Source organism: Phyllobates terribilis, unplaced genomic scaffold, assembly GCF_046119375.1.
Source record: "Phyllobates terribilis strain yellow unplaced genomic scaffold, ASM4611937v1 Scaffold_183__1_contigs__length_3771566, whole genome shotgun sequence".
Taxonomy (NCBI): domain Eukaryota; kingdom Metazoa; phylum Chordata; class Amphibia; order Anura; family Dendrobatidae; genus Phyllobates; species Phyllobates terribilis.
Genome location: NW_027362943.1, coordinates 2,848,044 through 2,920,132, shown reverse-complemented (window position 1 = coordinate 2,920,132; position 72,089 = coordinate 2,848,044). Strand labels below are relative to the sequence as shown.

Genomic DNA, 72,089 nt, shown 5'->3' with positions numbered 1-72,089 from the left:
AATGGATGTGGGGTGGAGGATGCCATAGGAGACGTATGGGGTAAAGGAGGGGGGGCTGGAGTATCTTGAGCCCATCCCTCATCTGGCTCCGTATCGTCTTGAGTAACAGTATGTTGGCGGAGGGAGAGCAGTCTGGCCTGAAATTCTGGGGAGTTGAGGAGGATATCCCCAGGGTTGTGAGTGACTCCCATAGGAAACAGGGGAAGCGTCTCAGCATCGTGGACTGGAGCAGAGGGTGTCACATTAGTTTCAGATGGGTGCTCTGGGACTGCGGGCTTTTCCACCTGTGCTGGTGGCTGGTAATATGCACCGGACGGATGTAGTAGTGGATATAGGCCGGATTGGGGCTTTCCGGGCCTCCCACAACAAGTAAGAGGTGTAGCAAGATGGCCGTGGGAGGGAGGAGTTAGAGTGGAAGTGGGATTGTTCTTGGAGGCAGGAAAAAGGTGTAGTAACAGGCATCAACGGGGTTACGGCCAATTTAGGGTCACATAACAAATCACATTCTGCAGCTTTCATGTATCCGAACAAAGGCTCAGCATTCTCTGTTCCCCCCTGCACCATCTACTCTAAAATATATCTGAGCCTGGTGCAGGAGTCCTAAATCACTCAACTTTCCCTTTCTCTGTGTAACACATTCTTTCTACACTGAAAACTAAAGCCTGTCTGTACTGGATAAGCTTATCATGTTATACAAATTCCTAACATTCTTCTTGCCTTCTTGCCTTCCCGTAACTCCACTAATTGGCTTAACTCCTACAGCAGCATTCCACAACTTACGAGATCTTTCAAATTTAAATATATGCAACATTTTCTTATAGAATGCAATGATCTGTCGCGACTCAGATCACTGGTGCAGCCGACAGGTCGCCACCCGTCAGTGTAGAGCAGAGGTCCCCAACCTTTTTTGCACCAGGGACCGGCTATAAGGAAGACCAGTTTTCCATGGCCCGGTGGGGGTGGGGGCGGGGCTTTGGTCATATGGGGGTGGGGTTATGGAGGGGTGGAGCTGTATGGGGAGGATGCTGGCGGGACCTCGGTGTACAGCGCTGCTAAGTAGCAGCATTGTACATTGAGCGTCAGTGTATACAGCGCTGCTGCTTAGCAGCGCTACACACTGAACACCGGTACCGGGAGCCGCGTCACTGAAGCCAGTCTGCTGCCCCAGCACGCCCCACATAACATGTTCTGCCGGGGGCGTGTCAGTGAGGAGAGCCTGCCGCCCCACCCCGTCAGGAACACACCATGCTGTGCTGTGGAGGGCCGCGTCACTAAGACCCGCCCGACACCCCACCCCGTCCTGCATAATGTTCTCTGCCAGGAGCTGCGAGCTGTCACGGCTATGGCAGAAAACATTATAAATCCACACAGAGCGAGCTCTGACCAGGCGCAGGGCCGCGGAGCTAGCTGTCAGCGGCGCCGCGGACCGGCTGAAAAACCCCAACGGCCCGGTCCTGGTCCTCGGACCGGCGGTTGGGGACCTCTGGTGTAGAGTACTCCTCAATACACTGATAAGATAGAGAGTACCTCTCAATCTATCCCTTCCCTAACCTTGAATGGCGACTTTACAGTACGACTCACCACGGCACCCTGACTGACAGCAGAACCCCTCCTTATGAGGTTTCTCTGTATAAGACGAAGAGTACCCCTCAATCCGTCTTCTTTCCTACTACGGCACCACCCGTCAGTGTAGAGTACACCTCAATACACTGATGAGATAGAGAGTACCTCTCAATCTATCTCCTTTCCTACTACGGCACCACCCGTCAGTGTAGAGTACACCTCAATACACTGATGAGATAGAGAGTACCTCTCAATCTATCTCCTTTCCTAACCTTGAATTTAGAGCAGTCTCTGTGTTAGACGAAGAGCACTCCTCAATTCGTTACAGATTCTTACAGCACAACACTTCCTTACACTACAATTCAGGAATGCTTTGAAACTTCGACTATTAGTTACGGGAGGCAGCTATCTAAGAAAAGTACAGTGACCGGGGGAGGAGGAGGTGGTGTTCACACGAGCACGCGCAGGCATGCGACGTCACTCGTTTTAACACTTGCTGGTTCAGGACGTGGTGCGGGACGCCTAAGGTCTCACCACTCGACCGGTCACCCACCCAGACCCAACCTGACAACCCAACAGGAACCGCTGCGGCTGACACACAGGCAAGTGAGACATATAAAATACATCTCAACTTACCGTGTTCGATGGAGGTTGATCAGGCCTCAAATTCAGCCACCGCGGTCACCACCAGGGAAATCAGCGATATGGGTCCGGGAGGGCGGCGTACCGCTAGCCACGCCGCACGTTGAGCGCCATTTGTGGGGGTCGTGATGACATTCCACTCGTCCTCCAGTCACTCCAAATTAAGGCTATGAGCATGGGTCAACCATTCAAAGAATGAGTCAGACAACAAGCTGGTTCAAACTCAGAGCACGCTCAAAAGACTACTACAGACAACGTTCTCAGCAATGTTCTGTGTTTATTCCTACATACACAAAACTAAATACACTACATAATGGGGAGGGGAAAGGGGTTGTCCGGGGCGGGGTAAGCCATGAAAGTCCAGTGTCTGGCCACTCCTGATTGGTCCACATCTCCTTATCTCAGTCTCTGGGCAGATATTGCAGCCGTCAGCTTATAATCTTGTTTCGTTTCTCTGAAATAAGTCTTGGCAACACTGGAACTGTCTTAGTTTAAGTTTCGATTTGAGTAATATGTAGCAAGGAAAGCTTATTGTTATATGACACAAAATGGTGGTTAGTACATAAGCAAAAAAGCGTATAAAAGTTACAAAAGTATAAAAGTTACAAAAATATATATTCTCTTTTACCCCGACAGTCTGACACAGACTCCTGGCCCACAATATATTTGTAACAGAATGCATTCAGCTGTGAACCAGAGGGGAGTGGTCTGTGCTCATCTCGATCAGCTGATTAGGGTTGAAACATATGCTGGATAGTCAAAGACTAAGTAAACAAGGTCATAAATGAAAATAGGAGGTAGCTGGTGTAACTTGGAGGACATACCATTAGTAAATAGGAGTAGAGAAGTATAGAGAAATCTGCATGGGAGTCAAGACGAAAAAGCTGGGTCACATGCCATTAGTAAATAGGAGTATACATGGAGGGGAGCAGGCAAAGGCAAAAGCATTTTCCAGAGGGATTATTCCAACTATAAAACCTCAGGACTTATTCTAACTGCAGAACAGCAGGCGGTACTGTGAGAACATTATACTGTGTGTGGGGGCATCATACATACTGCATAAGGGGCATTAAGCTGTGTGGGGACATTCATACTGCATAACGGGCATAATGGGGGCATCATACATCCTCCATACTTTCATATGGCGGATTCCACCTTTCCCACACTCCCCGCCCCAACGGCAAACATGGTGGAGGCGTAGGTTTTCTCCTGTCAGATACCTGCGCTTTCACTCCCCTCTTTTGAGGTGCACTGTGTGCGCATCTATTCCCCCTCTGACCTCCAACTGGCCGTCATTTACCAACCTCCAGGGCTAGGCACCACTTTCTTAGACCACTTCACCACCTGGCTGCTTCACTTCCTTTCCGCTGACATCCCCACTATCATAATGGGTGACTTCAACATCCCCATTGACACTTCCCACTCGTCTGTCTCTAAGTTCCTATCCCTCACTTACTCCTTCGGCCATGCTCAATGGTCTTCTGCAGCTACTCATAAAGATGGCCACACACTGGACCTCATCTTCACCCGCCTCTGTTCCCTATCTAACCTCTCTAACTCACCTCTCCCTCTCTCTGACCATAACCTCCTCACATTCTTTACCCTCTCCTCTCCAAGTGCACAATCCCCACTCCACGAACTTACACACCCTCGCAGAAACCTCAAACACCTTGACCTACACTCACTCTCTGAATCCCTCCTCCCTCTTACAGACATAAATTCCTTACACAATGCAGATGTTGCTGCCGCTTTATATAACACCACAATAGCTGCAGCTCTCGACTCGATCGCCCCTCTCACACATACCAAAGCTCGCAGAATCAACAGGCAACCCTGGCACACCAAACTTACTAAAGAACTGCGACGGGCCTCCAGGGTTGCGGAGCGGAGATGGAAAAGGTCTCACTCCATCAAGCACTTCATCGCATTCAAACAATCCCTAACCATTTTCAAGTCCACACTCACTGCAGCAAAACAAACATACTTCTCATCTATCATATCTTCCCCGTTCCACAACCCTAAACAGCTATTTAACACTTTCAATTCTCTCCTTCGTCCCCCAACGCCTCCTCCCTCTTCTCTCATCTCAGCCGAAGACTTTGCCTCATTCTTCAAGCAGAAGATTGACACCATCAGACAAAGCTTTTGCCTAAGTCCGCACAACCCCTCCTCATATCTATTCAACCTTCCTCCTCCAAACCCCACTTCTCCACCATTACAAAAGGTCAAGTCTCCTCTTTACTCTCCAAATCACACCTCACCACCTGCGAACTTAACCCAATCCCATCCCATCTCTAACCTTACCACAGTCTTCATCCCAACCCTAATCCACCTCTTCAACCTGTCACTAACAACCGGTGTCTTCTCCTCATGTCTCAAACACGCCTTAATCACACCCATCCTCAAAAAGTCCTCCCTTGACCCATCCTCTCTGAATAGCTACCGCCCCATATCACTTCTCCCCTATGCCTCAAAACTACTAGAACAACATGTCCACCTTGAACTGTCCTCCCACCTCTCTTCCTGCTCCCTCTTCGACCGCCTACAATCTGGCTTCCGACCGCATCACTGGACTGAAACTGCCCTGACCAAAGTCACCAAAGACCTACTAACCGCCAAATCCAAGCGACACTACTCCATCCTCCTCCTTCTGGACCTGTCATCTGCCTTCGACACAGTCAACCATTCCCTCTTACTACAGATTCTCTCATCTCTTGGCATCACGGACTTGGCCCTATCTTGGATCTCCTCATACCTAACAGACAGGAGATTCAGCGTCTCCCACTCACGCACCACCTCCTCATCTCGCTCCCTATCTGTCGGTGTCCCCCAAGGTTCAGTTCTAGGACCTCTGCTCTTCTCCATCTACACCCTCGGCCTGGGACAGCTCATAGAGTCTCACGGCTTTCAGTATCACCTCTATGAAAATGACACACAGATATACCTCTCTGGACCCGATATCTCCTCCCTACTAACCAAAATCCCACAATGTCTGTCCGCCATCTCATCCTTCTTCTCTGCCAGATTTCTAAAACTTAACATGGATACGACAGTGTTCATCATCTTTCCACCCTCTCATTCATATCCCCCGTCTGACCTATCCCTCAACGTCAATGGCTGTTCACTCTCCCCAGTCCCACAAGCTCGCAGCCTTGGGGTAACCCTGGACCCTGATCTCTCCTTCAAACCACATATCCAAGCCCTTTCCACTTCCTGCCGACTCCAACTCAAAAATATCTCCCGGATCCGTGCATTCTTCAGCAAAGACTCTGCAAAAACACTACTGCATGCCCTCATCATCTCCCACCTGGACTACTGCAACCTCCTGCTCTGTGGCCTCCCTTCCAACACTCTTGCACCCCTCCAATCTATTCTAAAATCTACTGCTCGATTAATCCACCTGTCCCCCCGCTATTCCTCGGCCTCTCCCCTCTGTCAATCCCTTCACTGGCTCCCCATTGCCCAGAGACTCAAGTTCAAAACCCTAACCATGGCATACAAAGCCATCCACAACCTGTCTCCTCCATACATCTGTGATTTAGTTTCCCGGTACTTACCTGCATGCAACCTCCAATCCTCACAAGATCTCCTTCTCTACTCTTATCTCCTCTTCCCACAATCGCATACAAGATTTCTCCCGTGCATCCCCCCTACTCTGGAACTCTCTACCCCAACACATCAGACTCTCACCTACCATGGAAGCCTTCAAAAGAAACCTGAAGACCTACCTCTTCCGACAAGCCTACAACCTGCAGTAACCACCGCCCCACCACATTACTGCATGACCTCCTCTACCCCCGCCCATCCCTAGTAGACTGTGAGCCCTCACGGGCAGGGTCCTCTCTCCTCCTGTACCAGTCGCTGACTCGTTTTGTTAAGATTATGTAAATGTTTTTGCTATGTATATCCCTATCACATGTAAAAGCGCCATGGAATAAATGGTGCTATAATAATAAATAATAATAATAAGGGGCACAATGGGGGCATTACACTGTGTGGGGGCATCATTCATACTGCATAAGGGGCATAATGGGGGCATTACACTGTGTGGGGGCATCATACATCCTGCATAAGGGGCATTACACTGTGGGGGGCATAATGGGGGCATTACACTGTGTGGGGTCATCATACATCCTGCATAAGGGGCATTACACTGTGTGGGGGCATCATACATACTGCATAAGGGGCATAATGGGGGCATTACACTGTGTGGGGGCATCATACATCCTGCATAAGGAGCATAATGGGGGCATCATACATCTCGCATAAGGGGCATAATGGGGGCATTACACTGTGTGGGGGCATCATACATCCTGCATAAGGAGCATAATGGGGGCATCATACATCTCGCATAAGGGGCATAATGGGGGCATTACACTGTGTGGGGGCATCATACATCTCGCATAAGGGGCATAATGGGGGCATTACACTGTGTGGGGGGCATCTTACATACTGCATAAGGGGCATAATGGGGGCATTACACTGTGTTGGGGCACCATACATCCTGCATAAGGGGCATTACACTGTGTGGGGGCATCATACTGCATAAGGGGCATAATGGGGGCATTACACTGTGGGGGGCATCATACATACTACATAAGGGGCATAATGGGGGCATTACACTGTGTGGGGTGCATCATACATACTGCATAAGGGGCATAATGGGGGCATTACACTGTGTGGGGCATCATACATCCTGCATAAGGGGCATAATGGGGGTATTACACTGTGGGGTCATCATACATACTACATAAGGGGCATAATGGGGGCATTACACTGTGTGGGGGCATCATACATCCTGCATAAGGGGCATAATGGGGGCATTACACTGTGTGGGGTGCATCATACATACTGCATAAGGGGCATAATGGGGGCATTACACTGTGTGGGGCATCATACATCCTGCATAAGGGGCATAATGGGGGCATTACATTGTGGGGGGCATCATACATCCTGCATAAGGGGCATAATGGGGGCATTACACTGTGTGGGGGCATCATACATCCTGCATAAGGGGCATAATGGGGGCATTACACTGTGTGGGGCATCATACATCCTGCATAAGGGGCATAATGGGGGCATTACACTGTGTGGGGGCATCATACATACTGCATAAGAGGCATAATGGGGGCATTACACTGTGTGGGGGCATCATACATCCTGCATAAGGGGCATAATGGGGGCATTACACTGTGTGGGGGCATCATACATACTGTATAAGGAGCATAATGGGGGCATTACACTGTGGGGCCAGTAAAGGGGTCCTGTACTATGAGAACAATACGTTTCCTCCCTTCCTGTCTCCATAGTTGGGTCGTATGTAGTATTGAGCATTCCGATACTGAAATATCGGGTATCGGCCGATATTCGCGGTATCGGAATTCCGATACTTAATTCCGATACTTTTACAATATCGAATACTGGAATCGGAAGTTCCCATAATGCCTGCGCTCTGCAGTGTCTCTGAACGATGACAAGCTGGATGGCAGCGCTCAGCTGAGATCCAGCCTGTCATCAGAATGCCATCCCAGCGTGGGAGAATTCTCCTGATTGTTTAAAAGCCGGCGCGCGGTAAAAAGCCGCCGGCTTTTAAACAATCACACAGCCCCATACTGCTTCCCCGCAGCCTCCCACCCCGATCCTCCGCTCCCCTCGCCACCTCCCATCCTGATCGTAAGTTAGGACCGGGCGGGGAGCGCAGCACCAAGGAGCGGGGAGCTAAGGACCCGGGCGGGGAAGCCGGCAGTGAAAAGACTTCACCGCCGGCTTTCCCGTTCTGTGCTGCGCTTTCCCGCCGGTTATTTCAAATGAACAGCTGAGGTATCAGGTGATGCCGATCAGCTGTTCATTTGAAGTCCCCGCGGTGCCCTCGGAGGGTTCATGTGAGTTCATGCTTGACTGCATTGCATGAACTCACATGAACTTTCCCACGGCCACACAGGTCAGCCTCACCTCCCAGACCATCAGCCCCGTCATGATTGGTGTGCGCGGTGTCTGTGCGATGTCTGCGAGTGTGTGCGGGTGTGCGCGGTGTCTGCGATGTGTGCGGGTGTGTGCGTGCAGGCAGACATAGGCCGATGTGACACTACTACTCCCATCGGCCTATGTCTGTCCCCCGTCCACTCGTGCCAGCAGGATCAGCTCGATGGGAGCAGTAGTTCCCATCAGCCTGATCCTGCTATTTAAATTGCCCTACTGTTTCCCCAATACATTTTAAATACATGTCATTGGTGGCCAGTGGTTACCTACAATAAATTAGTTCATACATTACCTGTGCCCGCCGATCGCCACCTAAAATAAAGTAAAAAATAAAAAACTACACCTATACTCACCTAGACACCTAATTCCCCGAAGACATCGATCTCCTGTAATAAAATATAAAATAATAAACCACAACCTTATCCTTACCCCTCCGTAGTAGTCCACGAGTGTCCCACGAAGATCTCCAGTTCAGAGCAGCCACATAGAATGTGACCGCTCTGAACCGCTGCCGCCGCTAGAATGACGGGGCCGTAAAGCAGCCCCGTCATTGCATAAGCGGGTTCGCCGGAGTTCAGGCAGCGCTGCTCCGGTTAGCTCCTTTACGGCCCTGCTGTATCGTGAGAAATTCCCACGGTACAGCAGTGCCGTAAGGGAGGTCTCCGGAGCTGCGCTGCCTGAATGCACTCCGGTGACCTCAGTCAGGGGCTCCCGCTGCCGGGAGCGGACGTGTTCCCGGCAGCGTGAGCTTACAGCAGCCATGCACAGCTGTCACCATCTCCAGATGTGACAGCTGTGCATGGGAGATCAGCGCAGGAACGTGGACAGGTAACTATTTTTTTTTAGTAAACTAAGAATTAAATAAAATTGTGTGTTTTATTTCAAATAAATTATTTTTTTCTGGGTGTAGTGTGTTTTTTCTTTTCAACACTTTGTAGGTTAGTAATGGGGGTGTCTTATAGACGCCCAACATTACTAACCTGGGCTTCATGGCAGCTGGCGCTGACATGAACCCCAACCCTATTACCCCCTGCCACCGCACCAGGGCAGCGTGGAAGAGCGAGGCTAAGTGCCAGAGTTGGCGCATCCTATGGATGCGCCATTTCTGGGGCGGCTGACGGCTGGTGTTTCTAGCCTGGGAGGTGGCCAATATTTATGGCACCCTTCCTGGGCTATTAATATCAGCCCCCAGCTGTCTGCCTAGCCTTTGCTAGCTATTAAAATAGGGGGGACCCCACGTCATTTTTTTGGGGGGGTCCCCCATTTTAATAGCTAGTAAAGGCTAGGTATTCAGCTGGGGGCTGATATTAGTAGTCGTGGAAGCTCCGTGGGTATTACCCCCTTCCCAGGCTTCAAACATCTGCCCCAGCCGTCTGCTTAACCTCCGCTAGAGACTAAAATTATGGGGGATCCCACGCCAATTTTTTTTTTAAATAAATCCTTTATTTTAACACTAAATGACATTTGAGGAGTTAATAAAGATGCAGTCCCTAAATTATTATTTATTTTTTAATTAATTTTTCCCAAAAATTTTGACGTGGGCTTTGCCATATTTTTGTTTGCCAACCAGGTACAGCATCCAGCTTCTATGAACGCGCCATTTTCCGGGGTGGCTGCGGACTGCAATTTGCAGCGGGGGGGGCCCAGAAAGCTTGGGTCTCCCTGCGCTGCAGATTCCATCCCCCAGCTGCCTAGTTGTACCTGGCTGGACACAAAAATAGGGAGAAGCCCCACGTATTTTTTTTTTTAATTATTTCATGAAATTCATGAAATAATAAAGAAAAAAAGGGATTCCCTATATTGTTGTGTCCGGCCAGGTACAAATAGGCAGCTGGTGGTTGGGGGGAGCCCGTTCCTGCCTTCTGTACCTGGCTGGACACAAATATAGTGCGAAGCCCCACGTCAATTTTTTTTAAATTATTTCAGGAAATTCATGAAATAATTAAAAAAAAATTGATGTGGGGCTTCGCCCTATATTTGTGTCCAGCCAGGTACAACTAGGCAGCTGGGGGCTGGAATCAGCAGCGCAGGGAGGCCCAAGCTTTCTGGGCCCCACCCGCTGCAAATTGCAGTCCGCAGCCGCCCCGGAAAATGGCGCGTTCATAGAAGCGCCATCTTCTGGCGCTGTACCCAACTCATCCAGGGCCCTGGTGCGGTGACTCACTGGGTAATAAAGGGGTTAAGGCCAGCTTGGCATCATCAGCTGGCCCTAAGCCCGAAATTCATAGGGTCACGCCAATATTAGACATGACCACCATGAATTTCTAGTAAAGTATTTAAAAAAAACACAACACCAAGAAAAAAGTCCTTTAATTGAAATAAAGACACAATTCTTTATTGTTCTAAATTAAACTATACTTACCATCACACCCATTCCAGCTGAAGCCAACGATCTCCTGCAATAAAAGAAAAATAATAAACCAACCTCATCCTTACCTTCCCATGGATCCCACGACAGCTTCAGCTCTGCTACATCGAGATGACAGGCTGGACCGCAGCAGAACGCTGCCATCCAGCCTGTCATCCCGCAGACACTGAGAAGCGCAGGCATGTTTGCGCTCCTCAGTGTCTCTCTGTGACGGCATAAAGATGAGCCGAGGTCATGTCCAATGAACTCAGCTCACCTCATGCACGTCACTGACAGCGTGGGAAAATTCTCCTGCACTCAGCGCTTCAGCGTGAGAATTCTCCCACGCTGTCAGTGACGTGCATGAGGTGAGCTGAGTTCATTAGACATGACCTCACCTCATGCACGTCACTGACAGCGTGGGAGAATTCTCCTGCACTCAGCGCTTCAGCGTGAGAATTTTCCCACGCTGTCAGTGACGTGCATGAGGTGAGCCGAGTTCATTGTCGGCTCATCTGGATGCCGTCAGAGAGACACTGAGGAGCGCAAGCAAGCCTGCGCTTCTCAGTGTCCGCGGGATGACAGGCTGGATGGCAGCGTTTTGCTGCGGTCCAGCCTGTCATCTTGATGTAGCAGAGCTGGAGCCATCGTGGGAACCATGGAAAGGTAAGGATGAGGTTGCTTTATTATTTTACTTTTATTGCAGGAGATCGTTGGCTTCAGCTGGAATGGGCGTGACGGTAAGTATGGTTTAATTTAGAACAATAAAGAATTGTGTCTTTATTTCAATTAAAGGACTTTATTCTGGGTGTTCGTGGGTTTTTTTTAACTTTGACTATGGGGTTAGTAATGGGAGTGTCTTATAGACGCCTCTCCATTACTAACCTGGGCTTGATGTCAGCTGGCATTATAAGCTGACATCAACCCCAGCCCTATTACCCCACTGCCACCGCTACAGGGCAGTGGGAAGAGCGAGGCAAAGTGCCAGAATTGGCGCATCCTATGGACGCGCCATTTCTGGGGCGGCTGACGGCTGGTGTTTCTAGCCTGGGAGGGGGCCAATATTCATGGCTCCCTTCCTGGGCTATTAATATCAGCCCCCAGCTGTCTGCCTAGCCTTTGCTAGCTATTAAATTAGGGGGGACCCCACGTCATTTTTTTGGGGGGGTCCCCCATTTTAATAGCTAGTAAAGGCTAGGTATTCAGCTGGGGGCTGATATTAGTAGCCTGGGAAGCTCCGTGGGTATTATCCCCTTCCCAGGCTTCAAACATCTGCCCCAGCTGTCTGCTTAACCTCCGCTAGAGATTAAAATTAAGGGGAACCTCACGCCAATTTTTTTTTAAATAAATCCTTTATTTTAACACTAAATGACAAGTACAGTAAGCAACACTGTCACTGTACTTCATATATATGTGACTGACATGTTTCTATCTATCTAATCTATGCGTGAAGGTCTATTCTTTCTATTCTAAATTGTCGGGTACCGGTGTATGCCGCTGATGAATTGCCGGCTTTTCGCGTAATACATTCTACATTATTCTTAGTTGTTTTACTTCATGTAGAATTAACCTACAAGGAAAGAAAGGGTTTATTTTCATTCCGATATTAGTGTCCCATTGACTTGCATTGGTTTCCGGTATCGGAATCGGCGATATCCGATACTTTTTGGGTATCGGCCCGATCCAATCCGATACGATATTTCCTGATATCGGAATGTATCGCTCAACACTAGTCGTATGTATCTATTACAGGAAATAGAACAAAAACCTTATGATTCTTATAAAGGGGCAACACAAGACCCCAAAAGAGTCTCCGCGCTGAAGGGGTTAATGCCCCCTTCGCCCAGTAATGGGGGGTCTCCACATACCTCCACCTGCAGAGCCGCCACCACATATATGGCTGCTCTGTGCGCACAGGAGCTGTGATGAGGTCACAGGAGGGGAGGAGTCAGGGGTCACATGATCAGGGGCCTCAGTGGATGCAGGACTCTGCTGTGCTGGTTGTCATGGTGCTGGATGAGCTGAAGTTTATGTGTGGGGTCAGGAGGGGTTTACAGTGTGGATGTAGCAGAGCCGTGTGTGTACGAGGTGTACGGAGCAGAGCCGCGTGTGTACGAGGTGTACGGAGCAGAGCCGCGTGTGTACGAGGTATACGGAGCAGAGCCGTGTGTACGAGGTGTACGGAGCGGAGCCGCGTGTATACGAGGTGTACGGAGCTGAGCCGCGTGTGTACGAGGTGTACGGAGCAGAGCCGTGTGTGTACGAGGTGTACGGAGCAGAGCCGCGTGTGTACGAAGTGTCCGGAGCGGAGCCGCGTGTGTACGAGGTGTACGGAGCGGAGCCGCGTGTGTACGAGGTGTACGGAGCGGAGCCGCGTGTGTACGAGGTGTACGGAGCGGAGCCGCGTGTGTACGAGGTGTACGGAGCGGAGCCGCGTGTGTACGAGGTGTACGGAGCGGAGCCGCGTGTGTACGAGGTGTACGGAGCCGTGTGTACGAGGTGTACGGAGCCGTGTGTACGAGGTGTACGGAGCAGAGCCGCGCGTGTACGAGGCGTACGGAGCGGAGCCGCGCGTGTACGAGGCGTACGGAGCGGAGCCGCGCGTGTACGAGGCGTACGGAGCGGAGGCGCGCGTGTACGAGGCGTACGGAGCGGAGGCGCGCGTGTACGAGGCGTACGGAGCGGAGGCGCGCGTGTACGAGGCGTACGGAGCGGAGGCGCGCGTGTACGAGGCGCACGGAGCGGAGGCGCATGGAGCGGAGGCACGCGTGTACGAGCTGTACGGAGCGGAGCCGCGTGTGTACGAGGTGTACGGAGCGGAGCCGTGTGTACGAGGCGTACGGAGCTAAGCCGCGTGTGTACGAGGTGTACGTAGCAGAGCCGGGTGTACGGAGCGGAGCCGTGTGTGTATGAGGTGTACGGAGCGGAGCCGCGTGTGTGCAAGGTGTACGGAGCGGAGCCGCGTGTGTACGAGGTGTACGGAGCGCAGCCGTATATGTACGAGGTGTACGGAGCGGAGCCGTGTGTATACGAGGTGTACGGAGCGGAGCCGCATGTGTACGAGGTGTACGGGGCGGAGCCGTGTGTATGGGGTGTACAGAGCCGCTTGTGTACGAAGTGTACGGAGCAGAGCCGCATGTGTACGAGGTGTACGGAGCAGAGCCGCGTGTGTACGAGGTGTACGGAGCAGAGCCGCGTGTGTACGAGGTGTACGGAGCAGAGCCGCGTGTGTACGAGGTATACGGAGCGGAGCCGTGTGTATGAGGTGTACGGAGCGGAGCCGCATGTGTGCGAGGTGTACGGAGCAGAGCCACGTGTGTACGAGATGTACGGAGCAGAGCCGCGTGTGTACGAGGTGAACGGAGCAGAACCGCGTGTGTACGAGGTGTACGGAGCAGAGCCGCGTGTGTACGAGGTGTACGGAGCAGAGCCGTGTGTGTACGAGGTGTACGGAGCGGAGCCGTGTGTATGAGGTGTACAGAGCGGAGCCGCATGTGTGCGAGGTGTACGGAGCGCAGCCGCGTGTGTACGAGGTGTACAGAGCTGAGCCGTGTGTGTACGAGGTGTACGGGGCGGAGCCGTGTGTATGGGGTGTACAGAGCGGAGCTGCGTGTGTACGAGGTGTGCGGAGCCGCGCGTGTACGAGGTGTACTGAGCGGAGCCGCATGTGTACGAGGTGTACGGAGCGGAGCCGTGCGTGTACGAGGAGTACGGAGCGGAGCCGCGCGTGTACGAGGTGTACGGAGCAGGGCCACGCGTGTACGAGGTGTACGGAGCGGAGAAGCGTGTGTACAAGGTGTGCGGAGCCGCGTGTGTACGAGGTGTACGGAGCGGAGCCACGTGTGAACGAGGTGTACGGAGCGGAGCCGCGTGTGTACGAGGTGTACGGAGCGGAGCCGCGTGTGTACGAGGTGTACGGAGCGTAGCCGCGCGTGTACGAGGTGTATGGAGCGGAGCCGCGTGTGTACGAGGTGTTCGGAGCGGAGAAATCCTATCCACTATGCTGTAACACCTTGCCCAACCTGCAGCTGCTCTGACCATGTGTACATACCCTAACAGTTCCCATAGAACACCATATCACATACATAGCAGCAGCTTTTGTTTTGGCCAAAAGATTTTGTAAGCCACCGCCACGACAAGGTAGACTCTTCTGGCCGGGCCCTACTCTACTCTAACCTATTAAACATTTCTTAAAATATCCAGTACTCTATCTAGGTATATTTTTATTTATTTTTCTATAAGGGAATGTGTCACATACATTTTTTCAAATAATATCACATACAAAGGGACAAAAACCGTCACACCATGGCCGGACTATATATTACCACCACATAGTGACCAAATAATACCACATACAAAGAATACCGACACATCATAACTAGACCACATATTATCACCACATAGTGACCGAATAATACTACATACAAGGAACAAATACCACCACACCATGACCAGACCACATATTACCACCAGAATAGTGACCAAATAATACTACATACAAGGCACATAGAATTAAACCGCATACTCTTGTTCATGCATATTTGTATCCCACCTTGTATATAAACTGTTTATTGCAGGAAATTTGTGTGAAAACCACCGATGTTAGGAAAAACACCCGCATCTGATCTGGTGCAAAGCATAATATCCTGGCAAAGGATCATAGAGCCGCAGATATACCGAGCATTATCAATCATATCAATGGGAGGCAAATAGATGCATCATTGTAAAACAGACGAAAACAAGTATGCACAAAACACTGGTGAGATTACTGTAGAACATTGCAATGGTGAATCAGATTAGATGGAACGTACAAATCCATGATATCCAGGAGTTGAATGTATAACAGATCAATTGCAATGGGATACGTCTGCAAAGTGTCTGATGCAAAACTTGATCGTGAGGCTATAGGTATAGCAAGCATTTCTATCTGTATCAATGAAAAACAGATTGTCATGGAAGTATTGAAAATCTTTTCTTCTCCCCTGTCATAGATATTAAGAAGTCTCTCTCCCAGACCCCTCTTCCCTCCTCCCCTATAGTAATTGTCCACAGGAGAAGAGCTGACACTTTGGCCAGTGGCCTCTATGCAAGTTAATACACACATGAGAAGGGCCTTGTAAGCTAATGCTGGCCCAAAAGGTGCTACCAAACCCAATTAACACAGGCTTGTGATAGATTTACAGCTAACTGCGAAGGTTGTATTTCCAGTGCTTCAAAGGGAATGTAACAATGGCCTTCAGACAGCCCGAAGCCGATACAGAATAGGGAATAACTAAAGTTCCATACATCCGATAATAATGGAGCCTATATTTTGGGTGGCAGGGTCAGCTAAGGAACAATATGGATATTTTTCCGTCGCTGTAAGCCCCTCTGGGGAGCTGTGGCGCAAAAGTAGCAAAATAGCAGATGGCAGCTATACCGTGTGTGGTCTCTGGAGAAAGGTAAAATCATAACGGAAAATATGGTATCACTTTCGGGCCGCTACGATCAACCCACGATAAGTTATTGCAAAAACCAGATATCTGATAAAAATATGAAGGCTGGAGACCAGCCCCCGTGATGTCATCACAGGGGGTATGTGGGCAGGTCTCCCCTTAGGCATAAAAGAATCCATGGAGGATGGATCAGCACTTATGTTGGAAGTTACAAATTTTTGTAGTACGGGTCACATTCGCTGAACAGCATCGGAGTGCTTCCCTCCACCTATACTGAGTCGTCCCTGCGAACTGTATAGAGTAAGTTGAGAATTGGAAGACAACAGTAATGTGTTGCCTGACAAAGGTTTTCTATAGAGTGTGGTGTCCACTTTATGAGATGTTACTATCCCTGTCAGGAAAATATCCAGAAATGGAGTGGAAATCAAAGGTTCACTGACAGTGAATTTTAAATTTAAGGAATAGGAATTCAAATACAAAACAAATTGTGACACTAACTGGGGGTCACCTCTCCATACCAAAAGTACATCATCAACATATCTACCAAACCAAAAAATGTGCTCAAAAAATGGATTATCATCAGAAAAAATGTAAATTTCTTCCCACCACATGTACAGAATAGCCAAAGATGGTGACAATTTGGAGTCCATGGGGGCTCCAAGTACTTGTAAATAATATTTAGAATCAAACATAAAATTGTTGTGGGACAACAAATATTTTATGTTATAATGAACCTTTTTAAATTCACAGAATATCCACTATATTTATTTAAATGGTGTTGAACGGCAATGATGGCCAATGCGTGAGGGATGGAGGAATAAAGGATGACAACATTGCTGGTGACAAACCTATATTCTTCCTGCCACACAAACCTGTCAAAAACCCTCAGGACAGACGTAGTATCTTTCACATGGCCTGGTATTTGAATAACCAGAGGATTATTATTATTATTAAATATTTATATAGCGCCATTAGGTTCCATGGCGCTTTACAAGTGTACAGGCAGACAGGGACACGAACATGAAACATCAAACGAGGCGCACTGGTACAGTAGGGCAGGGGGTCCTGTCCACGAGGGCTCACAGTCTATAGGGGGTGGTGGGGAGACAGGAGGAAGGGGAGAGGACAGGGTGAGATGGTGTAGCGGATGGGTCTCAGTGTGGGCTGTAGGCCTGAAGGAAGAGGTGGGTCTTTAGGTTTTTCTTGAAGGTTCCCAGGGTAGGGGAGTGTCGGATGTGATGGGGGAGAGAGTTCCAGAGTATGGCGGATGCACGAGAGAAGTCTTGTAGGTGGTTGTGGGAGGAGGAAATGAGAGGGGAGAAGAGAAGAAGTTCTTGAGAGGAGCGAAGATCGCGCGGGGGGACATATCTGGAAACCAGGCCGGAGATGTAGAGAGGGGACAGGTTATGTATAGCCTTGTATGTTAGGGTTTTGAACCGTGATCTCAGGGCAATGGGGAGCCAGTGAAGGGCTTGGCAGAGGGGGGAGGCGGGGGTGAAACGGGGAGATAGGTGGATGAGTCGGGCAGTGAATTGAGGATGGTGCGGAGAGGTGCGAGGGAGGAAGCGGGGAGGCCAGTGAGCAGGGGGTTGCAGTAGTCGAGACGGGAGATGATGAGGGCGTGGATAAGCATTTTTGACGAGTCCTGGTCAAGGAACGAGCGGATTCGGGCAATGTTCCTCAGTTGGAGTCGGCAGGCGGTGGCGAGGGCTTTGATGTGGGGCTTGAAGGAGAGGGAGGAGTCGAGGATTACCCCGAGGCACTTGGCGTGGTAGACGGGTGAGAGGGTGCAATCGTTGATTATGATGGATAAGTTGTTGCGCTGGGGAGAACGGTTGGGGGGGAAGACAATTATCTCGGTCTTGTAATGTTCACCAGCCATTGGCTTAAATTCTCATTCAATGAACCCATACCCGAGATAATAGGGTGAATGGTGGGGGAGGGGAGATACCCTTGTGTGTTTTTGGGAGCCCATGAAAAATGGGATAATCAGGTAACAGCCAGAGCTTTGTTATTAAACACCGACAAATAAATGCCTTCCTCCAGAATAGTGGACAACATTGTTTTATACAAATTGGTAGGATTCATAGAGAGCACCGGAGCAGATTTCATATATCAACAGTTCTAATAGCACATACTCCGGGGCATCAAAACATTTTGTGTCCATACAGAATAATGATCTCACACATTTTTCTTTCTTTGGTCTTGTATAAGTTAATTATCCAGTAAGGGGTGGAAACAGACAGAAACACCTTAATATGCGTGAAGTCTTCTGGATCTGACGTGTAAATACTAAATACCCTTCGGGTAATGAATTTCCGCAATGACCTGTTTTACATCTATTGATGAAATTCATACTGGTTTATTCCCAGCAGACATCTATACGGTGACATTCCAGGTTTTCTGAATTTATTTTGTGCCTTTTCCAGTTATTTGCCGGCGTACTTATTTTCCTTTCTGTATATTGCGCTATCATCGCTGATTCATCTTCGCAGAACGCACATAAATGATGCAAATATCTTAAAGATTTTTCAGCAATGACGGAGTATTTCCTTTGCAATGTTCTGCAGCTTATTTATCTTCCATTTCTCATATATTTATTTTTGTCCGTTTTTTCGCAATATAATTCAATTATTTGTTTTTCGTTGATAGATAGAAATTCCCGCTACATCCACAGCTTCGCGATTCAGTTCTGCATCAGATATTTGTTTTTGTCAGTTTTACTATAATGTAATTACCTGTTTTTCGTTGATACAGATAGAAATGCTTGCTCCATCTATAGCCTCACGATCAGGTTTTCTATCAGACTCTATGCAGACGTCTCCCATTCCCATTGATCTGTTATACATCCAGCTCCTGGATATCATGGATTTGTACACTCCATCTAATCTGATTCGCCATTACAATGCTCCATCTAATCTGATTCGCCATTACAATGCTCCATCTAATCTGATTCGCCATTACAATGCTCCACAGTAATCTGATTCGCCATTACAATGCTCCACAGTAATCTGATTCGCCATTACAATGCTCCACAGTAATCTCACCAGTGTTCTGTACTTGTTCTCGTCTGTTTTACAATGATGCATCTATTTGCCTCCCGGTGATATGACAGATAATGCTCGGTATATCTGCGGCTCTATGATCCTTTGCCAGGATATTATACTTTGCACCAGATCAGATGCGGGTGGATTTCCTTGTAAATTTTCTACTATGTAATCAATTTTGATTTGCATATTTTTTTCCCCTTTATATGTTCATTGTTATAGATTTATAGTTTCTCCATATTGGTTATTGTGCATATTATTTTATATTATATTTTTATGTGTGTCAGATCGATAAGAACAATATTTCTATTCACAATTTAGACATTGATATGCGTTTTATCTGTTTATTGGACATTGTTATTGCGATGCTCTATACTGAATCTATCATCCATCTCATGCATACATGTTCCTGTCCCTCTATAATCGGTATATCCTCCCACCTTCCGTTGCTATAGTTGATGGCATTTGCGATGTTTTAACCCTGTGATCTCACACCTGTACACTTAATCCCGGTGTTGTGTTCCTATATGGGATAATCCCCTGGCAGCTAACACCGGTGGTCTTCACACAAATGTCCTGCAATAGACAGTTTATATACAGAGGGGGATACGGATATGCATGAACAAGAGTATGAGGTCTAATTCTATCTTATTTTTCACCATCATGGTGTTTTGCATTTCTGGCTTGTTGTGTGACGCTTGTAATGATCATCTTGTCTGTATTTGATCTCGTTGCCTTCAATGTGAACTGTGGCTTGGATTTTCTTGTCACCTTTTGCATGTCTAATTGATTTCTCATTTCATGTCATGTGACTCCATTGTGCTTTTATCTATATGACTTCATTGTCCTTTTCTCATCTGCTATAACTAAGGGCGCAACCCTAGCGCCAGAAACACGTAAGAATTTTACTTTTTTTTTTTTTTTAAATGATACATTTTTTTCATATTTTACCTGTTGGAGTGCCGATTTTCTCCTTTTCGTTTTCTTCATATGTCTGTGCTCACCAGCCGGACCGGCACCCTTCAGTGCCGCTCCGGCACTGAAGGGTGCCGGACCGGCATCTTCACCCTGTTTGGATTCAGCGTTGCAACTGCCTAACCCTCCCTCCTGTTTCTTCACAATATTTTAACACGTATCCTAGGCCTCGCTGTTCCCCATACAAACTTGCTCTTAGAATTGTTGAGACGGGAGAAAAAGGTCTGAGGAACGCAGACCGGAACGGTCTGAAATATATAAAGAAGATCTGGTAAAATGTCCATTTTGATCACACTAATACGACCAAACCAGGACAAGAGTTTCAAGTTATAGTTCATTCGATTTTTAACCATTTGTTCAAGGATGGGGGATATCATTTAAACAATACAGATCATCCAAGTTCCCCAGAATTTGTATACCCAGGTACTTAATTGTGTCTTTTTGCCACTTAAAGGGGAAGTTAGAAATTAGTTATTGGGTCAGTTCAGGGTTAAAAGTTATGTTCATGGCTTCTGTTTTAGAGTAGTTGACTTTAAAATTGCTTACATGGCCGAGATATTCGAATTCCTTTATTATAGAGGGAAATGAGATCATTGGGTTTGAAACATAGAGCAACAAGTCGTCTGCGTATAGAGCTAGTTTATAGTGATGTGAGTCTATAGTAACTCCACTAATATCTGGATTTTTGTGTAATGCTACCACGAAATGTTCCATCACCAATGTGTATAGGAGAGGTGATAAAGGGACACCCTTGTCTCGTCCCCTTTTTAATAGAAAATGTGTCAGATAGAAGGCCGTTTACCCTATCGCTTTAGGGTCAGTGTAGAAGGATAGAATTTTAGATAACAAGAAAGAGTCCAACCTAATTTGTGGTAGGGTGCTCTTCAAGAAAGTCCAATGCACTGTGTCGAACACTTTTTTAGCGTAGACAGAAACCAGGTACATTGGGATCCCCTGTTTTTTGCATGTGAAATTAACGCTTTATTTTTAATATGATGAGCTTCTCTGCCCTTGAAGCCAACCTGATCGTTGCTGACAATTGAGGGTAGATAGTGGGAGAGCCATGATGTAATCACTTTAGAGAATATTTTGACGTCTACATTATTTAATGATATTGGATGAATATTAGGGCAGGTATTTGGTCCTTTTCCAGGCTTTGATAAAACCGTTATATGAGCCTTAAGTGATTGGGGGTCAAAAGGGGGAGTCTTCTGAGATATTATCAAACACTTTGGCTAAAAATGGTAATAACTGGGGGGAAAACATCTTATAAAATCTATTATTGAATCCATCTGGCCCAGGGGTCTTCCCGACAGGGAATGATTTATTGGCCTGTCCTATCTCTTGTTCAGTGAAAGCTTTGTCTAGTATCTCCTGCTCAGGGGTCTGTAAGGAAGGAACGGCAGTGTCCATAATATATTTGTCATTTTTAGTTTCAAGAATATTAGGTGGCATGTCGTGGTATTGTCCATGAATATTATATAGCGAACTATAAAAGAAACTAAATTCTTCCGCTATGTCAATGGGGTTATGAGTTTCTGGCCTGGGTGCCCCTTTTATTTTGGATACGTATGTCCTTTACACGTGTGGATGTAACCTCCTTGCCAATGAGCAACCACATTTATTTGCAAATTCGTACGAGAACCTTCACATGTGATCTTGGCATTTTGTATACGTTTGATTTAGTAAAGACCTTCGCTCCTTTCTTTTTTTCAATCAGATCATTTTTATTTTACAAAACAAAGAATTACCAACATTTTCTTTTTTTTAAATAAACTTTGACAAAAAAAATAAAAATAAAACCAGTAACAATACAAGAACCGGTTTACAATGATATAAATCCCAATATCGCTCTATAGTACAATGTTTTGGAATAGTAATTTTACATTTGTACATAAATATCTGAATACTTCCTGACTGCTTATTTTTTTCCCTATTGAGACATTAATAGAAAATGAATATATCTAAGAAGGGGCAATTGTGTGGACTGAGACAATTATTATTTGCTGACACCTTGGGTATAAGGATATACATTCCTGGTTTACTGTAAGGAAATGGACAAACGATCCAGTATAGTATTTCTGTGAAGGTTCTTTGAAGCAATACATGGGGTAATTAACCATTGCTCCCATATTTGTATGAATTTCTTGAGAGCGTTCCTTTAATATAAGATCCACTTTCCAACCATAGAGTGTTATTTATCCTGGATTTTAGTTCTGTTATCATTGGAGGAGAATTGTCTTTCCAATGCATTTCCAACAATTTTCTGGCTTGGAATAATATTCTTGAGCTAGCTACTGCCATATGGAGTCTGGATCTACGTCTTCTCCCAGGAGTCCTAGGATACAGATTTTAGGTTGCAACTGAAGTTGATTCCCAAATACAGATAGTACAAGAGCAATCACCCCCTTCCAGTAGTCGCCAATATTCCCACATCATATGCATCAGGTGGGCGTCATTTTGACCACATCTAGGACATGTGTCATCCGTTTCTATTTCAATTTTAAATAAAATACTTGGAGATCTATATACTCTATGAATGAGAAGAATTCGGGACAATCTTTGTGACTCTGACAATGAAAGATTCGGTGTCAAATCCAGTATTTCCCCCATTGCTCCTCAGATAACGGACCCACATCCTCCTCCCATTTTGTCTTAACTATCAATATTATACAAATGTAGGGCCAGTAACTGCCTATAAAAAAAGGCCCCGTCACACTTAGAGACGCTGCAACGATCCCGACAACGATACGACCTGTCAGGGATCGTTGCTGCGTCGCTATGTGGTCGCAGGTGAGCTGTCAAACAGGCAGGCTCACCAACGATCAGGGGAGCAGCGACATGGTGGAAAGAATCTTTCCACGATGTCCTGCTCCTGGTTACGAGCCTGCTGGAGCAGGAGCAGGCTGGTAACTATGGTAAACATCGGGTAACTAGGGGCACACGCGCTCCTAGTAACCCGTTGTTTATCATGGTTACCACTCTGCTACAGTGAGCGGGAGGTTACCGCTCACTTTAGCAGGCTCGTAACCATGATAAACAACGGGTTACTAGGAGCGCGTGTGCCCCTAGTAACCCGATGTTTACCATAGTTACCAGCCTGATCTCTGCTCCCGCTGGTCACACACAGCGATGTGTGCTGACCAGCGGGAGAGCAACGACCAAAAAATGGTCCAGGACACTTTGCAGCGATCAGCGACCTCACAGCAGGGGCCTGATCGCTGCAAAGTGTCACACATAGCGACATCGCTGGTGAGGTCGCTGTTGCGTCACCAAAACCGTGACACAGCAGCGATCTCGCTATGTGAGACGGGGGCTTAAGGGTTATTAGACATTTTGAATCCATTGCTTTAGCAATGGTATCTATTGGGTGATGTCTATCAATCAGTAGGACGTTTATTCTAGTACCCCTATCCTCCCACTCACTGATATTATTTAGTTTCTGTTGCTCTGGTAAGTTATAGTTGTGCCATAAAGGAGTATAATTTGTGTACTTTCCAATCCCCAGAATATTTTTACCCCTATCCCACACCTTATATATTAACTTTAGTGTAGGACATTTTAACTAATTTTCTGAACAAGGCCCCATATCTAGTACCGAGAATGGAAGCTTCCACTTGGTTCCTTCCATAAGTAAATGCCCTGAAATTACACAATATTTGCGAGTACCCCATCCATGAAACTACTTTAGCTCCCTTCTAGCGTTAAGCAGGTCTGCGTATACCTGGAGGGAAGCAGATCGTTTATGTTGTTTGTCAAGGAGATCCAGCCGCTCAAGCAAATGAGACTTTAGCTGTTCTCTCCTTTTTTTTTAGCTTTTATCTATGTTTTATTATTATACATCTGAGGACACATGTGAGTGCTTCCCATTTAAATGATAAGGCAGTTTCATCATGCTCATATATTTGAAGGAGTCTATAGTCTCAAGAAGGTCTGAGCACAGAGTGAGTCTTTCAGCAGATTATCATTTAGGTTCCAACATCTGAAGCCTTGGTGGAGTCCGGCATAGTCAGATCTATAATACAACAGGAGATGCGTGTCTCTGTCTTTATAGACCTTTATAGACTGCGCAAGTGCGACACGCCTGCGCAGACCGGCTCCAGACAGAAGCAGGCATGGAGCCGTTGCAGGTAAGAGGAGTGTGTATGGAGTCGGAGATCACGGTATGCGTAGACACTGAACGCATACCGCGATCTCCGGTGCCATACTTACATACTTACCTGACCGGGAGGAGCGTTGCCGCGGCGCCTCTCTTCGCCGGAGACCGAGGCAGGAGTGAAGGTGTCGGAATCAGCACATGCACATAGCGCTATTTGCAGTGTGTCTTCATTAAGTGTTTATTTTTTTGTATGTGTGCAGCGTGAAAGGGATGAGGGGTGCCATACATACCAGGATTGGGGGATGAGGGGTACCATGCATACCAGGATGAGGAATGGGGTGCCATGCATACCAGGATGAGGGGTACCACACATACCAGGATTGGGGGGGTGAGGGGTGCCATACATACTAGTATAGGGATGAGGAGTGCCATGCATACAAGGGCATACAAGGATTGGTGGGTGAGGGGACCATACATACCAGGATTGGGGGGTGAAGGGTGCCATACATACCAGAATAGGGATGAGGGGTACCATACATACCGGATAGGGATGGGGTACCATGCATACCAGGATAGGGACGAGGGGTACCCTACATACCAGGATAGGAATGCGGGGTACCATGCATACCAGGATGAGGGATGGGGTGCCATGCATACCAGGATAGGAATGCGGGGTACCATGCATACCAGGATAGGGATGGGGTACCATGCATTCCAGAATAGGGATGAGGGGTACCATACATACCGGAGAGGGATGGGGTACCATGCATACCAGGATAGGGACGAGGGGTACCCTACATACCAGGATAGGAATGCGGGGTACCATGCATACCAGAATAGGGATGAGGGGTACCATACATACCGGATAGGGATGGGGTACCATGCATACCATGATAGGGATGAGGGGTACCATACATACCAGGATAGGAATGCAGGGGGTACCATGCATACCAGGATGAAGGGTACCATGCATACCAGAATAAGGATGAGGGGTAAAATGCATACCAGTATAGGGACGAGGGGTGCCATGCATACCAGTATAGGGATGAGGGGTGCCATGCATACCAGTATAGGGGATGGGGTGCCATGCATACCAGGATAGGGATGAGGAAGCCACATATACCATGATTGGGGATGAGGCGTGCCATGCATACCAGGATGAGGGATTGGGTGCCATGCATACCAGGTTTCTGGGATGAGGAAGTCATACATACCAGAATTGGGATGAGGGGTGCCATGTATACCAGGATGAGGGATGAGGTGTTATGCATACCAGGATAGGGATGAGGGGTACCATGCATACCAGGATGAGGGGTACCATGCATACAAGAATAGGGATGAGGGGTACCATGCATACCAATATAGGGATGAGGGGTGCCATACGTACCAGGATAGGGGATGGGGTGCCATGCATACCAGGATAGGGATGAGGGAGCCATATATACCAGGATTGGGGATGAAGCGTGCATTGCATACCAGGATAAGGGATTGGGTGCCATGCATACCAGGTTTCTGGGATGAGGCCATACATACCAGAATTGGTATGAGGGGTGCCATGTATACCAGGATGAGGGATGGGGTGCCATGCATACCAGGATGAGAGGTACCATACATACCAGAATAGGGATGAGGGGTACCATGCATAGCAGGATAGGAATGAGGGGCACCATGCACACCAAGATGAGGGATGGGGTGCCATGCATACCAGGATTGGGGGATGAGTGGTGCCATGAATACCAGGATGAGGGATTGGATAACATACATACCAGGATTGGGATGAGGGGTGCAATGTATACCAGATTTGGAATCAGGGGTGCCATGCATACCAAGATTGGGGATGTGGGATGCCATACATACCAGGATAGGGATGAGGGGTGCCATGCATACCAGGATGAGGGATTGGGTACCATACATACCAGGATTGGGATGAGGGGTGCAATGTATACCAGATTTGGAATGAGAGGTGCCATGTATACCAAGATTGGGGATGTGGGGTGCCATGCATACCAGGATTGGGGATGAGGGGTGCCATGCATACCAAGATTGGGGGATGAGGGGTGCCATGCATACCAGGATTGGGGATGAGGGGTGCCATGCGTATCAGGATGGGGATGAGGGATGCCATGCATACCAGGATGGGATGGTGGGGACAGGATGGGGGCAGCAGAAATACCAGGAGGGGGGCAGCACATACCAGCATGGGAGACCATATACCAATAAAAATGCTTGCCACCTGGGCATAGAACGGGTTCAATAGCTAGTTACAATATACAGGAGCATGATCTGACCATACAGCAGTTCCTATCTGAGATGTAGGTTGCCATGTAGGCAAGTGACGGCTAATTAAGAAAAGGACTATATGGCTATGCATATTGTGTAAAGGAGAATAATAGGTATAATCCTTTATGTCTGGATGTAGTCTGGATGTAGTATCCTCCATACATCGCCCGGTTGAGACCAAAGCACAATTAGCAAAGCTTTTGTGTGTGTTTTAGATTGGTGACTCCAGCCCCGGGACGCGTCTAAAGAAGGATCCAAGACAAAATTAAAGTCACCTCCAATGATGATAAGGTCCTCCGCAAAATATTTTAGTTTGTTTAAATAATGACGGCATGTATTCATTTGGTCACAATTAGGGAGATAGAAGTTTGCCAAAGTCAAAATTTTGGAGTAGATGGAGATCTTAACAAACACGTACCTCCTCTCCGTGTCAGACAGTGTTTCTACAATAGTATGCAGCAGTGATCTGTGGCGGCCGATACTCAGCACCTTAGACTTCAAAACTGCATTTTTCTGGGACGCCAAGATGAATAATATCTATTAGTAATCTGAGGTACAGTATATGATCGCCTCTAAAGTGTGACTCCTGAAGAAAGAGAAAATGTACGTGCTGTTTATGCCTGTGATAAAACACTTGAGCTCCTTTCTCTGGAACATTAAGTCCTCTGACATTCAATGAACAAGTTTTGAGTTGTGCCATAATATTATATGAAAAAAAGGGGGAATGGAAGAGAGAAAGATTAAGAGCAAAGAGGAAGTATAGACGGTAGATAGTAACGTCTACCTCTCAGTGTCTAAGAAGTATAGATTATGAATACATCAAAACAGTAGGAAATTGCGAAACAAGCAGATCCCAATGCAAGTCCCTAACTGGGGGTTGTCTTTACAGGCGCAAGTCAAACTTTCAGTCCTAGGGTTCCTATCAGGTGGAACCATGGAATATAAAGCAAGTAATGTAATACAGCCTGATATTACAGTAGTATCATGTGAACTCAACTTATATGCCGGTCTAAGATCTTATATGAACTTAGACATTCTATATAGTGGAAGAGTGGCACCTAATGCTCTATATAGATATATCTAATTATATGCTTAAAGAAATAAGTAAGCATCGGCAAACTGTCTCTCATCAGGGAAGACAAGATTCATTTCAGGAGCTCATATGATTGGCAGGTTCCTTTCCCATCTGGCTGCATCACCATCAAGTTCCTGATCCATTGAACGCCTTCTGTGACGTGCTGGAACTCTCTGTGGCAATGGTGGAGCAGGTGGCCAGTCAGATATATGGAATGTCCAGGGCATCACAAATAGGTCTCATGTTGCTTGGATCTTAGAAAATATACAGCCGGAATGGGAACCCCCAGGAGTACATCAGGCCATTTTCCCAGATAGCATCAAGTAGTGGCTTCAATACCCTTCTTTTAGCAAGTGTCTTTCAGGATATATAGAGTACAGACCAAAAGTTTGGACACACCTTCTCATTTAAAGATTTTTCTGTATTTTCAGGACTATGAAAATTGTACATTCACACTGAAGGCATCAAAACTATGAATTAACACATGTGGAATTATATACTTAACAAAAAAGTGTGAAACAACTGAAAATATGTCTTATATTCTAGGTTCTTCAAAGTAGCCACCTTTTGCTTTTATGACTGCTTAGCACCCCATCACTCTCCTTGGTCAAATAGCCCTTACACAGCCTGGAGGTGTGTTTGGGGTCATTATCCTGTTGAAAAATAAATGATCGTCCAACTAAACGCAAACCGGATGTAATAGCATGCCGCTGCAAGATGCTGTGGTAGACATGCTGGTTCAGTATGCCTTCAATTTTGAATAAATCTCCAACAGTGTCACCAGCAAAGCACCCCCACACCCACTTTTTTGCGAACTATATAATTCCACATGTGTTAATTCATAGTTTTGAAGCCTTCAGTGTGAATGTACAATTTTCATAGTCATGAAAATACAGAAAAATCTTTAAATGAGAAGGTGTGTCTTTTTGTCTGTACTGCATGTGAGCAATTATATGCGTTTTCCATTTAAATCACCAGGATCCAACTCCTTTGCTTTCCTCACAATGGCCTCTTTTACAATGAAAAAAATGTATGTGACAGATAATGTCCCTTGGATGCTCAGGATCTGGGCCATGATTGCCTATTGTACGGTGCGCCTTATAAATCTCCAACTTCTTATCAATAGGATCACCAAGGATATTATTGAATAATGATCGCAGTGTTGGCATAATCACTTATGCATTGATGCTTTCAGGTATACCCCTTATCCAGATATTATTGCGATTTTCTTGATCATCAACCATATTAAACAGATGGTTTATTTACTGGCTGTGAAGATCCAGTGTTATCTGAGCATTATGATGGCCTCTAACTTGGACGACATTATCCTCTAATCTCTGTACCTTGTCAGTAAGCTGTGACAGGATAGAAGTGAGGGGACGTATTTCAGTATTGTATGTGGTCTCCAGCCTCTGAATATATTGCTCCATATCTTCTTTAGTAGGGATAGACGCAATCTGATATATAAATAAGTTATGTTGTTCCCCATATCAGAATAACCTGTGGCTGGGGGGTAAATGTCCCTGTGAAGCAAGCACTGCTCAGTATGGGGGCTTTGGTGAGAGTACAGGGAGATTTGTGGAGCTGTTTTTTTGTGAGGTCTACATTAAAAGAGAAGTTGGTGCAGGACTTACAGCCTGGAGCTGTCTGGCATCATGAGGGTTAAGGCTGCTTCTTTTTCCAAGCTGAGATGAGGCAGTAATAGCTCTGGAGCAGGAAGATAAGACCTTCCATAAGAAACACTGCATACCAGACATGCTGACAGAGGTGGAGGACCTCAGATTAACCTCTGATCTCTTCTTTCTTTCCCATATCGAAAGTTATGTTTGAGGCTGTAAATTGCTTATAATTCCCCCAAGAACACGGTCTGAAGAGAGTGCTTTCAGTGTGTGCATTCTCTTGGTGCTATGTCCAGGCCATGTCCTTCCTGTTGATGTACAATACGTCTGAAGGTGGCGATGATTGGGAGCAGGATTGTGTGATGTAACATTCTTACAGAAAAGCGAGTTGTGACACCAATGGAACGGCGCCAGAACAGGAAGTGCGTATGAGTGTTTTTATTTTAACAAGGCCAAACATGAGGAATGAGAAGGAGTTGTCCTAGTAGTGGTCACCCCCTTTATGAAGATACAATTTTCGGTTAAAAATGAAAAAGGCTTCTCCCCTGTGTGACTTCTCTGAAGTTTGTTAAGAGTTGATTTCCGTGTAAAACATTTCCCACATTAAGAACATGAAAATGGCTTCTCGTCTGTGTGAGTTCTCTGGTGACTAAAAAGTGATGATTTCTTCACAAAACATTTCCCACATTCTGAACAGGAAAAAGGTTTCTCCCCTGTGTGAGTTCTCTGGTGCTTAACCAAATCTGATTTATCTTTAAAACATTTCCCACATTTTGAACAGGAAAAAGGCTTCTCCACTGTGTGTTTTCTCTGGTGTACAGCCAAACCTGATTTCTGCCTAAAACATTTCCCACATTCTGAACAGGAAAAAGGCTTCTCCCCTGTGTGAATTCTCTTGTGCTTAACCAAATCTGATTTCTGGATAAAACATTTGCCACATTCTGAACAGGAAAAAGGCTTCTCCCCCGTGTGAGTTCTCTGGTGCATAACCAAATCTGATTTCTGGCTAAAACATTTCCCACATTCTGAACAGCAAAAAGGCTTCTCCCCTGTGTGAGTTCTGTTGTGCTTAACCAAAACTGATTTCCGGCTAAAACATTTCCCACATTCCGAACAAGAAAAAGGCTTCTCTCCTGTGTGATTTCTCTGGTGATTAACCAAATCTGATTTCTGGTTAAAACATTTCCCACATTCCGAACAAGAAAAAGGCTTCTCCCCTGTGTGATTTCTCTGGTGATTAACCAAATCTGATTTCTGGTTAAAACATTTCCGACATTCTGAACAGCAAAAAGGCTTCTCCCCTGTGTGAGTTCTCTGATATTTGATTAAACTTGATTTCTCTGTAAAACATTTTCCACTTTCTGAACAAGAAAATGGCTTTTCCTCTGTGTGACTTCTCTGGTGATTAACAAGTTTTGATTTCTGGTTAAAAAAATTCCCACACTTGAAACAAAAAAATCTATTCTCTGATGTGTTAATGCTTTGATGTTTAAGAAAAGACTTTTCGAGGGAAAAACTATTTCCATATTCTGAACATGAAAATGGCTTCTTTGCTTTAGGAGCAATTTGTTTTTTAATGCTTATTTTGTGACTTTGATTTTCCTTAGTAGTTGGTAATGAATCAGAAGACAGGACCTGTTTCAAAGGATCAGATGATAGATCTTTGCTGTGAAAGGATGATGGTATATCTGGGTTAATGACTTTCACTTCAATTGTATCCTGTGGGATCTCAAGATCATCTGATTTAAAAATTGAAGATGTCAGCTGTCCCTGTGATCTCCTGGTACAGTCATCTGCCAGGAATAAAACCAATTATTATTTATGAATAACATATCCTTAAAATTTATATTGTTGAATATTTCTGCTTAAACTCTACGTAAAAATGTACTTTATGTAAAAGTATCATTATTTACCAAGAAAACATCACAGAAAAAAATCAGCCTTACCAACACCAAATCAGATAACAAATGCATTAGTGTTGGTTGGGTGTACTGGGGTGTCTGTCCATGTGGAGTGCACTTATATAGTGCTGGGCAGCCTTCCTGACCTAATAGTATGGGCATCATCACTATCCTAAGCCAGACACTGTGCATCACACCTACCTGTGTGACTGGCGTCTTATGCAAACATCATCTGTGTGCATCTTTAATACTAGGCAGCCACCCCCTCCATGAATTGGTAGGTTTGTGAGTGGCTGCTCCATCAGTATTTTGCACCTGCGCAGCCCCCACCTTTATCATGGGGTCTGCGGCATCCTGCTAGTGCATTTGTTATATGATTTGGTGTTAGTAAGGCTGTATCTTTTTCTGTGATTTTTTTTTAAATTGTGCCCTATGTTAGCCGTCATTATTCACCAAGACAATAACAGTTCACAGTCTAATAGAAAACCTCATAGGATGAACCAGTGGATCGTAGTGTTCAACTGTTTGTTCATTCTGCCTCCGAAATATGGAACAAAAAGCCACCAAACAATGTTATGTAGGTGAAAATAATATCAATAAAAACTTCTACTCATCTCACAAAAAACAAGTTCCCACTCAGGTCCACCATCGGTCAATGGAAAACCAGAGGCTTCCACATTATTAGTGGCTCAAAGGCTTTTGAAAAGCAACATAGCTGCCATAAACCAATCCAGCAATATCCACTCTCCCAAAGTCAGATCTCCCCCTCACTTCTGAGCCTTGCAGTGCGCCCAAACCACATTTAGCATCCATGTACTTGACATTACTATAGTGAGAAGAACCCACTTAATTTACGGTGTGTGTCTCCTGGAGCACAATCTGGGCACTATGTGTTGGGTAATGAAATTATATATTTGTAATTTCACTCTCCAACATCCACTGCGTGCTAATTTCCGGAAAGTGTCTGTGGAGTCAAAATAGTCACTATTCCTATAGATTATTTCACTGAGGGTTATAATTTCCAAAATGGAGTCACTTTATGGGGATTTCTACTGCTCTGGATTTCTGCAATTTGGCCACATTAGGGCTTCTGCAAATGGTGGGTCCCATCTCCTCTGGGATCTGCTCCTGCGACGTCTGCTTCTCTCACCAGGAGCCGCCTTATTCATCCTGCAGGCGGCGCTGGTGATGGAGGAGACATCAGAACCAGAAGCTCTGGGCGGTGCAGGCTCTGTCCAGCCACTAAGATTAGGATGCCTGGGACCTGTAGTACCATCCAGTCTGGCAGTATGGTTGTGTGTGCTGTCCAGCTGGAGTAATCTGCTCCCTGCTTCAGCCAACTGGAAAGCACCACACCCTACTAAAGCTGGAAGCATATTGCCGGAAGCTGCCAGATACAGCCTTGTTCTCCTCTGGTTCAGTCCTCTGTGCTCAGCTCCCGGCTTATGTATTTGTGTCCTGTTGTGACCTCGGCCCATTTACTGACTACTTTTGTGTGATTTTGTATTTTCTCTGACCTCCATGTTCTGACGGGGCTATCTGACTTCTTCTTGCCATCTCACACCACAGAACATTAGGTAACACTGTAGCCCAAGCTTAGGGGGTCTCTGTCTAGGTCCAAATCCATGTAGAGGGGTTAAAGGATGATGAGCAAGGCAAACTCTGGGATCTGGAAAATGGAGTAGAAAGCGCCAAGCCTGTTTGTGGTAGCCATCTTTTGAGCTTCCAGGTGACAGTGAACAGTGTCCCCAATACATTGTGTCTGCACACTATCCCAGCAAAATCTGCATTCAAATAGCTAAATGGCGCTTCTTCCCTTCTTAACCTGCCATGTACCCAGACAGTAGTGTACAACTGCATACAGGGTATTGTCGGATTCAAGAGAAGTTGGAATATTATTTGCAAGGTCCTTTTGTTTCCTATTATCCTTTGTGAAGAATCTCAAAGTTATCACGATATAAAGTGACACGCGTCAGATTTGAAAAATGGGCCCAGATAGGAACACAAAACTGGCTGCAGGAAGGGGTTAAATCTGAGTATTTTGGGCACTAACTACTATAGTCAAAACTATGAGTATAGACAATAACACATCTACTGAAATGATCAAACTCAACAGTCTCCATCAGTAAGAAGTGAGTAACTAGTGGTGAAACCTCTCTGGGGTAATTGGAGTATGGTGCTCGGTGTCTCTTGGCTAGGCATGAGCGAACATTTCAGTGTTCGGTTCTGAAAAGTTCGCAGAACAAATTGATATTCGCAGAATTTATTCGTCGAATATTCGTCAAACATTTCCGAATCCCATAGGAGTCAATGGGGGGACCAAAAAAATGCATAGGGAACACCTAGAAACGGGACCAAAAGCTGCCAAAACACATCAAATTAGGTGTAGACACCAGGGAAGTGCCATCAATTACTTGAGTACAAGTACTGTAATTATTACTGTGGCAGCGAAATTTATTCAGTTGCGCTTTACATGTCAAAAGGGGTCACCGACTGGAACAACAGGAGAGAGGACTATGCCTGCGAGGGCGCACAGTCACGGACGTGGTTTGTGGATCCACTGTGCCATGGACCCCGGAGAGCCTGGAGGGGCGTGACTAAGCGAGCACCGGACTGTTCACTAGAGCCTCTGATGGTGAGGTTAGACTTGGCTCCCGATGAACGCCAGGTGCCACTCCAGGACAGACCAACGTACACACAGCTTCTGGACCCAGTAGAACAGACTAGATGGCGCTGCAGGCAGAGTCTGTATCAGGAGTGCAGCAGGCAGAGTCTGTATCAGGAGTGCAGCAGGCAGAGTCTGTATCAGGAGTGCAGCAAGGACTGGTACACAACCTTACACAACTTAGACTGCAGAACAGGAAGGTTCCACTACAGCCAACCCAATAGACGGAGACCCAATTAGGATTCCCCACATTTAAAAAAATTAGTGGCAGACGTCAGAAAAGTGGCATCAATTTCACTACTGTTGAAATAGTGTAAATAAGACCCACACCTCTTCCAGTACAGCCAACCCAAGAGATGGAGACCTAACCAGGAGTGTTCACATTGCCCTAAATGAGGGCCTAACACCACCGAAGTGGCATAAATGTCATCAGACTACAAGTAGTTTAATGCAGACCCATACCTGTCCCACTACAGCCAACCCAGGAAATGCAGATTCAATCGGAAGGGTTTACATTTAAAAAAATAGGGCCTAAGATCACCATTTCCGTGGCCAACAGATTGGAGAATGTAGAGTTCAACCTCTTAGCTTTGTCGTGTGTGGGATGAAACAGTCTTTTACGTGACCACAACAGCGGGATTGAGGGCTGGCTGCAGTGCTGAGAAAGGGCAGAGTACGGTGAAACGGACAAACCGATAGACCGTGAGTGAGGTGCATGCGGAGATGTTACGGTGGATTGAGAAAAGTGTGGTGTGCTCAGAGAAACAAACACAGCAGGCATGTCCGCTTCACTTACAGCTGACAGGCTGTCACTCAGCCTAACTGCAGCGGCTATACAGCTGGTTCTGTCGGACACCTGCGTGACACAACTTGACACGGTAACAGAGGAGGAGGAAGAAGCAGTAGAGGTGTTTGATGGGGCGGCTGATGGTTGCTTTTTGAAAATCAGTTTAGAGTTTATTATGTTTGCGTACCCATTTGGGGAGAACAATATCTGCACCAAATGCTCAATTTCACTACATTCACTCCATAACTATAGAAATGCATGGAGACCAAAACCGCTTCCACTACAGTCAACCCAATGGATGGAGACTCATTCAGGATTCCCCACATTTCCAAAAATTAGCGGCCCACATCTCATCCAGTACAAACGACCCAAGAGATGGAGACTTAACCAGGAGTGTTCACATTGCCCTAAATGAGGGCCTGACACCACAGAAGTGGCATCAATTTCACTAGAGTATAAGTATTGCAAAGGAGGCCAAAACAATAGATGGAGACCCAATCATGATTCTCCATATTTCAAAAGATTAGTGGCAGACACTAGCAATGTCTAATCAATTTCACTAGAGTAGAAATAGTGTAAATAAGACCCACACCTCTTCCAGTACAGCCAACCCAGGAGATGGAGACCTAACCAGGAGTGTTCACATTGCCCTAAATGAGGGCCTCACATCACCGAAGTGGCATCAATGTCATCACGAGCTGGTGCAAAAAATGTGTGAAAGGACTCCCAGAAATTGCTTCTGCCACTTACTCTGCTGCTGTTTCTAATATTTTGGCGTTGACAAGCTGACGTGCCGGAGGTTGAAAGACTACAGCTGCGATGCAAACTGTGTGCCTCACTGTTACCTTGGGGAAAACCTCTATTAAGGTTGCTTAAAAGCTTGTTTCGATACTCCAACATAAGCGGGTCCCTTTCCAGGGCGGGAAGCATCTGGCAAAATTGACTCTTATAACGTGGATCTAACAGAGTGACAACCAAGTAGTCAGCATTATTTCGAATCCTAGCTATACAGGGATCATGTTTCACATAGTGCATCAAGAAGGTATTTATATGTCGAGCTCTTCCAGGAGGTCCAAAGCCAGGCTGTATTGCGGGCTGCGTAGCACTGATGCTTGTTTCCTACGTACCCTCCAGAAAACCACGTTCAAACAAGAGGGGATGATTATCCTCTTCATCCTCTGACAGCTGCTCGCCCATCACCTCTTCCTCCTCCATTAGTTCTTCGGCTCTTGCACCTTCACTAACAGTTTGCCTGGTATCACCAAACCCTCTTGATAGCTGTAATCCAGCATCACTTGGCATCCGCCTATGTGAGGACAGTCTGGAAATTTGAGACATTGGTATCCCTTCCGCATCCTCCTCTTCTTCTGGGGTCAGCACCTCCTGCCGCAGGTTATTCAAAGTTTGCTCCAGCATGTACAGTACAGACCAAAAGTTTGGACACACCTTCTCATTTAAAGATGTTTCTGTATTTTCATGACTATGAAAATTGTACATTCACACTGAAGGCATCAAAACTATGAATTAACACATGTGGAATTATATACTTAACAAAAAAGTGTGAAACAACTGAAAAGATGTCTTATATTCTAGGTTCTTCAAAGTAGCCACCTTTTGCTTTGATGACTGCTTTGCACACTCTTGGCATTCTCTTGATGAGCTTCAAGAGGTAGTCACCGGACATGGTTTTCACTTCACAGGTGTGCCCTTGTCAGGTTTAATAAGTGGGATTTCTTGCCTTATAAATGGGGATGGGACCATCAGTTGTGTTGTGCAGAAGTCTAGTGGATACACAGCTGATAGTCCTACTGAATAGACTGTTAGAACTTGTATTATGGCAAGAAAAAAGCAGATAAGTAAAGAAAAACGAGTGGCCATCATTACTTTAAGAAATGAAGGTCAGTCAGTCCGAAAAATTGAGAAAACTTTGAAAGTGTCCCCAAGTGCAGTTGCAAAAACCATCAAGCGCTACAAAGAAACTGGCTCACATGAGGACCGCCCCAGGAAAGGAAGGCCAAGAGTCACCTCTGCTTCTGAGGATAAGTTTATCTGAGTCACCAGCCTCAGAAATCGCAGGTTAACAGCAGCTCAGATTAGAGACCAGGTCAATGCCACACAGAGTTCTAGCAGCAGACATCTCTTCAACAACTGTTAAGAGGAGACTTTGTGCAGCAGGCCTTCATGGTAAAATAGCTGCTAGGAAACCACTGCTAAGGACAGGCAACAAGCAGAAGAGACTTGTTTGGGCTAAAGAACACAAGGAATGGACATTAGACCAGTGGAAATCTGTGCTTTGGTCTGATGAGTCCAAATTTGAGATCTTTGGTTCCAACCACCGTGTTTTTGTGCGATGCAGAAAAGGTGAACGGATGGACTCTATATGCCTGGTTCCCACCGTGAAACATGGAGGAGGAGGTGTGATGGTGTGGGGGTGCTTTGCTGGTGACACTGTTGGGGATTCATTCAAAACTGAAGGCATACTGAACCAGCATGGCTACCACAGCATCTTGCAGAGGCATGCTATTCCATCCAGTTTGCGTTTAGTCGGACCATCATTTATTTTTAATGACAATGACCCCAAACACACCTCCAGGCTGTGTCAGGACTTTTTGACCAAGAAGGAGTGTGATGGGGTGCTTCGCCAGATGACCTGGCCTCCACAGTCACCAGATCTGAAGCCAATCAAGATGGTTTGGGGTGAGCTGGACCGCAGAGTGAAGGCAAAAGGGCCAACAAGTGCTAAGCATCTCTGGGAACTCCTTCAAGATTGTTGGAAGACCATTTCCGGTGACTACCTCTTGAAGCTCATCAAGAGAATGCCAAGAGTGTGCAAAGCAGTCATCAAAGCAAAAGGTGGCTACTTTGAAGAACATAGAATATAAGACATATTTTCAGTTGTTTCACACTTTTTTAAGTATATAATTCCACATGTGTTAATTCATAGTTTTGATGCCTTCAGTGTGAATGTACAATTTTCATAGTCATGAAAATACAGAAAAATCTTTAAATGAGAAGGTGTGTCCAAACTTTTGGTGTATATGACCGGAATAGTGATGTTGATGATGGCATCGTCAGTGCTAACCAGTTTAGTACCCATTTCAAAACCGTGCAGAAGGGTGCAGAGGTCCTTAATCTGTTCCCACTCCGCAAACGTGATATGCTCCAAGTCCGTACTGCGTTGCCCCAAGCTATACGTCATGACATACTGCGCCAGAGCTCGTTGCTGCTGGCACAGTTGCTGCAACATGTGCAGAGTGGAATTCCACCGCGTCGGCACATCGAAGATCAACCTGTTAACTGGCACAGACAAAGACCTCTGTATCGATGCAAGTCGATGAAATGAGGGGTGCGAACGGCGGAAGTGAGCACACAGCTTCCGTACTTTGTGAAGCAGCTCATCCAGGTCAGAATAGTGGCGGAGAAATCGCTGTACCACCAGGTTGAGGACGTGAGCCATGCAAGACACGTGTGCGAGCTTGCCTAGGCCTAGGGCCTCTAACAGGTTCGCACCGTTATTGCACACAGCCTTCCCTGGTTCTAGGTTCAGCGGAGACAGCCATTGCTCAAACTGAGCCTGGAGAGCAGCCCACAACTCTACACCTGTATGACTGCGATCTCCAAAGCATATTAATTTGAAGACTGCCTGATTACGGAGAGCCCTGACTGCGCAGTACGGAGGTGGTGTGTATTCGCTCCGCACCTTGGAACGCGTGTCTTGTTAAGGCAGAGGTTGAGTGCGCAGGTGGAGGCCCTAGAGGAGGTGGAGGACGCAGAAGCAGCGGAGTAAGTGGGAAATACAGAGGTTTCTTCTGCAAGCTTTGGGGATTGCAAGATTTGTGGAGCAGCTCCTTCCCCGCTTGCCCCCACAGCCACCAGAGTCACCCAGTGCCCAGTCAGCGAGATGTAACGCCCTTGGCCTTGCTTACTCATCCAGGTGTCTGTGGTGAAATGCACCCTGGCACACATAGATTTAGACAAGGAACGGGTGATGTTGTCTGCGACATGTTGGTATAGCGCAGGCACCGCTTTCTTAGAGAAGTAATGGTGACTGGGCAACTGGTACTGGGGGACTGCGACGGACATCATTTTTCGGAAACCGTCTGTATCTACCAGGCGCAAAGGCAGCATTTCCGTGGCCAACAGATTGGAGATGGTGGTGTTCAACCTCTTAGCTTTGTCATGCGTAGGATGAAACAATCTTTTACGTGACCGAGGGACCGAGGGCTGGCGGGACCGAGGGCTGGCTAAGGTGCTGACAGAGAGCGGAGTATGGTGAACCAGAAAAACTGGTGGAGTGTGAGTGAGGTACAGATGTTACGGTGGATTGAGAAACATGCGGTGTGTTCGTTGAAACGAACACAGCAGGTGTGTCTCCTTCCATTACAGCTGAAGGGCTGTCACTCAGCATGACTGGAGCAGGTAAAGAACCAGAGTTTCTGCGATGGGAGACCTGCGTGACAATACTTTTCACGGTAACAGAGGAGGAGGAAGAAGCAGCGGATGCGTTTGATGGGGCAGATGATGGTTGTTGAGGTGTGCTGGTTCGCATTTCAGCGCAGTAAGATTCCCAGTGTAAAGAATGTTGTTTGAGCATGTGAATGTTCATGCATGTAGTAGTCAAATTTTTGCAGTTTTTCCCTCTACTGAGTTGTTTTATAGCAGAGTTTGCAGAAAACGTGAGTTGGCTCATCCTTTTGCACTGACAAAAAAGGCCCATATAAAGCAACCCTTGCTGCCCCTGCGAGCTGCAGAGCCATGACCGCTGCTGGCCACAGCCACGGTTGTGGCTAAGGATGCAGTGCTCCTCGTGCTTGCATCACTCCATGTCTGTGCCGTAGGGCGAAATGTAACCTCCTCGTCTTCCTCCTCCACCTCCTCTGATGAGCTACTCGGCTGCGTGACTCCGGGTTCACACCAAGTAGGATCTTCAACCTCGTCATCATCCAATGTGTTATCCCATTCCTCGCCCTCAGAGTGACCCCTCTCCTCTTGTTGCCCTGACAGCACAGTACAGTCCACATGAGCCTCAGGTATCTGAGTCTCAAAGGGATCACCTCCCTCCCCTGCGGTTAACGTCTGGTGACGAGGGCCAGGAACCTGCTCGGACCTTACTTCATCCTGACCCGAATCCAAGCTAAAAAAAATTTGGGCATCGATGCAGATGCTTTCCTCCTCTTTACTCTGTGACTGTTTGGAGTACACTTCTGATGCCAATGGTGTAGAATGGGTGAAAAGTATCTACAGACTCATCCATCTGTCGTTCGCTACAGTCAGTTGGGCAGTTGTGACGTGGTGCTTTCACTAACATTACCACGTACCCCAAGTACACCTTGAACACCAAGCCTATTCCCCATTCCACCACGCCCTCTCTTTTTCCCATTCATGTTGGTCAGATACAGTGGTAGGAGCACGCAATTAACTAAAGAAAAATACGTTTTTTCCTGTGCAATAACACAGCACACACCTGAATTTCAACGACACTAAATGACAAGTTAAGATATGGCCTGCCGTATAAGGTTACTAACAGACAAAAGAAATTTGTTAGTGTGCATGAGGCCGATAAAACCTACAAGATATTCTCCAAACAATTTCAAACTGAGATGTCCCCTGCTGTATTACTTTAGGAACAGAAGAATTATTTTTTTGAATGAGGATGAGGCCAGTATGACATAGAATATATGCTCCTAAATATTTAAAACTCAGATCTAGACAGCTGTATCACTTTACTCAGAGCAAAAAATATTTTTGGGTTACTCTGCATAAGCTCTGCATCCAGCTGACTTTGACCGCCACTGACGTAGTAGCTGGCTTATAGCACGGTATGACTTTTGGCACAGGAAAAAATATTATTTTTTGGACTGGGCGTAGCAAGAGGAAAAATTTATTTTTTTACTCTGAAACCAACTGTAGTTCAACTCCACTAAAATAGTATCTGACACTAAAAAAAACTTTAGTGCACACAGCTTTCAATATCACAATAGCAACAGAAAAAAACAGATTTTGTGCTCTGCAATAAGAAGCTCTCCAGACTGTGCAGAGCACAATTTCAACCCCACTAAATGAAAAGGTGCGCTGCGCTTGCTTGATCACATTAGCAAGTGCAAAAAAACATTCAAGGTATACTGAGACATGGAGCTCTATACCAGCGGTGCACAGCACTATTGTATGGCATGGGCCCTCCGTTTCTGTCAGAATCTCAGTACATGCACAAGAACACCAAAAATGTGCTGCCCCAGCGGTTGCAGAGGTACACAGGCCAGGAATTATCTACACTATCTGACTACCACACAAGCGCCCATCTATCTAGCTAATATCTCTCATTACACAGGAGAACACTGAGCTGCGTCTGTCTCCAGCAGTGACATGGACATAATGGCGCTAAGGGAACATGGCCGCTTTTTATATTGAGAGGACATGTGATTTCTGCAGCCAATTGTAGAAGCCCTTATGTCTGGACAGTGAAGATGATTCCTGCGATATGATTGGCTGGCCGCGCTTTCCTCAGTTAAAGTTACCGTCCACAGGAAAAAAAACAAAAAAACAGTGCGCCACTGATCTGACCTGTTCTAAGTTCTCCAAAGCCCCCACACTCACCTGGCACATGTCACCACCCATCATACACTTGCACTATGCTAACAAAATGCCGTGGTTGCCCCTCATTCATCTAACTTTTTCGATTTTAAGACAATTTGCTCGCCTTTGCGATCTTGAATCCGAATGTGCCATATTCGTGCCGTATTTGAAACTTTCAAACATTTGCCGAACAAATTCGCTCAACACTACTCTTGGCAATCTAAACTATCATAAGGGCCAATATTTTCTGTCAGATGAGTTTCAAGAAGAAATATTACACATAGAAAGAGGTGTCTTAAATTTTGCCAGAAACACGTTTAGATGTATCCCCAACCTGTATGATCTTTTTTCAATAAATTGAGGATTTTAATTATTCTTGGGACTCACCATAACTAATTTTCTTATGTGAAGCCTTAAGTCACGGCTATTGGTTGGAGACCCACAGCATTGCAAAACGGACTGAGTTACACTAATAGGACACGGTGAGGCTGCCTTTTTTGTTTATTTGTCTTAAATTTAGCTTAGAGATATATCATGGCACAGGTGCAATGTTTTTTTTGTTTAGTTTATCACAATCCTGTTTGAAGTTAGTTGGTTTTAAAAGAAATTTACACTTGGCCCTCAACATTTAATGTTGTAGATCATAAATGTGAAGTTTGGCCAGAAAGACTGAACCTGGTCTTGTAGGGACCATATGAGCACATTCAGCAGCACAGAAGGGAGAGAAGGTAGATTCATCCAATAAGATATCAGGGATCTAGGAAGCCAACAGCATCATTACCCTCCACTTTCTCTTACGGCCCATCATAATAATTTTCTTCAAGTGATTTTCTGGCTTTGTGGTTTACAGATCTGGGCAGGTAACGGTCAAAGTCTCCTAATCACAGGGAGGAGGTGGAAAATCCAGGTTGTAACTTCTATGGAAAAGGGTTCAATGGCCAAAATCATTTGAACAGTTTTGGGTGGAAGAGAATGTTGTGGTCTAGAGGCAAAATGGTGATCACACGATTGTGATACGGCCAAACTACACCACTGATAAAGCAGCCACAGCCGGTGACTGAGAAGAATCTGTGACTTCTCTGCATTTAGTGGTTACTACTCACCTGGGTAGTCACATGTAGGAATCTCCTCTTTACACCGCTCATCACCCCTTACATATGCCTCTATAGTATTAATATGGGTCAGATCTTCACCCTGAAACAAGTATTGTAAAAGTCACAAACAGATGAGAAGTCCCATCTATGATCAGCTCTAATCCTGCCATCTCCACCGTTCTCATTACACAAGCATAAAACATATAATACTGGTGGATAAAACAAGACTGAGCACAAGACCTTCACAGCCATCTACACATCATAGGGGAGATCTCATGACACCTTCTCTCCATCTACCTGATGGTCCTGAGGAACATTGGGGTCTTCTTGTTTACAGTCCTGTGGAAGAAGAGGATAGGGACATCTGTCTGGTGTCGTCCTCTTACTGGATAGATCTGGAGGAAACACATACAGGGACTGAATTCATTCTTTACATACAGATAATTATAGGCCGTGTGTATTTAGTCCTGTCTATTACCTGGTGATGTGAGGGGCTGGGGAACCTCCATCATGACGTCTTTGTACAAATCTTTGTGTCCTTCTAAATACTCCCACTCCTCCATGGAGAAGTAGACAGCGACATCCTGACACCTTATAGGAACCTGACACATACAATGATACAGTCATCCCCCCGAATCCCTTCATAGCGTTACTGTATAATGTCCCAGCATTCCCAGCAGTGTCACCTCTCCAGTCAGCAGCTCAATCATTTCGTAGGCGAGTTCTACGATCTTCTGGTCATTGATGTCCTCATGTATGAAGGGGTGAGATGTAGGCCCTGTGATTGGGCGCAGGGGTCTTTCCCATCCCTCAGACACAGGGTCCTGACAGCGCTCACTAGAGGTCTTCTTCACTACTGTGTAATCCTGGTTATGGAAAGACACATTAATAAATCTCCCTCCAGACATTTCCAGAGTCCTCACCTCTCTAGTTCTGTCCATCTGTTATTCCCATAGATAAGAATGATGTAATGTGACGTCATCAGAATCTCTCACCTCTCCAGTAAGACGGAAGAGGATCTCTAGGGTGAGGTGCAATATCCTCTCTGCTATCTTATCTCTGTCCATATCCATCTTTGATGGGTCCATAAGGAAAATTATCTTAAATAGAAAATCTTCACTGAGAGGATTTGATATTGTAGGGACCTGAATGAGAAGATGATGAGCCTATGTAACATCATAAAAATCCTGTGTAATAATACAATTACTGGAGATAATAAGGGGAAATCTATGAGGAGATATATTATTTTACAGTATTTAGTTTTCTTCTCTACATCTAGTAATAAAACCTATATATTTTAGGCCACAGCCAACAAGCAGTTTCTTCCTTGGAGTCTGCAGCTGAACACGTTTCTCATAGACTCATCTTCCATAAAGCTAATTCTCGTCTCATTTACTGACACTAGAATCAGCATTAGCAATACTGCAGGAGATATTCATTACACGTGACATGAGAAATAACTACTTCCTGATGAGGACGACATCTTCATCTTCTACTACGGCTCTAGAAACATATTTAGCCAGATTTCTTCACTGACTACATCTCCACCGGCCGTCTATATGAATGTTTCCCGTCTTTCCGGACTGTAATCTTCTATCACGTTAGATCTCATGTCTGATTCACAAACAGAAGTTTGAGGCTTTTTCTTCTTATAGTTTTTTTCTGATTTATGGCCATAGTAAACATGCATTTATGTGCTGCATAGATACCAACTTAAACCAAGCTCAAATTCTGTGTTTTTTTCACGGGCACCATGGTGGTCCTGTGGGCTGCTGCTATGGATGATACACCCCTAAATATCCAACTATCATATGGTAAAAATCTCATAGGTCCTGTATTTATTAGTATCTGCATGAAGAATGGGGCTAAGTGAGTATTTATTAAAGGGAATCCACTCCAACGACTACCCCACGGCCAGCAAGCATCAGAATCTTCACTGAATAAAAAGCCATTTCACAGCAAACAGACCTCTAATATGAGGCATTCAGGTATGTATAGAGTCACATTTCTATCACCTGTATGCCAATATTAGAGGTCAGATAAGTCCCAGGGGGGTGATAGATTTCCTTTAATCAACCGTGGGGTAATGATAAAATCAGATATGTATCAAAGTATTGTAAGGTGGCTAATGGTTGCGTAGTCGATGGGAGGTATGTGTCACAGAGATGGCAGGTCTCTGTGATGTAACCCGGAGTGTTTCTCTAGGGCACATAAGCACTAAGAGGATCGTTTGGTGCACCTGGGAGTCGGGTTACGGGTAGCTAGGAGAGAATGGGCGGGTCCAGCTACCCACATACCTCACATCTGGGTGTGGTTAACAGCCTATAAAATGGAGGCTGTTGTTTGGCACATGGTCTGTGTGTTTGGAGGGAGAAGGCCTCCTGTGTGTTTGTCTTCAGACCAAGCCAGGACACTAGACGCTACCCCAGATTGCATGCCACACAAGCCTGGCTGAGCAGAGACCTGCTAAGGACATTTACTTTGTTTGCCTGATCTAAAACATGCCTCCTGTTTTCCTCCAGTCACACCCAAGTGAGTAAAACCTCTACAATTGGTGTTAGCCTTGTGGGCAGCGTTACAAGCAGAGACGTGTGACTGCTACAGCATGGACTGCATGCCCTGGGTGAAGTCTGTTGCAAGCCAGCAAGCATCACTAGACAAAATGGAGGACCTGCTGAAACACCTGGTTCAGTCGCAGCAGCATCAACAGGAGACTAACAGACTGTTGTTACAGCAGATCCAGCAGCACTAGCAGAAACAACGTCAGCAGATGCAGCTTCTGGCAACCGCCATCCAGGACAGGATGAGCGCTCCAACCCCAGGTGCGACTGATGACTCCCATGTCCGGAAGGCGGTATGATGGGCTTTGCAGAAAATGACCCCGGGAGATGGCGTTGAGGCCTTCGTGATGGTGTTTAAAAAGGTCGCCGAGAGGGAGAAATTTCAACAAGAGCAGTGGGCAGAGGTACTGGTGCCATACTTGACGGGAGAGCCCCAGAAGTACACCTAGTAGGCATACTATGATTTAGCTTTGCAGGACGCCCTATTTAGCTTCGCATAGTACGCCCTATCTAGCTTTGCATAGTACGCCCTATCTAGCTTTGCAGGACGCCAAAGAGTATGGCAAGCTAAAAACTGAGATTGTCGCGCGCTTGGGGGTAACAATGACTATCAGGGCACAGCAGGTTCGTACCACCGGAACAGACCACCTCGCTCCCAAATGTTTGACCTGTTGCACCTGGTCCAGAAGTGGCTGCAGCCGGAGTCGTCAATGCCTGCACAGATGGTAGAGTGGATGGTGATGGACCGGTTTGTGCACTCCATGCCGAGGCCCATACAGCCTTGGGTTGCCCAGGGTGATCCCCAGAATGCGGATGAACTGGTCGGACTGGTCGAGAGATACCAGGGGGTTGAAGGCTCCTTGGGAAGGCTTCCCTCTCCATACTGGGGGTCCCAACAGGGGGTGGAGGCCCAAAAGGCGGTGAGACTTCCAAGGCCCAAAGGGACGAGGGAGGTGGTGCCCAAGGTCCATATGGGTGATGTTGTTTGCTGGAGGTGCCACCGCCAAGGGCATATAGCCGCCTGTTGTCCCCTGAACCTTGAGCCGATGGACTGCAGTATAGGACATCGTTGTTCATATTATGCTTATCCAGCCTGCAGTGTGAACTGTCTACCCAGTGAGGGGCCACAAGCATGTCCCGTGAAGGTGAACGAACAGGAGGTAACGGCACTACTAGACTCGGGGAGTCTGGTGACCCTTATGAGGGCCACCGTTCCTCTACAAATGATCCGTGGGAAAAAAGTCGGAGTTCAGTGCAGTCATGGTGATGCTAAGGACAACCCATGGCCAGAGTGGACATTGAAACGGCCTACGGTACTGAGTCCCACAAAGTCGGCACCATTCTGGACTTGTTGCACCCTATTATTATAGGCTGGGACTTTTGTTTGTTTTGGGATCTGTGGGGGGTAGGGTTCTGGGTTCGCAGGCTAAGATAAAAAAAACGTTAACCCTAATGAGGTATCACCACACCCAGAGTCAGACAGGTTTCCCTTTTGTGTCCTTGTGGGGGATGAGGAGGTAGTGCCCCCTGTGTCTGCCATTCCGGAGTTAGGGGTGACCGACCAGCGAGAATTTTGGGTCTGCCCAACATAGGGACCTAACTCGGAAGGAAGCCTTTACTAATGTCACTGTTATAAATGGGGTTGCACAGGAGCCGAGGCTAACAGGTTTCCCCATTTTATTATGAGTGGGGAGTTGTTGTAGTGGGTTAAGAAAGTGAGGGAGGAGTGTGTGGAGCAGTTAATAGTGCCAGGCCCCTTTACAAGGAAGGTGTTGGACATGGCCCATTCACATGTTTTGGGGGGACATCAGGGAGTGGAAAAAACACAGGAACGGATCATGCAAAGGTTCTATTGGCCTGGATGTCACCGGGAAATATTTAAGTATTGCAGGTCTTGCCCTACGTGCTAGTTAACCACCCACACCTCTCGCTTTCGAAGTCCCCTTGTGCCATTGCCCATTATTGAAGTGCCATTCGAAAGAATTGCTATGGACTTTGTCGGTCTCCTGGTTGAATCTGCTCATGGGCATCAATATATATTGGTTATCCTGGACTATGCCACACGCTACCCTGAATCGATTCCACTGAGAAACTCCTCCGCAAAAAGTAAAACCTGTGAGTTGGTCCACATTTTTTCCCCGAACAGGCTTACCAAAGGGAGATACTCACCGACCAGGGAACTCCCTCTATGAGTAAGGTGATGAGGGAGTTATGCAAAGCCCTTCAAATCTCCCAACTGAGGACTTCAGTATACCATCCTCAGACAGATGGCTTAGTCGAAAGGTTTAACAAGAATCTGAAGAGTATGCTGAGGAAGGCAATAGAAAGGGATGGTAGAGACTGGGACTGTAGGATATCTGTTGTTCTCTAACCGAGAGGTTTCACAGGCATCTACGGGGTTTTCGCCATTTGAACTCCTGTATGGCGGACATTCGTGGGGTCTCCTGGATGTCACAAAGGAAACCTTGGAAGCCGAGGTCACGCCCCACAAGAGCGTCATCGAGAATGTTGCTCTGATGCAGGAGAGGATTGCGAAGGTGATGCCCATTGTAAAAGAACATCTCCTCCAGGCACAAGAAGCTCATGCCAGAGTCTACAACCAGTTAGCCAGAGTGAGGCAATTCAATCCGGGAGACAGAGTCCTCGTGCTAATTCCTACAATGGAAAGTAAGTTCTTGGCCAAGTGGCAAGGGCTGTATGAGGTGGTGGAAAAAGTGGGTGAAGTGAACTACAAGGTTCATCAACCGGGACGATGTAAGGTGCACCAGATATACCACGTCAACCTCATCAAGCCGTGGCAAGACAGAGAGGCTGTGGAAGCTCCATGCTTGCTGGGCAAGCCAGAAGGTGATGTTGGAAGAGTCGCAATAGCGGAAACGCTAACGAAGGCCCAGAAACAGCAGTGTTGGGAGTTGATGCAGAAGAACCGGGATCTGTTCTCGGAATTACCGGGATGCACAAGTATCATAGAACACGAGGTTCTGACGGAGCCTCATGTGCGGGTAAACTTGAAGCTCTATCAAATACCTGAGGCCCAACGAGAGTTGATCTCCAAAGAGGTAGCTTGTATGCTGAAGCTCGGTGTCATTGAAGAATCCAAGAGCAGTTGGTCGAGCCCGATCGTCTTGGTCCCAAATCCCGATGGTGAGTGGAAATTCTGAAACGACTATCGGAAGTTGAATGAGGTCTTCAAATTTGACACATATCCCATGCCACGCGTCGATCAGCTGATCAAGAGGCTTGGGCCAGCAAGGCACATAACCACCTTGGATCTGATGAAGGGATATTGGCAGATCCCCCAATGGCACAGGTAGACAAAGAAGATTGCGTTTTCTACACTTGACGGATGCTTCCAGTATGTCCGGATGCTATTTGGACTGCAGGGGGCCCTTGCAACCTTCCAGAGTCATGGATCGCATCCTTGCATCCCATAACAAATATGGCGCAACATACCTGGACGATATTATTATCTTCAGTCCAGACTGGTAGAGTCATCTGGAAAAAATCCAGGCTGTGTTTGATGCTCTGAGGAAGGTGGGGTTTTCAATAAACCAGAAGAAATGTAACATGGGGAAAGAAGAAGCCAAGTACCTCAGATATGTAGTGGGTAGAGGCGAGATTAAACCCCAAATTACTAAAGTAGAAGCAATCCAAAATTAGCATAGACCGCTGTCGAAAAAGCAAGTCAGAGCCTTCCTGGGAATCGTGGGATACTACAGGAAATTCATCCCAAACTTCACCATGATGGCCGCACCCCTGACTGACCTCTTTAAAGGGACAAAATCAGCCATGGCCAAGTGGACTGCAAAGGCGGATACGGCCTTTCAAGAGATTCTGGCTCTGTGTAATCAACGGGTCCTGGTTGCCCCGGACTTCAATAAAGAGTTTATATTCCAGAAAGATGCCTCAGGTGTCGGTTTAGGAGCAGTCCTTTCCCAGGAGATACACGGGGAGAAGCACCCTGTCATCTACCTGAGTAGAAAGCTGTACTCCTGCGAGAAAAATTATTCGGTCATAGAGAAGGAATGCTGGGCTATAAAGTGGGCGGTGGACACTTTACGGTACTATCTGTTAGGTTGAAAATTTAGATTACTATCAGACTATGCCCCACTCGGATGGATGAGGGGTCACCCTCTTGTTTTTAGCCCTACAGGACTTCTACTTCCATGTAGAACATAGAGCATGGAAGCTACATAGTAATGTCCATGCTCTCTCGAGAATCCCCTGTCTGGTAGTAGAAGGTGCCAAGTCCCACGGCTTTAGGCAGAGGAGAGAGATATGTAAGGTGGCTATTGGTCGCGTAGTCGATGGGAGGTATGTGTCACAGAGATGGCTAGTCTATGTGATGTAACCTGGAGTGTTTCTCTAGGGCACATAAGCACTAAGAGGATTGTTTGGTGCACCTGGGAGCCGGGTTATGGGTAGCTAGGAGAGAATGGGCGGGTCCAGCTACCCACTTACCTCACCTCTGGGTGTGGTTAAAATGAAGGCTGTTGTTTGGCACATGGTCTATGTGTTTGGAGGGAGAAGGCCTCCTGAGTATGTTTGTCTTCAGACCAAGCCAGGACACTGGACGCTACCCCAGCTTGTGTGCCACACAAGCCTGGCTGAGCAGACACATGCTAAGGACATTTACTTTGTTTGCCTGATCTAAAGGCTATTTGCTTTTCTGTTTGGCTTCTGGGTTTATGAAGCAATAAACCCACACGAACTTTTAAAGGAACATGCCTCCTGTTTTCCTCCCGTTGTGCCCAAGTGAGTAAAACCCCTACAATATGTATAAAGAAAGGGTATGGTACTCAAAGAATGTTTCAATAATCCGCCACAAAGCGTTTTCCCAACAGGTTCATTAGGAGGCTTGATACAGGGATGATAATTCATGATGTTTAGCATAGTGTGCCTAATAGCCAGGTGTCCATGTTTAAATATCCCACTTCATCCAAAACCCCAGAATAGTAGGCCCATTCCAATTCCTAGAGGTGAATTGTCACAGGATATACTGTACCACGCCTACGCTACTTCTCATGAGCAAGAGGTTCGATAATGTCCATCCCCTAGTGTGCATGTTGGGAAGTGACGTGCTTTACGCTGAAACGCCAGATAAACTGATTGCCTCCGCGCCACTCGTACCTGTGACTGCGCGTGCCCGTAGTTATCATTCCACGACGGAGCACATCCAGGATCATTGTCCACAAATGCGCATGCCCAGATGTCTGCGTTCCACACCGGAGCGCATATGATATTGGAGTGCATTCCACCAACAGAAAAATCCTCTTTCTGAGATCAGTATCATGGAAGACTAAAAACAAGTGTTATAGCAGAAGATGGAGTCCCTCAAGTTTAAAGGCCCCATCTATGCTATATAAGTCTGACAGTTATTTTAGGTCAAAACAACAGCAAGCTGAAATGTTCCTTCTTGTATCAATAGCGTGTCCTTGCTAAGAAGATAAAGTGTCCTCCTTGGCCAGATGTTTCTTCTTGTAGCAATAATGTGTTCTTGCAAGAAGATAAAATGGCCTTGCTAACCAGATACGTCTAATTAAATATTTTAAAGCATACAGAAACTAGCTTTTTTAGCTTGTTCAGCTAAACTGTAAAATCGAACCATATATGGAAAATCCGTTTCCTGCCTTCAGGGTGTATATTAGCCCTGTGTTTTGTAATAAAGTTTAGAGTATGTTTAGACACAAACATCCTGTCCAGTGTCTTCATTCTCTCCAATATCGTAATCCAAAGGATAGAAGACCAAGAATGCAGTGATGACACAAGTATTGCACATCCTCCCATCATGCAATAGGCATGTAGATCTACTTTGTCACTGGGATGGTGGCCCAAAGTATATTCCTAAATGGTCATATTTGAGCCCTATTGCATAATTAGAGATACACAAGGAACACCACACTTGTTAGTTAATAAATAGTATAAGTGGGATATAACTGATAAGAAATAATTCTGATATAGAAGCTCAGATCTCTTGATGAAGTAACACAATATGTGAACCTCATTCGCAGGGAACTGAGTAGCAATGGGTAGAGTATAAAATCCAAAAATGTAATCCAGAATGCGGCAGTATTCATACAAAACAAGCATAGGAAATTTGCTCATTCAGTCCCGTAGGGGCTCGTGAATCCAGTCTGGAAATACACTTGCTTTCCTTTTTGAGGATACATCTATTGAGATCACCTCCTCTCACATTGGGTTTAACCACCTCAATGATGCAAAAGGAGATGTCGCTTGTTTCACCTCAATGTGCACTGTTCATGTGTCTCACTAATGGGGTGTCCCGACCATGGCGTATTTCGCCCAAATGCCACCCCACACTCCTCCTAGACTGCCTCTTGGTCATGCATACATAATCTAGGAGGCAGGTGCATGTGGCCACATATACAAGTCCTGAGGTTTTACAGTTGGATTAATCTCTCTGGAAAAAGGTTTCACCTGTAGAGGAACTCGAGAAAGATTTACATGGTCTCATCCAATTACATGTAGAACTTTCTCCACATCTAAATAAACCACAGATTCTTCTATCTAGCCAAGTCCCCTTGAGTGCAGGTTTTTATAGAAACTATGCACCATACGGTCCCTAATTGACCAACCCTTTCTGAAAGTTATTGTGGGAGTAAATCCCACAGCACCCTCAGGTCCGGCTCAGCCACAAGTACATCCTAGTGTTTTCTGAAGATATTAAAGCTAAGGTCACACTTATTGTCACAAGTTCCTATTACTTATGTCATCCCATATTTTTCTTGGTGTCTTGGTTAGGTATGGAGGGGTGTCGGTCTCTCCTTTTTTTCTGCAAACAGTCGTGCGGAATTCAAAATGTACTGTGGGTACCTTTTTTCTTGAATCTGGTGTTTATGTCTATCGCCTCTTTATTAAGATCTGTGACATTAGAGCAGTTTCTTCTCAACTGTAAAAATTGGCCCTTGGATATTGCTTTGTTTTTTTTTTTAGGAGGATGGGGTGGTTGCTATCCCACTTTAATAGTTTATGGTAGATGAGTGTCCCTAGGGTCCCATCCAGGGCTGTGGATTCGGAGTCGGTGCCCATTTTGATGGAGTCGGTATAAAATGGACCGACTCCGACTCCTAAAATAAATTGGGTACAGTAGTTCAATGTAGTTTGTGAGGAATATTTTTTCATAAGAATTTGGGAAAGTTATGAAATGTCCTATAAATGACTTTCCTATTCCTGATCTAAGGGTCTAGACTTTTAGCTAAGAAAAATGTGTCCTCCGTAAATTTATCACTTAAAATGAGCCATGTATGAGGGAGTCGGTGTCATGGAAATTGAGGTGTAGGAGTCGAAGGTTTGGCTTACCGACTCCACAACGCTGGCTCCCATCCCATACTTTCTTGATTAGTATATCCAGGAAAGGCAACTGGTAATAATTAAACTCTGATGTAAATCTAAGATCGACTCTATGGATATTGAGTTCCCTGACAAATTCAAGAAATTGTTCACTCGTCCTTGACCAGATGATAAAAATGTTGTCAATATATCTATCCCATGCCCCAATATATGGACGCCACCACTTATTATCATCCCTGAATATTGTGGTTTCCTTCCACCAGTCCAAGAATAGGTTAGCAGATGAGGGGGTACAGAGGCTCCCCATCGCAGTACCCCTGAGCTGGTGGAAGTACTTCCTGTCAAAAAGAAAGATGTTATAAGTAAGAGTGAATTTTAGAAGATCCTCCATGAAGTCATTATTTCTGCTACACGCTATAGATCTCGATTTCAATAAACGTCTTACTCTGATACCATCATCATGCGGTATATTACTGTACAAAGCCTCAATATCTAGGAAGGCCTGCTCCCCTACATGCCTGTATACATGCTCGAGGGTCTACATGTAGGGGAGCAGGCTAAGGGAAAACCACTGTCCGGAGGGATTATTCCAACTGTAAAACCTCAGGACTTATTCCAACTGCAGGACCTCAGGCGGTACTGTGGGGGGGGGCATTACACATACTACATAAGGGGCATAATGGGGGCATTACACTGTGTGGGGGCATTACACATACTACATAAGGGGCATAATGGGGGCATTACACTGTGTGGGGGCATCACACATACTGCATAAGGAGCATAATAGGGGCATTACACTGTGGGGGCATCAAACATACTACATAAGGGGCATAATGGGGGCATTACACATACTGCATAATGGGCATAATGGGGGCATTACACTGTGGGGGCATCATACATACTACATAAGGGGCATAATGGAGGCATTACACTGTGTGGGGGCATCATACATCCTGCATAAGGGGCATAATGGGGGCATTACACTGTGTGGGGGCATCATACATCCTGCATAAGGAGCATAATAGGGGCATTACACTGTGTGGGGGCACCATACATACTGCACAAGGGGCATAATGGGGGCATTACACTGTGTGGGGGCATCATGCATCCTGCATAAGGGGCATAATGAGGGCATTACACTGTGTGGGGGCATCATACATCTTGCATAAGGGGCATAATGGGGGCATTACACTGTGTGGGGGCATCATGAATCCTGCATAAGGGGCATAATGAGGGCATTACACTGTGTGGGGGCATCATGCATCCTGCATAAGGGGCATAATGAGGGCATTACACTGTGTGGGGGCATCATACATACGGCATAAGGGGCATAATGGGGGCATTACACTGTGTGGGGGCATCATAAATCCAGCATAAGGGGCATAATGGGGGCATTACACTGTGGGGGGCATCATACATACTGCATAAGGGGCATAATGGGGGCATTACACTGTGGGGGGCATCATACATCCTGCATAAGGTGCATAATGGGGGCATCATACATACTGCATAAGGGGCATAATGGGGGCATTATACTGTGTGGGGGGCATCATACATACTGCATAAGGGGCATAATGGGGGCATTACACTGTGTGGGGGCATCATACATACTGCATAAGGGGCATTACACTGTGTGGGGGCATCATACATACTGTATAAGGGGCATAATGGGGGCATTACACTGTGTGGGGGCATCATACATCCTGCATAAGGGGCATAATGGGGGCATTACACTGTGTGGGGGCATCATACATACTGCATAAGGGGCATAATGGGGGCATTACACTGTGTGGGGGCATCATACATCCTGCATAAGGGGCATAATGGGGGCATTACACTGTGTGGGGGCATCATACATCCTGCATAAGGGGTATAATGGGGGCATTACACTGTGGGGCCAGTAAAGGGGTCCTGTACTATGAGAACAATACGTTTCCTCCCTTCCTGTCTCCATAGTTGGGTCGTATGTATCTATTACAGGAAACAGAACAAAAACCTTATGATTCTTATAAAGGGGCAACACAAGACCCCAAAAGAGTCTCCGTGCTGAAGGGGTTAATACCCCCCGCGCCCAGTAATGGGGTCTCCACATACCTCCACCTGCAGAGCCGCCACCACATATATGGCTGCACTGTGCGCACAGGAGCTGTGATGAGGTCACAGGAGGGGAGGAGTCAGGGGTCACATGATCAGGGGCCTCAGTGGATGCAGGACTCTGCTGTGCTGGTTGTCATGGTGCTGGATGAGCTGAAGTTTATGTGTGGAGTCAGGAGGGGTTTACAGTGTGGATGTAGCAGAGCCGCGTGTGTACGAGGTGTACGGAGCAGAGCCGCGTGTGTACGAGGTGTACGGAGCAGAGCCGTGTGTGTACGAGGTGTACGGAGCAGAGCCGCGTGTGTACGAGGTGTACGGAGCAGAGCCGTGTGTGTACGAGGTGTACGGAGCAGAGCCGCGTGTGTACGAGGTGTACGGAGCAGAGCCGTGTGTGTACGAGGTGTACGGAGCGGAGCCGCGCGTGTACGAGGCGTACGGAGCGGAGCCGCGTGTGTACGAGGTGTACGAAGCGGAGCCGCGTGTGTACGAGGTGAACGGAGCGGAGCCGCGTGTGTACGAGGTGTACGGAGCGGAGCCGCGCGTGTACGAGGTGTACGGAGCGGAGCCGCGCGTGTACGAGGTGTACGGAGCGGAGCCGCGCGTGTACGAGGTGTACGGAGCGGAGCCGCGCGTGTACGAGGTGTACGGAGCGGAGCCGCGCGTGTACGAGGGGTACGGAGCGGAGCCGCGCGTGTACGAGGCGTACGGAGCGGAGCCGCGCGTGTACGAGGCGTACGGAGCGGAGCCGCGCGTGTACGAGGCGTACGGAGCGGAGCCGCGCGTGTACGAGGCGGACGGAGCGGAGCCGCGCGTGTACGAGGCGTACGGAGCGGAGCCGCGCGTGTACGAGGCGGACGGAGCGGAGCCGCGCGTGTACGAGGCGGACGGAGCGGAGCCGCGCGTGTACGAGGCGGACGGAGCGGAGCCATGTGTACGAGGCGTACGGAGCGGAGCCGGGCGTGTACGAGGCGTACGGAGCGGAGCCGGGCGTGTACGAGGCGTACGGAGCGGAGCCGCGCGTGTACGAGGCGTACGGAGCGGAGCCGCGCGTGTACGAGGCGTACGGAGCGGAGCCGCGCGTGTACGAGGCGTACGGAGCGGAGCCGCGCGTGTACGAGGCGTACGGAGCGGAGCCGGGCGTGTACGAGGCGTACGGAGCGGAGCCGGGCGTGTACGAGGCGTACGGAGCGGAGCCGGGCGTGTACGAGGCGTACGGAGCGGAGCCGGGCGTGTACGAGGTGTACGGTGCGGAGCCGCGTGTGTACGGAGCGGAGCCGCGTGTGTACGAGGTGTACGGAGCGGAGCCGCGTATGTACGATGTGTACGGAGCGGAGCCGCGTGTGAAGGAGGTGTACGGAGCGGAGCCGCGAGTGTACGAGGTGTACGGAGCGGAGCCGCGTGTGTGTACGAGGTGTGCGGAGCCTCGCGTGTGTACGAGGTGTACGAAGCGGAGCCGCGCGTGTACGAGGTGTACGGTGCGGAGCCGCGTGTGTACGGAGCGGAGCCGCGTGTGTACGAGGTGTACGGAGCGGAGCCGCGTATGTACGATGTGTACGGAGCGGAGCCGCGTGTGAAGGAGGTGTACGGAGCGGAGCCGCGAGTGTACGAGGTGTACGGAGCGGAGCCGCGTGTGTGTACGAGGTGTGCGGAGCGGAGCCGCGTGTCTACGAGGTGTACAGAGCGGAGCCGCGTGTGTACGAGGTGTACGGAGCGGAGCCGCGTGTGAACGAGGTGTACGGAGCGGAGCCGCCTGTGTACGGAGCGGAGCCGTCTGTGTACGAGGTGTACGGAGCGGAGCCGCGTGTGTACGAGGTGTGCGGAGCGGAGCCGCGTGTGTACGAGGTGTGCAGAGCTGAGCCGTGTGTACGAGGTGTACGGAGCGGAGCCGCGTGTGTACGAGGTGTACGGAGCGGAGCCGCACGTGTACGGAGCGGAGCCGCACGTGTACGAGGTGTACGGAGCGGAGCCGCACGTGTACGAGGCGTACGGAGCGGAGCCGCGCGTGTGTACGAGGCGTACGGAGCGGAGCCGCGTGTACGAGGCGTACGGTGCGGAGCCGCGCGTGTATGAGGCGTACGGAGCGGAGCCGCGCCTGTGCGAGGCGTACGGAGCGGATCCGCGTGTTTGCGAGGCGTACGGACTGGAACCGCCTATGTACGAGGTGTGCGGAGAGGAACAGCGTGTGAACGAGGTATATGGAGTGGAGCCGTGCGTGTACGAGGTGTACTGAGCGTGTACGAGGTGTATGTATCTGCTCTGTAAGGTGGCTTCCGGACAGGTCATGGATGGGAGGTATGTGTCCCCGAAGTACCAAGCTTCAGTGATGTAGGACCCGTAGAAGCAGGCTCCAGCACACATAGTGCTGAGAGGGAGTTAATGGGCCCGGATTAAAGGGCCAGGTTTTACGAGCAGCTGAAAGAGCTGGGGGTCATAAATTCATATATATGGGGTACAATGTCCCCAGCATCACATTTGCCAGTAAATACGACTATACTCACAGAGCATACCACAGTTATTTCATTAGTGCTGGAAAAAATTGCATTGAAATGAAAGGCAACATGTTTCAAAATGAAGGAGTTTAATAATGTTGCAAAGCTGAGCACATTCACTGGATAAAAGGACATCCAGGGCTACTGCCACTCTCTTAACAAAAGGGACTAGTTGTACATCAATCCCTATATGAGGGACGGAAGTGCCATGTGATGCTGACACACCAAGGTTAAGTGCACACGTAGTATGTTTAATGCGTTTTTGCGGCGGTTTTTCAGTGCGAAAACGCATCATAAACACTCTGCCAGCTATTGCAATGGTAATCCTGATATGCTGTGCACATGATGCGGAAATAACCATTGCGGAAACAAACGCAGCATGACCATTATGCCCAGAGTTTCCGGAGTGTTTCCCGCCCATTGACTTTAATTGAAACGCAGAAAATCCACAGGTATAATATTTATACTTGCGGATTTGCTGCGTTTCAATTAAAACTAATGGACGGGAAACGCTCCGGAAACCCGCTGCGAGTGGTACCCAGGTCGGCTGGGGAGGACTACTACTCTCATCCGACCGCCGTTCCCGCTCATAACAGTGTCAGCGGTGCAGCTGAGGAGAGCAGTAGTTCTCCTCAGCCAAGCAGGGAACCACCAGCAGTTAAAAAAAGAAAAAAAAAACACTATACTCACCTGTCCGACGCCCCCGATGTCCCCCAGCGATGTTCTCCTCCCACTGGCTGGCGGTACACTGCAGGGAGCATGCTCGCTCCCAGCAGTGTACTGCGCTGTCTGGACCTGCGGTCTCGTGAGCGATCAGCTGATCGCTCACGTGACTTCACCGTAGGTACATTCTCAAGAATGTTCCCATGGTGGTGAGCTCACCAGGGCTGATCAGCTGATCTTCAGCTGATGAACCTCAGTGACCTCCTGCAGCAGCAATGTACACTGACAGAAGTGATTTTACACCCCTGTCAGTATACATTGCTGTCTTCTACAGTAGTGACTTCAGTGATTACTGATGTCGCTGCTATAGAAGTAACATGGATCACCGAGTGACAATCATTGACGGTAATCGTGGACTATGTAATGGCGGCGGACAGGTGAGGGATATGGTTGTTTGTTATTTTATTTTTTTCAGGAGACGAGGGATTCGGGGACTGAGAGTGTAATAAAAATTCTTTTAGAACCGTGTGTTTTCTATTTCATTAAAATACTTTATTCTGGCCGTGTATTTATTGAAAAAGCGGTGAACACTCTACTACGCGGTTAGTAATGGGGGCGTCTTATAGACACCCTCCATTACTAACCTGGGCTTCACGTCAGCCGCAATACAAGGCTGACATGAACCCCAACCCCATTACCCCACTCGCCACTGCTACAGGGCAGTGGGAAGAGCGGAGGCTAAGCATCAGATTTGGCGCATCTTATGGATGCGCCATTTCTGGGACTGCTGAGGGGTGATATTAAAAGCCGCTTAGGGGGCTAGCATTCATGGCCCCTTCCCTGGCTATTACTGTCAGCCCGCAGCTATCTGTTTAGCCTTTTCTGGTTAGATTTTTATAGGGGGACCCCAATTTTTTTCTGAGGCATATATTGTTTTGTTGTTTTTTTTAGGTAAATCCACATGTGTTCACTGAACCATGCGGATTTACCGCATTCAATACTTTCTAGTGGTCAATTTATATTGCGGAGACTAGCGACTCCGCAAGAGAATTTGACATGCTGCACTCCTGAAAGACGCGCCGCATGTCAGTGTCCACGGATGATCCGCAGCCTCTGATGCACGCATAGTGAACATGGGATTTCTAGAGATCCCATCCACTATGTGTAACATCTGGATGCTGCGGGTTTGACGCTGTATAAACAAGCGGCTCCTGATTGTAGCCATGTACCCAAACTCACCCGCAGCATGTCAATTTCTGTACCGGACACACTGGTCCACGTCTATTTGGCTCAAGTGGTCCGATGGTAGGTAATTTCAAATGTGGACACTGTGTGGCATGCCCCAATGTCCTACGCTGTACCAGCTTTTGCTCGACAGATGGCACAAAGATATTTGATATAAGACATCATATCACCTGTGGTACATCTAATGTCATTTATTATGCTACCTGCAGCTGCTCATTGATTTATGTCGGTTTGACTTCGAGAGAGCTGCGGGTACGCATACGGGAGCATGTGAGGGACATTATGGCTGCCAGGTCAGCAAATGATCCAACTCAACTCAAGATGATACCACGCCATTTTAAGGCTAAACATGATTGTGTAGCGCCCAGGGGATGGGGACGCCTGGTTTGGGGGGGTGTCGCGGTGGTTGGCTCCCGGCCCCTTACCCTGGGGTCACTCTTGAAAAAGGGGATTGGAACTTGGATAAAATAAATAAACAAAGTAAATAGTTTGTGACGCCACCTGTGGTACCTGGTAATGATTACCAGCGCTGCTTCAGACCTCCGGGGGTGTTGGAATGGCAGATGAGGTGTTTCTGCTCCCCACAGGTGGAGCGGGCCCCCGGGGCAGTGTGGAGTTTGATGGTGGGTGGTGATGCTGGGGCTTGTAGTGCAGAGGAAGAGATGGCGCAGCTGAAATAATTGACGGAGGCAGTGCAGTGCAGTCATCCGAGTCTTTACTCACAGTTCTTATGTTAGTTCCACTGGTACACTGTACGGGTGTCAGCCTCCCACGTCACGCTGCGCTCACCAGACCGGGGATTCAGCTCTTCCTCAGATGCGTCAGGAGTGCTTAACAAAACCCCGCTTTCCTATGTTCCTTTACTTGACCAACTTCACACTGGGTCCTCTCCCTCCTGCCCTGCGCTTCCCCACTCACAGTCCCGCTCGGGTGCTCTGAAGTCCCTCTGGGCAACTGGAGTTCCCGGACCTACTTGACCCTCACGGTGACTAGGATGGGGCTGTGGCAACTGCACTATAAAAGTCAGAAGCCTCCGGTTTTTCCAGCCGAGACCTGGAGCAACACGGCTGGTCCAGGCGCCGGTCCCCTTCTTGCGGCCTGATCCCTCTGACTCTGGGCAGATTCGGGGCAAACGGGTGCCGTCCTGCACTCGCCGTACCCCCTGGGATCCCTTCTATAGAATGGAGCCTTACTCCTCTGCTCCCCTCCTGGGCCTCTATCACTAGGCCCCACTTGTGGAGCAGAGCTCCTGAAGAGACTCGGCTCCCTGACTCCCTGACTGTTCTCACTCCCTCCTCTTACTGACCTGCCACCCTAAGATGGCTTCCCTATATATAGACCTCCTACAATGATGCTCCCCTACTCTACATCCTCCACCCACACCCACTACTGGTTCCCCCTACCTTTTGGTTCCCACCACCCCAGCCAGGGACAGGGCTCAGCAGGAAACATATTGCATCTTGCCCTTCCAGCCGGCCTGGAGTAGTGTAGTGTTGAATGCGGGTGTTGGGGTTCCGGGCAGCACTCCCTCCTTACCTGAGAGAAGGAGACACCACACCTCTGGGTGAGGTGCAGTACGTCTGTGGCAACCGAACCCTCAGGGGTGCCACAATTGCAATCCCTGTTCCTTCATGGTGCGGGGTATTGACGTAATACATATGGGGATTCGGGGGTGCAATGTCAGGAAGAGACTTTCCCAGAAAGAGTCACAATGGATCATGCGCCTGAACACAGTAACACCTAATGGCCTGAATGAGTCGCTAATCTTTTCCTCATTTTTGTAACAGTAAGCTTAACTTGTATACCTTTATCCCCACATGTTTGTATTAACACATGTGGGTTGGGTGATTATAAGAGGAATTATTTTTTTATGTGGTTTTAAGTCCAATGTTTTCATTTTATTTATTTTTCTTTCCTTCCTCTTCCCAGTCCATATTTATGAAGTCCTTGTGACCCTGCTCACGTTTGGAGACCAGCGAGATTCGGATATATACATTTGACCTCATGTCCAGACGGGAGATATGATTATCAAGATCTATGATTGCTGCTATTATACATGTGTGACTTTCTATGGCCTTCTCCCCATTTTTGACTATTAAGTTCCCCCTCCCCCGTTTTGTCTCACTGTTGCTCCGTTATGTGATCCCAACTTCTCCAGAATGAGCTCTGTTACACTGCTTTCTGACATGGCTGAGCGCGTGCCCGCGGTGGGGATCGTGGCGCGCACGCGCCTGGTCATCTGAGGGCCGCCCTGCGCCTGTGTCAGAATTAATTCCGGTGCATGCGCAGATTGGCGGTGTGATAGCCAGGGTGCGCGCACGGCGTGCTCCCTCAGCCACATGCATGCACCGTACCTGGTGTCTTTGACCCCATGTCACGCTTAGCTGGCCACTTCCGGGTGCGTGCCCCGCCGACCAGCTGTCTGCATTCCAGGCTCCATGGGGATAGACGTATATATACTTTCTGGGTCACTATGATGACTTTTTGCCCTTGAGAAAGCGGCTTGGAACGCCGCGAAACGTACGTTGGGCCATCACCCTCATCATCTTCCTACCTCCCCCTCTGCTGTGCTTTCCTGTCAGGTAATTATCTCGCTGGTTTGATTTATTTTTGGTTATGGAGATGGGCATATAGCTATATACTAAGAACATTTAACATCTTCATCTTGTTCCATTTATATCTCAGTGAGATTATGTGAATCATGAAAATCCTGTGATTTTTGTCCCAGTTTATTTATTTCAATTTACTATTACCTATAATTAAATTATTTCTTTGGGCAATGTGCAATTTTGCAGTCTCATGGATTCATTTTAAATATATTACATCTACCCTACTTGAAAGCACTTTATCATCTGACACTACCTCATTGTCTTAATTTCTATTTGTACCCTTTTATTGTGTATAACTAAATAAATATTTCTTGCAATATTTGCTGAGTTCTTTCTCCTCCTTTGTTTATGCTATTCTCAGCATGCATGTGGACAATCATCTGTAATAGTACAGGTGGGTGCCCACTTTTTTGCTTTGTTTACACTGATGCCATTTTTGATTTGACACTGGTCTACGCTGCAGATTTTGACCGATTGAAGTGTTATTGTATGTGGTGGATTCACATGTACCGACAACAAAAATGCGGCATTAGAACACCTCGTTTTGGACGCAGCAAGAATATGCTGCATCCACAGCGCTGCTTCTTGCTGTTCGTGGTGACGTAGCGGCTAACGTAACAGCTGTGAGCTGTTAATAATAGCCAGGGACCATGTTTGCAAATAGCACCTTCCCAGGCTAAAAATAGCAGCTCGAAGCTGCCCCAGAAACTACATGAATAGAAATGCTAATGAAGATTGGAATGGAATTAGCTGGCACCTAGCTCTTGTTTGGTGATGACAAGGTGTCAAACAGACCCTTTCATGACCAAACCTAATTAAAGTAAAGAGATAAATAAACACACACAGAGTAAACACTTTTTTTGAAATACAACAGACACATTCTTCACATTCTTTAATCATTTAAATTATATAATCACCACAGTTCTGATGGTAATCTGTAAAAAAAAATACTTATTTCCGTATAATTTTCTATCGAGGACTTCTTATTAGATGCAATTGATCAAAAACTATATCATGATATTCTTATGAAAAAAATGTATTGATTTATTCTCCGATTGTCCATTAAAAAGAATGATTGAAATAGTTACATAAAATAGTTTGTTACAAAGTGATTGTCCATTTGTCCATAATTAGCTTGTTGAGAGTCACCCATCTTTCCCTGGGATCCTGGATGGTAGATTGCGTCTGCCTGTGTCCAGCATGTGTGTCCGGATGACATCATGTGTCCGGGTAAAGAACGTGTCTCCTTGGGCCTACATCAGCAGCTGTTTTCTTCACACATAGATTCTCGTCCTGTGAAATGGCAAGAGCCCCCCTTGTCTCTAACATAGGCTTTTATAGCTGGTCATGTAACACCTGTTCTTCTGCATATGGCACTGAACTAAAAATACACAAATAGCACGTCATTTAGAAACCCTAGCACGATGGCTGATGCATTCTTATGCAGTATATGGTACAGAATTCAGAATAAAATGAATATCCGTAATTAATATTTAACAATTCCCTCTTTTTGAGGATGACAGACATCAACTGAAATCCTCAAAGTAGATAGGTTCATCATTAGGATAACAGGATCATTTTTCTTTTCTTCTACCTTGGCAATATCATTTAATGTCCATAATAATAATATCAATATCAGTTTATTGTTATATGTATTCAATAGCATAATGATGTGAATTCATGTTATGGTAAGCCATGACTAATATTCATTTAACATGTATAATTATCCTTCCCTAAATTTAAATCGAAGCAATCATGGGTCCAATCGTCATCATCTGATGTCATCGGATCTTCGTCTCGTCTTCTTCTTGGTTCTTTTGAAACACAGTCTTTAGATGAAAATTCCTTTGAAATAAATGATAGCGTGTAGATAATGTGCAGTCCATAATTGTATTCATTATTGTTCAATCCATAAACTGTACTCTTTATTAGAAAGATCATGTGTGTCAATTGATAAGAAAACAAAGTCCATGGATGAAATGTAGCTTTAATATCTGTGCTGTGTCACCTGGACTTACGTTGGATTGTCTTTGGATAATTCTGGAATCCTCCGTGTCATCCGCACTGGTCTCGTGTCACTTTTGGAACAGATGTGATGTCTTTGGTCAGCAAAGCAAGGGTTAACTTGACACTTCCCTGCTTTATATAGCACCATAACCAGTACTCAGTTCTTAGTGTACAGGACACATATGCCAGGCTGACAGCTTTCTGATACTCCTTTATTATTCACCAGCTTTCAGGTGATAGGAAACCACTGGAACGTGATGAAACTTGAACACAACACAGTACATATAGGATCATCGTCCTCTGTAGTCGTGGTTATCAGTGGTGTGAATGTATTTGACACAGTCTATTATAACACTCAGCATTCACAACATCTTTACCTTCTGAGATTTCCGGATATCGGTTGCTTCTTCTAACTTTTTAGAGTCTCTTTGATTTATAAATATGAAACGTCTTTATTAAGATAGAATTCAGAATTGCGATGTCTTGATTGAAGTCTTCATTCCCTAATCTGATACCAAATCTGGCAATTTTCCTAACCTATAATATCACAGAGTACCATAGCAATCAATAATATCCATCTAATTATTATCAAAATATTAATATAAATTATGTTTGGAATAATAAAACAATAATACACTGCTCAAAAAAATAAAGGGAACACTTAAGCAACAGAATATAACTCCAAGTGAATCAAACTTCTGTGAAATCAAACTGTCCACTTAGGAAGCAACACTGATTGACAATCAATTTCACATGCTGTTGTGCAAATGGAATAGACAATAGATGGAAATTATTGGCAATTATCAAGACACCCTCAATAAAGAAGTGGTTCTGCAGGTGGGGACCACAGACCACATCTCAGTACCAATGCTTTCTGGCTGATGTTTTGGTCACTTTTGAATGTTGGTTGTGCTTTCACACTTGTGGTAGCATGAGACGGATTCTACAACGCACAGAAGTTGCTCAGGTAGTGCAGCTCATCCAGGATGGCACATCAATGCGAGCTGTGGCAAGAAGGTTTGCTGTGTCTGTCAGCGTAGTGTCCAGAGGCTGGAGGCGCTACCAGGAGACAGGCCAGTACACCAGGAGATGTGGAGGGGGCCATAGGAGGGCAACAACCCAGCAGCAGGTCCGCTACCTCCGCCTTTGTGCAAGGAGGAACAGGAGGAGCACTGCCAGAGCCCTGCAAAATGACCTCCAGCAGACCACAAATGTGCATGTGTCTGCACAAACGGTTAGAAACCGACTCCATGAGGGTGGTATGAGGGTCCGACGTCTACAGATGGAGGTTGTGCTCACAGCCCAACACCATGCAGGAAGCTTGGCATTTGCCACAGAACACCAGGATTGGCAAAGTCGCCACTGGCGCCCTGTGCTCTTCACAGATGAAAGCAGGTTCACACTGAGCACATGTGACAGACATGACAGAGTCTGGAGACGCCGTGGAGAGCGATCTGCTGCCTGCAACCTTCTTCAGCATGACCGGTTTGGCAGTGGGTCAGTAATGGTGTGGGGTGGCATTTCTTTGGAGGGCAGCACAGCTCTCCATGTGCTTGCCAGAGGTAGCCTGACAGCCATTAGATACCGAGATGCGTTCCTCAGACCCCTTGTGACACCATATGCTGGTGCAGTTGGCCCTGGGTTCCTCCTAATGCAGGACAATGCCAGACCTCATGTGGCTGGAGTGTGTCAGCATTTCCTGCAAGATGAAGGCATTGAAGCTATGGACTGGCTCGCTCGTTCCCCAGACCTGAATCCGATTGAGCACATCTGGGACATCATGTCTCACTCCATCCACCAACGTCACATTGCACCACAGACTGTCCAGGAGTTGGCGAATGCTTTAGTCCAGGTCTGGGAGGAGATTCCACAGGGGACCATCCGCAAGCTCATCAGGGGCATGCCCAGGCATTGCAGGGAGGTCATACAGGCACGTGGAGGCCACACACAATACTGAGACTCATTTTGACTTGTTTTAAGGACATTACATCAAAGTTGGATCAGCCTGTAGTGTGTTTTTCCACTTTCATTTTGGGGGTGACTCCAAATCCAGGCCTCCATTGGTTAATAAATTTGATTTCCATTGATGATTTTTATGTGATTTTGTTGTCAGCACATTCAACTTTGTACAGAACAAAGTATTCAATGAGAATATTTCATTAATTCAGATCTAGGATGTGTTATTTGAGTGTTCCCTTTATTTTTTTGAGCAGTGTAGATGATAATTCATTATTAATCAGGTTCTTCATGTGATAAAACATTTTTATGTCATAGATGTAATTACCTTTTCCAATCCATAGGTGTCAGTGTGTTTTGAAACAACAAGTGTTTATTTCTTTATTAAACCAATAATACCAAAGAATGTATACTGAGTCATGAACCAAAATGAATACATATATGAATGAATGAATGAATGAATGAATAAATGAATGAATGCAAGAATGACTTGTTGTGTTTACTCAGAAAATTGAAACATTTTTCTTCTTATATTGGGACCATATCATTGTATTTAATGAAGCAATATTCTTGTACTAGACATTACTTTATTAAATATTAATGTGTTTTCTCAATTGACATATTGAACTGAAATAAAATTAAAAAAAATGAGAATTAAAAAATGGAAAAATAAGAAGAATAAAATTTAAAAATGAAAAATAAAATTAAGACTAAAAATAAGAATAAAAAAATAGAAATAAGGCCTTTATATATTAATGACAAATGCAGAGTAATTAAATTCTCTATAAAAATACCCTTATATTTCCATTATCTGGTGATTTCATATTTGTCATGACCTTGTATTACCAAAAATGATTAAATTATGCAACTCTGCATGTAATACCCTTCTTATACCATTGTACCTTATTAATATTTTACCTTTATTAAAATGTGAAAAATAAGTATTGATCAAAAGTGATTATGTAATCAGGATCAAAAAACACATTTTCCCCCTTAATACCAAAAAATATTATTTTATAAAATTATTTATATATATATCAGAACCAAATTAAAAATAATTATTCTTCTATAAATATTTTGCATAAATTTCATATCAATGTGTAGCATATATTTGTCTGAAGAGGTGTGTACCTATTTACGTAACCATTAAAAAAATAGTAACCTTGAATACTATAAAATTATAATTTAGAAAAATTATTCTAAATGTAAATTTGCTTTATAAACCATTTTGATGTGTGGTTGCCCTTATCCACTATTAGCTAAATCAAGAAATAATAATTACTAAAGAACTATAGAAACATATATATTATGTAGATAATACCTAATTATGTATCAGAATTTTCTCAGAATTAAATATATTTTTGTACCTTCACATAAAGAAACCTTTTTTTTCCTAACATACATGAGATGAGGCCTCTGTCCCACAAATCACACTTAGCAGCTGCTGATATATTCAGCACATTTCACTCTGACTGTCACAGATTCGTTCGACTCAAACATTCCACATATGAAGTTATAGATATATATATTTAACCCAAAATTTTTGTATCCTAATTATCAATGTATTGTAAACTATTAAATAAATATAATTAATATTTCTTTGAATATTTCCCCAAGTACATATAAAATAATATAGGATTTTTCTTCACTAAAATTTAGGACGCTTGAAAAAAAGTACTCTTGACTTGCACAAATAGAAATGTCATAGATTCTTTTTTTACCAGGTTTTAAGTTACATCAGCTGAAAATAGAATGAATGGGATTCTATATTATGTGCTCAAAGTTCAAAGGCCGCAGCTGTCACACGTCATGCTGTAAAGTTACTTTAGTTATAAAGCACAACAGAAATAATTAATAAGTGTTACACATAATATAGTTCAACTAGTTATATTGTTATTATTTTAAAATGCTATACACATAAAATCATGCATTTTTTTCAACTTCCTGTGTGAATAAAGAAATAAATACATTTTAGAGTTGTTTGATCAAATCCTGCTTTGGAATGAAAACTCTAAGGAAACATAAAAAATAAAATTAAGTATCAAATTAATAAAGAAACAGAATTATTTCAATATCTTATACATATATTGGTTCTAATGTGATTCAAAATATTACTACTTTAATTTATATATGAGATTCTAATTTATTAATTCATATTTTAATTATTACTATAAAATATAAATACAATTATACACAATCTCTACTGTATACAAGTGTGTATATATATATATTGTATATATATATATATATATATGTATATATAAACTAGAAGATTATGTATATGAACTAGCAGAAACTATATAATTTAACAATTTTACTGCATAAAATAATAACTAATGATACATTGTATAACACTACAACGTATAATTGCAGTTTTTTCCTAGCCACTCCCTAAACCAAATCTTATGTCTCTGTCAAAAGTCTCCAGAAAAGCTCTGTTTAGAAAAGACATCTTTCTATCCTTCAAAAGCTCAGATAATTGCCTGTTCTTCAGTCTACATTCCATGATGTCACTGTGAGCTGGTCGTCTCACCTGTCTCTGTCCGTCAATTTCGGCCATTTACCTTTTTAGAGAGTCACAGTTCTGACTGAGTTTTAACTCTTTCTGAGAAGAAATTGACTTTTGAATCATCTGATATGGCTTATAACATATTTGAAATCTTCTACGTATTTCATAGATTTCATTTCGAGGATGACTCATTGGCTTTTGATATTTTTCCTTTTCTGGTTTTACAAATTTAACTTGATTTATTTTCTTTTCACGATTTTCATGTTTTCTAACAAAATCAAGCAACTGTGCACATTTAACTAGAGAATATTTTGTGATGCAATAACTCGAGATACTGGATTTAAGAATTTGAATTTTTGTACAAAAGTGGTTCTCATGTGTTGTAATTTTCCATTTTTGATGAGAGCTTTGTACAACAGTTCAAATATGGACATGAATGTATATGTACATTCTTTCCTACCAATTCTTAAATTTTACAGATCTTCTATGTCTGTATTGCAATCATTATGTCCAAAAAGGTAGACTTGTTTGATGAATCTCATATGTAAATCTAAGGCCCAATGAATTTATATTCAGATCCTCCACAAATCTTACAAATTCTTCATTGGGTCACCTCCAGAATATCAGTACATCATCGATATACCTTGTCCATAATTTGATGTTTCTCGTATAATGCTGTCTTTTCTCCATAAAGACGTCGGTTTCCTCCCACCAGCCCAGTAACAAGTTGGCATAAGTTTATGCACAGAAATTTCCCATAGCAGTACCCCTGAACTGGTGGAAGGTTTTAAAGTTGAATAGAAAGATGTTATTCGTCAAAACAAAAAGGGCTGTGGAGTCGGAGCCCATTTTGGTGGAGTCAGAGTCGGTATAAAATGGAATGACTCCGACTCCTAAAATATATAATAAATTGGGTACAGTAGTTCAATGCAGTTTGTGGGGAATATTTTTTCTTAAGAATTTGGGAAAGTTATGAAATGTCCTATAAATGTCTGTCCTATTCCTGATCTAAGGGTCTAGACTTTTAGCTGAGATGAATCTGTGCTACAGTAAATTTATCACTTAAACATGAGCCATGTACGAGGGAGTCAGAGTCGTGGAGTCGGTGTCATGGAAACTGAGGAGTCGGAGTCGGAAGTTTGGCTTACCGACTCCACAGCCCTGAAAACAAATTCTAGGAGGGTAAGTATGAAGTTATTGTGTGCCTGAAATTGGTTGCCTCTGAACCCAAGGAAGAAACTGACTGTGTTAATACCTTTTTCATGCGGTATTGAGGAATACAAGGTCTCTACATCAATACTTGCTATCCATGTGTCTTTCTCCAGATGTAGTTCAAGTTTAAGCAAGAGATCCATAGTATCCCTTGTGTAAGAGGGAAGTGCCTGAACAAACGATCTCAATACACAATCCAAGTACATACCCACATTTTGTCCCAGACTTCCAATACCAGATACTATATGCCTCCCTGTTAATCGCTCTAGTTCCTTATGTATCTTACGCAATGAATAAAATGTTGCCAATTTGGGATGCTGGGGTAAAAGAAATTCCAATTCATTTTTACTTATTAGATTGTCCTCTCTTGCTTTTTTGAGGACTACCCCTAGTTTCGTTGTCATATCTGTAGTGGGATTATTTGACAATACTGCCTAGTTCTCTTTATCCGCTAACATTTTCATACACATCTCTTTATAGGCCTCTGACCCCATAATCACTATGTTTAGTCCTTGTCTGATTTTTTAATTACTATCACATCATCATTTTCCAAAGCCTTAAAGGCCATAATTTCTTCTCTTGAAAGATTTGGTTTATACATTTTGGTGTCAAGATCTCTTAAGTCTTTAGTGACCATAGTTATAAAGACATCTATTGCAGATAGATCCCCTGAGGGTGGAGGCATTTTTGTGCTTTTACTTCTCAATGATGAGTGGGGTTCCATTCCATCTGTCCCACAGGGGTATTCATTCAACCCAGCCAGTTCTTGCACATCAGACAATAGATCAAGCGGGATGTTCAGATTACAGCACAATCGTTTTTTCTGCTGCAAAAAATGCTTGCGCGACCTTAACCTACGGGCAAATAAATTAAAATCTTTAACCCAGTCAAAGAGACTGAAGACGTTTGGTGGCACATATGATAATCCTTTACTCAATACATTAATTTCCATTCGACTGAGGGACCTATCAGATAAATTAATGATTTATCCATATAGGTGTTCTGACTCCTGAGGGGGTAATTTCTTTCTAAAAAAACTGAGTTCGGTGATGGTCTACTATTTCTGTCACCTCTATATCTACCTCTACCTCACCCTCTTTGTCTGCCGCTAAAAGGTTTCGTTACGGCCAATACATCAAAAGATCAATACATCAGGCTGAGAAGGAATTGTTCGACTGATGGTGAATTTATACAGCAGGCTAAGGAAATGAGAAAGAGGTTTAAACGAAGGGGATACCCTGATTGGGTTTTGAGAAGAGCTTTAAAACAAAATAGAGAAAATCTGCTCTATCCAAGAACAAAAGACAATAATGAAAAAGGAAAAGAACTTATTAGGTTGATTGCGACATACGATAATGGTGCCCCACAAGCAAGGGCCATTATAGAAAAATATTGGGAAATTCTAGCCATGGACGAGGATTTGAAAAAAGTTGTGGGTACAAAACCACAAATCACGTTTCGCAGAAACAAAACGATTGGAGAGAGGGTTGTGAAAAGTCATTTTGTGCAATCTAAAACGGACAAGTCTTGGTTACCAGTGAGACCGAATGGCTGCTACAATTGCAGCAGATGTGTGGCCTGTCCGAATGTTAAGACTACAAAAACCTTTATGAGTAACGTTACTGGATTGTCCTTTGATATTAGAAGTTTTATTAATTGCAGAATAAAATTTGTGATATATAAAGCAACATGTATTTGCAAAAAGGAGTATATAAGGAAGACCATACAAGAAATGAGAAGAAGAATAGGAGAGCATCTAAATGATATTGCAAACAATAATGACACACCCATTGCTAAACATGTAAATTTAATGCACGGGGGGATCCAAAACTAATATCATTTACGGGAATTGATTGCATGAAAATGAATAGTATGGAGGGGGACATGGACAGAATCCTACAGCAAAAAGAGGCAAGATGGATTTTCCGGTTAAACACTGTGGCTCAATGAGCAACTTAGCTATAGTTGTTTTATCTGAAAGGAGTATCTCATTATCCCCACCTCCGCCGAACAAAATCCTCCCCCTCCCTTCCCCCCCATTTGATCATGCTTACGTGGAGGGTCCCATTACATGAGCCTGTCAAAATCCGATTTTTGAGCATTTAAAACCTTGAGTGCCTTCAAAAGAAGGTGATATTTATATCCTTAAGGATTATACACCCTTAGGAAGAAGGGAAATTTATGTATAGCTATATAATATATTACATTGTGGGCAACAGGTTGCTTAAAGAGTGCCTTCAGAATGAAATATGTATATTTAAATTATGTCGCCTGATGAAGTGTGTATTTAAAACTGCCAGCCTACCCCAAATAGGAAGGAGCATCATGTGTGATTTGGCTTGATTGTCACTATGGCAGTGGTAATCATTTAGAAATAATACGGTATATATGGAGACATGTGACCATATGTGGTCGGCCATGTGACGGAGGCGTTTCGGGTGCCACGTGACCGGAAGCGATGCGGAGTCCACAGAGACATGTTGTAACATATGGCTGAGTGTAGGCGGCTGTAAAAATGGGGCTGCATTGCGTGATCACGGCATGTCGGGCAGCCGGAAATTATGTGATCGGCTATGTCAGGTGACTGTGACCTGCCGGGCGGCCGGAAATTATGTAATAAGCTATGTCAGGTGACTGTGATCTGCCGGGCGGCCGGAAGTGATGCGGCCAGTGATGTCACGTGGCCGTGGCGTCCCGGCGGCCGTAAATGATGCGATCGGGTATGGTACGTGACTGTGACCTGCAAGGCGACTGGAAATGGATGCGGTCGGTGGTGTCAAGTGGTCGCGGCTTGCTGGGCGGCGGAAATGATGCGATCGGGTGAGACCCAGCTATGTCATGTAATTGTGAGACTCCACACTGCAGGAAATGACATGTTTTGAAAGAGTGGGAATACATATAAGGTGGACAAAATGGAATGAGTCTGATGACAGCACTATTATGGGATAATGTATTTGAAAAAGCAATGGGTTTTATATAGAGAAACCCTGGAATTATAGCAACCAAAATATAAAAGAGATATAAGCCCGCCCGGGAAGTGACATAGGACTCCCTGGAAAAGAGGGAAAATAAACCTAAATTAAACCTATTTACATACAGGAAGATAGTGTGTGGGATTATCTCCCCATATGTTTTTGGAACATTAGTGGTGGCAGCACTCTGCATGACTGTAATGAACACTCACCATTGTGAGCCTTATTTAATGTTTTGTTTTACTCACTTTGACACTTCATTGGCACGGAGTCACTTTCTCTCTTTGCATTATTTGTGCCTTCCCCAAAATGCTAAACATACTCCCCTGATGAATTCGCCGTAAGGAGAAAGAAACGCGTCAGGAGGGTTTTTGTGGGAT

General features: G+C 45.8%; 1 protein-coding gene across 1 annotated transcript; it reads right to left on the bottom strand.

The window, feature by feature from the left end:
- Positions 1-29,076: 29,076 nt before the first annotated feature.
- On the bottom strand, positions 29,077-69,374 carry LOC141212739 (uncharacterized). The gene is made up of 8 exons (XM_073665048.1): positions 69,270-69,374; positions 68,781-69,054; positions 68,169-68,299; positions 42,768-42,947; positions 42,560-42,683; positions 42,379-42,476; positions 42,091-42,181; positions 29,077-30,854 (listed from the first exon to the last, which is right to left on the bottom strand). The coding sequence occupies exons 1-8, from the start codon at positions 69,372-69,374 to the stop codon at positions 29,665-29,667; spliced, it is 2,193 nt and encodes a 730-aa protein (XP_073521149.1). The 3' UTR covers positions 29,077-29,664.
- Between the last annotated feature and the right edge of the window lie 2,715 nt (positions 69,375-72,089).

Excerpts from the sequence above, each read along its gene's own strand:
- LOC141212739 (XM_073665048.1), bottom strand. The coding sequence starts at position 69,374 with ATGGTCACTAAAGACTTAAGAGATCTTGACACCAAAATGTATAAACCA. Across the intron at positions 69,055-69,269 it reads TGGAAAATGATGATGTGATA|CATCCCAAATTGGCAACATT; the intron begins GTAATTAAAAAA and ends CTTTTACCCCAG. Across the intron at positions 42,182-42,378 it reads ATGTTCCTCAGGACCATCAG|GGTGAAGATCTGACCCATAT; the intron begins GTAGATGGAGAG and ends TACTTGTTTCAG.